The sequence below is a fragment of the Dendronephthya gigantea genome, unplaced genomic scaffold, assembly GCF_004324835.1.
Source record: "Dendronephthya gigantea isolate DGI-Jeju-01 unplaced genomic scaffold, DenGig_1.0 000162F, whole genome shotgun sequence".
Lineage (NCBI taxonomy): Eukaryota > Metazoa > Cnidaria > Anthozoa > Malacalcyonacea > Nephtheidae > Dendronephthya > Dendronephthya gigantea.
Window position 1 is genome coordinate 291344 of NW_021163172.1, and position 52768 is coordinate 344111.

Genomic DNA, 52768 nt, shown 5'->3' on the forward strand with positions numbered 1-52768 from the left:
CTTTCCCGAGCAACTTTACTCGCCAGTTATAATTTTTTAAAAGAAGGGGTAGAGTTACTCCGTGTATCTCTTGATAAATCAAATCCCGAGCAGAAAGCGAGCGAAACTCAGGACGAACCAGGTGAACCTTCGAGCGTCATCCAGTCTGGTATCTTAAACCAAGCAATAGAGCTTCCTCGCGCCATGGAAAAGCTTAAAATCAACTCGGACAGAGAGTTTGAAACTGCGAGAAAAAGATTCGAGGAAGCGCGCAAGACAGCAACCGCTGCTTTTTGCAATGAGGCATTTAGTATCGAAGATCGAATATTTGCCGCGAAGCTACGAATAGTTTCAGAAATACTGGAACATGTCGATAGTCCTGAGACCGCAATCACTGGGTGTTTGACGTTTTTGGAGACCCTTCATAGCTTACCAGCCATTCAAGAGATATTCTCGGTGTATTTGAACGGTGGAGTCAAATCGGTGTTGAATAAAACTCAACGAGTGGAGAACGTCAAGTCGGTTATGTTGATCAACTATATGTTGTTTCAGTATGTTCGGAAATTCAGTAGCAAGTGTCCATTAGAAGTGTCCGCCTGCATGCCAACCATTGAACTTCCTGATCGTAGTTTTCACCCAGTAATAAATTGGAACGAAATTTCAACAAGAAAGTCTATGGGAAAGGAATTGCCTCATCCTCCAAACGAACAGTTCCTTGATGAACAAATAATACCCGACTTCTCTGCTGTGAACAGTCAGGGGGATGTTCTTACTGCCATTTGTACTGTGTCTAGTTACGACATCATGATTATCCATGAGACAGGAAAAATCAAACGGGTTAAAATACCTGAATTTGCAGGTAATTTTTTAAAGGCGTTTGCTGTTGATATGAATTACAATGTTTACGTGGTGAGAGAACGTTGGTGAAGGATTCATGTTGACGATATTGGATGAGAATTACAATGTAGAAGCAAATCATACATTGGATTTTCTCAAGGACAATCATGTTAGCATCGCGATATGCAAAGACGATGATATTATCATCATCCAACGTGAAGACCCTCATGTGTATGTTTGTGACAAGACGTGTCAATTGAAATACAAGTTTAAACGCGACTCGAGGTGGGTATTTTCATTGAGTATTTCCCAGCAGAATGAAATCATGATACCAACAGACGATGATACGGCGGTTCAAATATACACCAAGGAAGGAAATCTGAAGACAAGAATAAAAGTCCCAGAAGATCATAAGGTATGCAGCGTGGCATTTCACTACGAAATTTGTAAAATATTGGTTTTAACCAAGGTTGAGGAAAAGCTTTCCTGTTTCATTCTGTGCTACCCTGAAGCAGGCGAGGAGCTTGAGACTCTTACCTTCTTTTATAAATTTTGGAATGAGCGGGCTCCCAAACTGGTATCCCATCCCAAGGGTCCTGTTGTTGTTGTAAGAGACAGAAGCATCACTTACCTTTGATGAGATTTAGTATGAACAAACATTTCCTGCATAAAACACAGTAAATGCTTGTCTGAAATAGTGCAACTTTGAGTTAACTAAAGCAAACAATAGATACAGCATGGTTCATATAATTTGTGAGACTTTGCTGAATTACGTCGCATTAAAGTGTTCCTGTTTCTGTTGTAAGAGAGACAAGTGTAACTTATATTTAAATAATTTAAATAATTATGTTTTTTGACATTTGCAAACATGGACAAAAAGCTTTTAATAACATTTAAAAGAGTATGAATCCTATTTGCTATGATATAATATAATGAAAACTTTCTTTGCTCTTGTAATAAATGATCAGGTTCTTAACATAATAAACTTATGAAACCACCCCTGGCTAAGCTTAGAGCTATGAATCATATTATTAGTGGGTATATTGATGGCTTCTATCTGCAGGGTGATACATATGCTAAGTGTGCTACAAATGTTCTTGACGCAGTTGAAACATTTGACTGCCTAGATCTAGTTATCCATCCTGATAAGTCCACTCCTTCCCCTTCTCAAGAGGTAATTATCCTAGGATTTGTCATTAACTTGATAGCAATGACTATCCAAGTTACAAATGAGAAAAAAGGAAAAAATTAAAAAATTTTTTGTTTGATGTTATTGAATGTCCAGTGTTTCATATATTTATATATTTATTCCCTAAACTCAGTCCAACAAATTACAACCTTTTCACTTCAAGTCTCTGTTCCTCACGCCCACTTATCAATCACAACCATCCTAACAACTTATTAAATATTAACCCCATTATTAATAAAATCAACCTTATTACATAATGTAACATCCAGCAGACATTCCTATCCAGCAGGTAGCCAAGATTATTGGTTACCTAGTCTCCTCCTTACCTGGGGTTCAGTATGGGGCTCTTCATTATAGGAGGTACCTTGAAATGGATAAAAAAAGATGCTCCTAAAAGAGCTAAGGGTAATTTTGATTCCTCTATGACTGTCTCTGAGGATGGCTTGACAGAGTTACGATGGTGGGTCACCCATCTTGAAGAGAGTTTTAGATTTCTTTTCATTCCTCCTATTGATATAACTATATACTCTGATGCACTCCTAGAAAGATGGGGAGCTGTACTAGGTGATACATCTTCAGTGGGAAGATGGTCGCCAGATGAATGCACCCATGACATAAACTACATTGAACTTTCAGCTGCATTTTTTGCCCTTAAACTGTTCTGCACCGCTCTTAAGTGGTGTAAGCATGTAAAACTCATGATAGATAACACCACAGCAGTAGCTGTAATAAATAACATGGGTTCTTGTCATAGTCGTATTTGCCGCTCTATGGGCTGCGAAATCTTGGAATTTTGTATAAAATACAACATTTGGCTTACTGCTACTCACATTCCTGGTTCGCAGAATGCCTTAACACGCAAAGAATCTCGTCATTTTCATAATCCAGATAGCAAATGGAAACCAAACCATTGTCATTACATAATGCGCTCAGTACGTTGACTTTTCACACTTAGATCGATCTTTTTGCATCACACTTAAATATAAAACAGTTTCCAACATATTGCAGTCTTATCCGCCAGATCCTGGAGCAGTGTTCGTTGATGCTTTCTCTATTTCGTGAATTGACTTGAAACTTTATTGTTTCCCGCCGTTTAGTTTTCTGTTACAGGCTGTAAAGAAAATAATTCAGGAGCATGCCAAGGGAATTTTAGTTATTCCCGACTGTCCCACCCAGCCTTGGTATCCTTTGCTAGCCTCTCTTCATGTTCCACCTCCTGTGGTCCTACAACCCAGTCACAAACTACTGAACCTCGGTCGGAAATCATCGAAAACAACTCATCCCCTTTGCAAGAAGCTCAAACTTTTGGTTTGCCATTGTCTGCGGCAACAACTACAACAACTTGGCTACTCGTTAAGACCATTAACATAATTGAATCCTCTTGGAGAGACAGCACTAAATCTCAGTACCAAGTGCATCTGCAGAAATGGTTAAAATTTTGTATGAAGAGGCACTGTGATATCATCTCCCCTCCCTTACCACGGACGTTAGATTTTCTGTCATCGCTGTTTGACTCGGGTTTGTCCTATCGCTCAATCAACTCGGCGAGGTGTGCTTTATCTTCTATTTTGCAATTAAGTGATAGTGAAGTCACTTTCGGACAGCTACCTATTGTTTAGCACTTTATGAAAGGTGTATTCGAACTGCGCCCGGCTCTACCACGTTACCAGACAACATGGGATGTTAGCAAGGTCTTATAGTTTTTTCGAAAGCAGCCTATACCTTCCGCGCTGACTTTGAAGGAGCTTACTGTTAAAGTTTCCTTCTTATTGACCTTACTCATTGGATAACGCTGTCAAACTATTCATCTTCTCTCTGTCGATAACATGATTCTCGTTGCGGACAAGTGCACTTTCCACGTCATGGAGAAAGTCAAACAGACACGTGTCGGAACTCATGTGAAACTCCTCGAGTTATTGAAATATCCGTTTGAGCCTGCGTCGTTACTTATCTCTTAGAGTATATCTTTCAAGAGAGCTGATGAAAATAGCCATGATAGAAAGCAATTGCTACTGAGTTATGTGAAACCGTATTGATCTCTTTCCAAAGATACTATATCTCGATGGATAAAGTCTGTTTTGGTAGCTGTAGGTTTAGATGTTAGCAAATTTAAAGGTCATAGTGTTCGAGCAGCAACTACATCCTTTTTAGCGTCCAATAACTGTAACATTAAGGATATTATGTTATCCGCAGGATGGTCGAATGAACAGACATTTCAACGGTTTTATAATAAACCGAGCGAGAAGGAATTTAATTTTGGCGCTTCGGTGTTAGAGTGCTATACAAACGTTAATTGTTCCAAGGATATATAATATACATCTTTATACATCGAGATGTCTTTCCACTTGGTTTTATCACGCTGGCTATAGTTAGAGTGGTTTGTGTATCTCTGGAGGACAAAGACCTCACTGATTGCTCTGAAATCTCGTACAACGTCACATGACTTAGGCTGATGACGAAATAGAATTGAAAATTAAACGAGACTTACCTGGAAGTTAAAGTTTGATTTGGCCTGGAGTGTGAGAGTTTTACGCCCCCTGTTCTCTCCCATTCCCTTACTTGCAGTCCACTCTCACACTCATCACGTCCGTGCGGTCTTTGTGTGGTAAAGGTCTAAAGACTGATTGGTGCATGCGCTCCACTCTCTCTCGTACAACTCTCACACTCCCGGCTGATGACTCATACAATCCAAATCAAATTTCAACTTCCAGGTAAGTCTCGTTTAATTTTCAATTTTATCTCATGTGGGATAAGATTTAAATTCAATGCCAATGATTCTCCATTTGAATCAAATAAACAATGATTTTCGTTTCCAATAACAAAGATATGTTCCGCATCTCTTTCAAGTGAACTTTCCTTAAAAAAACACAACTGTTTGGAAATTCAAGTATCCATAAGTGGCGGGTTAATAGTTTATTGAGCGTGTCATTTCAATACATTATTTACAAACACCTCTCTGAAGCAACGTTTACAAGTCCAATTACCATCCAATTTTTGGCGCGATTTTCGTCTTTTGATTGATGTGAACGAGCGAATAGTTATGATGTATAGGTGTTCTTATCTGAACAACCATGACTAAATCTACTCGTTTACATCTATCAAAGGAAAAAGATGACAGCAAAATTGCAAATTTAAACGTGTCTTAATACATGCACCTCTTCAATACAGACATCTCTCTGATATGAACATATTTTCAACTGCACAATTCGTCAAGTCAGGAATGGTTAAGATTCATCCTCTGCTAATGATGTGAATTATTGCAAGTGCGTGTGAAGAGATAAACTATTATGATATCAACAGCTCGTGTAACTCAGGTATATTTACTGCAACTGTTTATTCATTCATTTGGTCGATTATTCTCGTGAGAGCTAACTCAACTGATGATGTATGACTTTCATTCCTTCATGCAGACATCTCTCTAATTACAGACATCTCTCTATAAGACTCTCTCTATACACATCTCTCTAATACAAACATCTCTCTAATACAAAATCTCTCTATACAGACATCTCTGTAATAAAGACATCTCTCTAATACAGACACCTCTCTAATACAGACACCTCTCTAATACAGACACCTCTCTAATACAGACATCTCTCTAATACAGACATCTTTCTAATACAAACATCTCTCTAATACAGACACCTCTCTAATTCAGACATCTCTCTAATACAGATACCTCTGTAATACAGACATCTCTGATCTCTCTAATACCAAAATTTCTCTCTAATACAGACATCTCTCTAATGCTGGCACCTCTATAATACAGGCATCTAATTCCAAACTAACAACAATGATTCAGCGGAGTATAAAGACGAGCCAAAATTTAGGCCTAAATATAATGCATCACGTTAGGCATCGTAAGTGTTCGATGACGTCACATTTACAACAACCTGAGCCCACGACATACAATAAGCAGTATCTTTCATTCAAAGCATCGATACCATTTAGCGCATTCGCCATTACACGTTTTCTGTATAAAATGTCAAGTTGGTAAGAAGTGAATATTTTGGGGGTTTTCTTTGCTTTTTGTTCGTCGTTAAACGTTTGTTTCGTCTTTACACAAAGCAAAATTCGACCATGAGCGACTCCGGTGAAGATTGGGATTTGGAGATTAACTCCGGCGTTTCCAAACCCATGAAATGGAATGACCACAGTTCTGAATCTAGTACAAACTCTCACAATTCAGGATTTTCAGCTCCTGAGAAACGGTTCGGTCGCGGACGATCTGCGCGTGCTACAAACAGTTGGGGATCAAACGATGGCTCAGGTAATTGGAGGGGTAATTCGGATTTCGATAACGCTTTGCCCAGGAGGCCTAGGCGGGGGTTTGATTCATCGTCCCCCGCCAGAGAAGAGCGCCCACCGCTCTCCAGAGGGTTCGGGTCCCGAGATCGTAATGGTGGGGTGTTTGGTGGCAGTCAGGATGATGGCGATTCGTTGAGGATCGAGGTTTCTAGTCGGGATGTTGGCAAGATTATTGGTAAGCCATGGCGTACCGTATAACATATCAATTCAGTTAAGCCTGGTTTCCATTTAGTCGTAATGGTCGTGAACATGTCATTTTCGCCGATGAGAAATTGTCGAGATGTAAATTCGTTTTCATTCCTGTACTCAAATCTGTCATTGTTGACTGCACACATATAGAAATATTCTATCACATCAGCCACCTTGACATGTTCACGACACTCATGACTAAATGGAAACCAGGCATTAGTTTGGGTGTAGATTTAAATATTGTACCATATTGGTCTTTAATAACCAGCCTGTATCGTGAGAAACTTTGATGAAAATATGTTTTAAATATTGGATTTATCTATATAAGGATATAGGTCAATGCAGTGATATGGATGCTAGTTATGATTTTGCATACTTTGACTAAATTTTTTAACTCCAAGATAGCTCAAGATTTCTACAAATGTTCTGATATTTGATTCCAATAATCAAGCAATTGTCTGAAATTGTCAAACTTCTGATAAAGATCTAAATACCTTGAGAACTTATTGATGTAATATCCTCTCATTTGACCTTTAAATATTTAGCCATTCGACCTATTTAGAAAATTGTTTCTCTTAGCTTGCCTTGTACCATATGTTTCTATGCTCCTTTGCTTCCCATAGACCCCTGGGCAGTGGGAGAGTACATGCAGGCACTTACTCTGTACTCACTGTTGTACAATGCTATAGGGAGAGGTGGCCAGAGCATTAAGAATATTCAGAATTCATCTGGAGCATGGATTAAGGTCAGTCTGAAGAAATGACTCCTTTCTTGTAAAGATTGTAGTCCTAGGTTCAGGGAAAGTTTGTAATCAACCAAGTGCATGCTTAACTTGTGTTGAAGGCCTGAAACTTACTCTCTTCTATTTCAAGATATTGAAAGATGAAGCTGATGCCGTCCACACACCAATCGAGATCTCAGGGAGTAGAGACTTTCAGGCAAAGGCCAAAGAGATGATTGATGAAATAATATTTCCACAAGATTTAGTGACAAATAAAATGGAAGGTAGTTTATATATCTCTCTAATACAAACATCTCTCTAATACAGACATCTCTCTAATACAGACATCTCTCTAATACAGACATCTCTCTAATACAGACATCTCTCTAATACAGACATCTCTCTAATACAGACATCTCTCTAATACAGACATCTCTCTAATACAGACATCTCTCTAATACAGACATCTCTCTAATACAAACATCTCTCTAATACAGACATCTCTCTAATACAGACATCTCTCTAATACAGACATCTCTCTAATACAGACATCTCTCTAATACAGACATCTCTCTAATACAGACACCTCTCTAATACAGACATCTCTCTAATACAGACATCTCTCTAATACAGACATCTCTCTAATACAGACACCTCTCTAATACAGACATCTCTCTAATACAGACATCTCTCTAATACAGACATCTCTCTAATACAGACATCTCTCTAATACAGACATCTCTCTAATACAGACACCTCTCTAATACAGACATCTCTCTAATACAGACATCTCTCTAATACAGACATCTCTCTAATACAGACATCTCTCTAATACAGACATCTCTCTAATACAGACATCTCTCTAATACAGACATCTCTCTAATACAGACATCTCTCTAATACAGACACCTCTCTAATACAGACACCTCTCTAATACAGACATCTCTCTAATACAGACATCTCTCTAATACAGACATCTCTCTAATACAGACATCTCTCTAATACAGACATCTCTCTAATACAGACATCTCTCTAATACAGACATCTCTCTAATACAGACATCTCTCTAATACAGACATCTCTCTAATACAGACATCTCTCTAATACAGACATCTCTCTAATACAGACACCTCTCTAATACAGACATCTCCCTAATACAGACATCTCTCTAATACAAACATCTCTCTAATACAGACATCTCTCCAATACAGACATCTCTCTAATACAGACATCTCTCTAATACAAACATCTCTCTAATGTCTATCTTCTTAATAGAGGTTTTTTGCATATTTACAGAAACAAGTCTGAAAGCAGGTGAAACCCCTTTGGTTCCCAGAATTGATTGGGCTGAGCTACGCGCAAACAGGGTGGCAAATCAAGCAAAGAAATGGGAAGGTATTGTAGCTGCTTGCTGTATAGAAGTAAAACAGATTGTAAGCCACATATTCTTTAGATATACCTTCTTGCTTATACCTTTTTAATGACTTTTAAAGTTTTTATTTAAGGTTTACCTGTCATCAAAAAAGTATTTTATAAAGAGAGTGAATCAGTCAGGAGAAGGTCCAAAGAGGAAGTGGAAATCTTTAGGTACCAGTATACAGTTATTTATGGACTGGGGTTCCCAAGGTTGGGGGGAAGGACAATGGCTCTTTGGCTTCCGCTTTGCCGGCCCACAAAATGCTACAGGAATAGAGTTACATTACTGTTGGAAATCCATTATCCTCTTTCCAAATGAAAAGAAAATGAGTTTGGGGGTTTTATAAATAGCGTAATGCAATATATTATAATGCAGTATATTATATTCCCTATATGAAAATCAAACCTGTTCTCTAAGTTTCAAAAATTTCTTGGGGAGTATCTCCTTAAACCCCCTTACCACCCCCCAAGTCGCATGAACTACCATTTTTTGTGACTTTTTGCTGTGGAATTGGGACCCCTAAAGAGAAATTTGCCCCACGGTCCAAAATTTTTGTGCAACCATAGTAATCTAGAAGTTTGTGAGTCCAGTTTTATGCATTGCAGTCAGTGACGCACGCTCGCATCTTTAGTCATTGAACTGTAAACAAACAGTTGTATATAGAGTTCACTGTCTTTAGTGTGTCACTGACCGCAATGTGTGAAACTGGACAAACATACTTTGAGACTGCCATTTTGCTTTATGGACAAGTTTTTTTAGGTTTTTAACGCTGTGTTTGGAAACGTGTTTTATAGGAAAGAAAACAACAATATCTCTGTACAAAATGTCGGTGATGACGTTCAGAACCGAGACATTCCGAAGCCGGTCACGACATTTGACGAGGCGTTTAAAAATTATCGTGAGTAAACATGTTAGTAAAAACAGTATTTAATATTTTCCTCAACTTCAATTTTTGAGTTACGGCCCTGCTACACGGCGCAATTGTTTATTCAACTTGCAATACAATCCTACTTTTGAGAGATGTGAATTTGCAACTACGAAACTTACCCTCACTAATTTACATCTCTTAAAAGTTTTTCAAAAGCTACTTAACCCAATAACGCACGTTTTGTTCATGTTTTCAGCCGTTATACTCAATGAACTGAAACGTGTTGGATTTGTTAAACCAACTCCGATTCAGGTTTGTAGCGGATTCAGATTAACGTCAGATTAACGGGATAACCATAGGTAACCCAAATTTGCGTGATAATTTGAACGCGAGAAATGTTTCACGAATTTTGTTAACATAAAGTGTAATAATATGATAACCTTAGTATTTTGATATTTATACACTATTTTGACAAAATATTATTACACTATTTTAATAAAATTGCCGAAAAATTTTGCCAACAAAGCCATGAAAACACAAGGTTGATTTGTGAATTTGTCGAATGTTTTCTCGCGTACAAAATCATTCATAATTTGTTTTGAATTTTCATCACCGGAATTGTGAATGATTTATCAGATTTTTTATATCATTTTAGTGTCAGTCATGGTCAGTTTTGCTGTCAGGCTTAAACCTCATTGGCATCGCTCAGGTACACAAAAATTTTCAGTGTTGCCGCCATTTTGTGATGAAAGTTTGTTGTCGTCGATTTAAGAAAGATTCAGTCTCTCAACATCTTTTTAGACCGGCACTGGCAAAACTCTGGCGTTTTTATTGCCAGCGTTGATTCACATCGCTGGGCAAGAAAGGTATGAGAAGTATTCATTGCTGAATTTTTGAGTAATTGAGGCTCGTTTCAGACGTCGAACTTTTCATTTGCCAAATCGTTCGTGAATGAACTTAAGCAAAGACTTTAGTCCATTAATTCAGGATAAACTTGTATCGGTCACGGTGTAAGGTTGAGAATTGAACGTGGCGGACCATCTAGCCAATCAGAACACTGAGTTGCAAAATTGGCGGCAAATTTTGTTTTGTATGAAATGTATGTAGATCAGTGACCTTGTAGCCAATCAGAACACTGGATCTGGGGTACAAAAATGGCGGCAAGATTTTTTTTATGGAATGTATGTAGATCAGTGACCTTGTGGCCAATCAGAACACTAACTCTGAGGTCCAAAAATGGCGGCAAGTTTTGTTTTGTTTGAAATTTATCAATCTCATCTAAAAACTGTTTTTTCTACCAGAACCCCAGCCACACCTGATGGTCCAAATGTTCTGGTTTTATCACCAACAAGAGAACTCGCTCTTCAGATTGAAGCTGAAGTAAATAAACTTCATTATAAAGGGATACGAAGGTACAGTTAAAATACTATATCACGGTTGCCGAGTGATATAAAATGGCGGGAAAGGACTGGGACAAGTTATCATATAAAAATCCATTTCTCGGATGAAACGACTCGATATCTATGATTGGTTAAAATACAAGCGTGAGATCACGTGGTTATTTAAAACAATTTTTAATAATGACCAGACTTTAAACAAGAACTTTGATTTCTCTGGGCGAAGCTCTTCAATATTTCGAGAAGTTTCCTTGTCTGTTTCAGGCAGTTCCTAAAACTCATTTGATAAAATTAAAATTGTTAAAGATTAGTAGCTATAACTTGTGGCTAACGGTCGACATAAGCATATGAAAAATAGGTCTTCAACGTGGGTGAACCTCAAAAAAGCGATTGACAGTATTAGCGTATGCTAGACAATATGTGTTATATATTTGATTTCATAGTTGAAAACTCAACCGATGATGTACAACTCTTTCATTCCTTGTAGATAATTGTCATTTTACGCGTGGTAAATATTGTCATTGGGTCCGTGATAAAAACCAGCGCTGCTATTGACAAACAAAGAGAAGATTGAGACAATCCAGGAACACTGGGCCCAGTCGAGACCACACTACAGACTCGGGTATGAAATAAGAGTGATCTCATGACCACCATCATTATTATGAATAGTCGTTACCTCATTACTCTACATCGCTTCCATCTATGTCCATGATTATCAATTGTTATCCATCGATGCACAAAATCATCATCTTCATTAATACGTAACGATCCATCGTTATCCATGAAAATGTGCCAGATCTGGTCACACCGACTTCAATATTTACAGGTGCCACAGTTTCTTCCCTCAACGACGACCAACGCAAATCCGTAACACTGGAAGCAATCAAGACCACACAACTTGCACTGGTAAGAAATAGGAGTGATTCATCATCACCATTTCTCATCATCACCACCGTGCAATAACACGGGGTATCCTTACCCCATCTATCTATATCGTTGTCCATTATTGTCCATCGGCATCCACAATCGTCTATTGTTATCCACCAAGCGCATAATTATCGTCGTTTACCTTATTTACACAGTATACGATATAAATAATTCATTTTTTCCCAAGAAGCAAACGTCTTGCAATTGCGTGGTAATAAGCTTTGACAAATCTTATTGTTATGCGAGTTGCAGGCGGAAGGGAAGGAGTCGGGCAGGTGCGGGTTATCAGCTTGTTGCGCAAACTTTCCTGTTAAACTTCAATTGTGCTTTAGTTACCGTGAATGAAACCTATTTCTATCAGTCTTTCTCATTAAATCTAAATTACATTTAAACTACTAGATCATATTCTGCTATTATTCATTCACGGACATGCGCAACAAGCTCTCCTAGCACATTTATTTATGCTTTTTCTTTCTTGATTTATCGCCCAGGTTTGATTTTAGAAATGATTGCAGTGATTTCTATCGTATTTCTTCAATCTTTAGTTTTGTGTGACAGTTCAGCGATAAATAAAGACTATCGTACAGCGTTAAGACGCATATAACCGATCATACTTTCTGCCCTCCCATGTGCATTTTAAGAGTTTAAATTGACCTACGTGAGGTTAAACAAAGAAAATTCAGAGAGAAAAAATGCGTACTGGCGAGAGAAGCGATTTCGGTTTGTTAGTCCGATTTTCTCGCAAGATTTTTTCACAAATACTGTTGTTGGTGTCGTGACTATTTTATGAATTCGGTAATGTAAGGTCAAGTATCTATATATTGTTAACTTTTATATTCCTAATTTATATACTTTTGTAAATACCTATAGTCCTAACTTAGTTCTGTTGAAACTGTGTTTTGTTCAACTACGAACACGCAATGATTTCATCTCGCTCGTGTCTATAACTTTTCTTATAAAACTTGGTTCGTGAAGTGACATAAGACTAAAGTGAAATACAGCTGGGTTATTTATTTACGAGATCGCTCCCAGATATATTGTAGACGATGTAAACAAGGTAATTCTATACTGTAAACTTGAACAACCTTCATATCTCGCCTGTTTCTCATGTAATGAAGTTTCCGGAAGAACGTAGATAAAAACATCAATAGGAATCATATGATTAAATGTGTTTGAGCATATTCACCAGTGTTTAGTCAAAATTTAGCCTTAATTTTTCGCTTCAGTAAAAAAACTCGGTATGTCTTCAATTGTGACAAGTATTCTCAGTTCAACAGTTGGTTTATTATGGAATAAGGTCAGAGACTCGACGGCAGACAAATTCAAAGACGGCGATGTAACCGATGCAGAAATTCGTAAGATTGTCGTACGAGAGTTAAATGATATCAAGTCTAAAATTGATGGCCTTTCCCGATCAACTTTACTCGCCAGTTACGATTTTCTTGAAGAAGGAGTTGTGTTACTCAGTGATTCTCTTGATAAATCAAATCCCGAGCAGAAAGCGAGCGAAACTCAGGACGAACCGGGTGAACCTTCGAGCGTTATTCAGTCTGGTATCTTAAACCAAGCAATAGAGCTTCCTCGCGCCATGGAAAAGCTTCAAATCAACTCGGACAAAGAGTTTAAAACTGCGAAAAAAAGATTCGAGAAAGCGCGCGAGACAGCAACCACTGCTTTCAGGAATGAGGCATTTAGTATCGAAGATCGAATTTTTGCTGCGAAGCTACGAATAGTTTCAGAAATACTGGAACATCTCGATAGTCCTGAGACCGCAATCAAAGGGTGTTTGTTGTTTTTGAAGAAGCTTCATAGCTTACCAGCCATTCAAGAGATATTCTCGGTGTATTTGAACGGTGGAGTCAAATCGTTGTTGAATAAAACCCAACGAGTGGAGAACGTCAAGTCGGTTATGTTAATCAACTATGTGTTGTTTCAATATGTTTGGAAATTCAGCAGCAAGTATTCGTTTGAAGTGCCCGCCTGCATGCCAACGATTGAACTTCCTGATCGTAGTTTTCACCCAATAATCAATTGGTTCGAAATTTCTACAAGAAAGTCTATGGGAAAGGAATTGCCTCATCCTTCCTACGAACAGTTCCTTGATGAAAAAATAACATCCTTCTTATCTGCTGTGAACAGTCAGGGGGATGTTCTTACTATCTCTAATACTAGGTTTCGTGACGACATCATGATTATCCATGAGGCAGGAAAAATCAAACGGGTTAAAATACCTGAATTTGCAGGTTATATTTTACTGGCGCTTGCTGTTGATATGAATAACAATGTTTACGTGGTGAGAGGACGTTCAGATGAAGACGAAGGATTCATGTTGACGATATTGGACGAGAATTACAATGTAAAAGCAAATCATACATTGGATTTTCTCGAGGACAAAAATTTTAATCTAGTTATTATCGCCATATGCAAAGACGATGATATTATCATCATCAAACACGAAGACCCTCATGTGTATGTTTGTGACAAGACGTGTCAATTGAAACACAAGTTTAAACGTGACTCGAGGTTCGCATTTTCATTGAGTATTTCCCAGCAGAATGAAATCATGATACCAACAGACCGTCATACGGCGGTTCAAATATACACCAAGGAAGGAAATCTGAAGACAACAATAAAAGTCCCAGAAGATCATAAGGTATTCAGCGTCGCATTTCACTACGAAATTTGTAAAATATTGGTTTTAACCAGGGTTAGAGGAAAGCATTCCTGTTTCATTCTGTGGTACCCTGAAGCAGGCGGGGAGCTGGAGACTCTTACCTTCTGTTGTGAAGATGACGATGAGTTTCATCCGTATCTTGTATCCCATCCCAAGGGCCCGCTTCTTGTTGTAAGAGACAGAAGCATCATTTACCTTTAATGAGATTTAGTATGAACAAACATTTCCTGCATAAAACACAGTAAATACTTGTCTGAAATAGTGCAACTTTGAGTTATTAACTAAAGCAAACAATAGATGCAGCATGGTTTATATAATTTGTGAGACTTTGCTGAATTACGTCCCATTAAAGTGTTCGTGTTTCTGTTGTAAGAGAGACAAGTGTAACTTATACTTAAATAATTTAAATAATAATATTTTTTGACATTTGTGAACATGGACAATAAGCTTTTAATGATATTTAAAAGTGTATGAATGCTATTTCCTATGATATAATATAGTGAAAACTTTCTTTGCTCTTGTAATAAATGATCAGGTTCTTAACATAATAAACTTATGAAACCACCCCTGGTTAAGCTTAGAGCTATGAATCATATTATTAGTGGGTATATTGATGGCTTCTATCTACAGGGTGATACATATGCTAAGTGTGCTACAAATGCTCTTGACACAGTTGAAACATTTGACTGCCTAGATCTAGTTATCCAACCTGATAGGTCCACTCCTTCCCCTTCTCAAGAGGTAATTATCCTAGGATTTGTCATTAACTTCATAACAATGACTATCCAAGTTACAAATGAGAAAAAAGGAAAAAATTAAAAATTTTTGTTTGATGTTTTTGAATGTCCAGTGTTTCAAGTTTATTCTCTTTGTAACATATATGTATATTTATATATTTGTTCCCTAAACTCAGTCCAACAGATTACAACCTTTTCACTTCAAGTCTCTGTCCTTCATGCCCACTTATCAATCACAACCCTTCTAACAACTTATTAAATATTAACCCCATTATTAATAATATCAACCTTATTACATAATGTAACATCCAGCAGACATTCCTATCCAGCAGGTAGCCAAGATTATTTGTTAGCTAGTCTCCTCCTTACCTGGGGTTCAGTATGGGGCTCTTCATTATAGGTACCTTGAAATGGATAAAAAAGATGCTCCTAAAAGAGCTAAGGGTAATTTTGATTCCTCTATGATTGTCTCTGAGAATGGCTTGATAGAGTTACGATGGTGGGTCACCCATCTTGAAGAGAGTTTTAGATTTCTTTTCATTCCTCCTATTGATATAACTATATACTCTGATGAACCCCTAGAAAGATGGGGAGCTGTACTAGGTGATACATGTTCAGTGGGAAGATGGTTGCCAGATGAATGCACCCATCACATAAACTACATTGAACTGTTTGGTTGCATTTTTGCCCTTTAACTGTTCTGCACCACTCTTAAGTGGTGTAAGCATGTAAAACTCATGATAGATAACACCACAGCAGTAGCTGTAATAAATAACATGGGTTCTTGTTATAGCCGTATTTGCCGCTCTATGGGCTGCGAAATCTGGGAATTTTGTATAAAATACAACATTTGGCTTACTGCTGCTCACATTCCTGGTTTGCAGAATGTCTTAACACGCAAAGAATCTCGTCATTTTCATAATCCAGATAGCGAATGGAAACCAAACCATTGTCATTACATAATGCGCTCAGTACCTTGAATTTTCACACTTAGATCGATCTTTTTGCATCACACTTAAATATAAAACAGTTCCCAACATATTGCTCTTATCCACCAGATCCTGGAGCAGTGTTCGTTGATGCTTTCTCTATTTCGTGAATTGACTTGAAATTTTATTGTTTCCCCGCCGTTTAGTTTTCTGTTACAAGTTGTAAAGAAAATAATTCAGGAGCATGCCAAGGGAATTTTAGTTATTCCCGACTGTCCCACCCAGCCTTGGTATCCTTTGCTAGCCTCTCTTCATGTTCCACTTCCTGTGGTCCTACAACCCAGTCACAAACTACTGAACCTCGGTCGGAAATCATCGGAAACAACTCATCCCCTTTGCAAGAAGCTCAAACTTTTGGTTTGTCATGTCTGCGGCAACAACTACAACAACCTGGTTACTCGTTAAGACCATTAACATAATTGAATCCTCTTGGAGAGACAGCACCAAATCTCAGTGCCAAGTGCATCTGCAGAAATGGTTAAAATTTTGTATGAAGAGGCACTGTGATATCATCTTTTCTCCCTTACCACGGACGTTTGATTTTCTGTCATCGCTGTTTGACTCAGGTTTGTCCTATCGCTCAATCAACTCGGCGAGGTTTGCTTTATCTTCTATTTTGCAGTTAAGTGATAGTGAAGTCACTTTCGGACAGCTACCTATTATTTAGCACTTTATGAAAGGTGTATTCGAACTGCGCCTGGCTCTACCGCGTTACCAGACAACATGGGATGTTAGCAAGGTCTTATAGTTTTTTCGAAAGCAGCCTATACCTTCCGCGCTGACTTTGAAGGAGCTTACTGTTAAAGTTTCCTTCTTATTGACCTTACTCAGTGGACAACGCTGTCAAACTATTCATCTTCTCACTGTCGATAACATGATTCTCGTTGCGGACAAGTGCACTTTCCACGTCATGGAGAAAGTCAAACAGACACGTGTCGGAATATTTGAAATATCCATTTAAGCCTCAGCTTTGCATCGTTACTCATCTCTTTGAGTATATCAAGAGAAAGTATGAAAATAGTTATGATAGAAAACAATTGCTACTGAGCTATGTGAAACCGTGTGGACCTGTTTCCAAAGATACTATATCTCGATGGATAAAGTCTGTTTTGGTAGCTGTAGGTTTAGATGTTAGCAAATTTAAAGGTCATAGTGTTCGAGCAGCAACTACATCCTTTTTAGCGTCCAATAACTGTAACATTAAGGATATTATGTTATCCGCAGGATGGTCGAATGAACAGACATTTCAACGGTTTTATAATAAACTGAGCGAAGAGGAATTTAATTTTGGCGCTTCGGTGTTAGAGTGCTATACAAACGTTAATTGTTCCTAGGATATATAATATACTATATGTATAATATACTTCTCTATATATCGAGATGTCTTTCCACTTGGTTTTATCACGCTGGCTATAGTTAGAGTGGTTTGTGTATCTCTGCAGGACAAAGCCCTCACTGATTGCTCTGAAATCTCGAACAACGTCACATGACTTTGGCTGATGACGAAATAGAATTGAAAATTAAACGAGACTTACCTGGAAGTTAAAGTTTGATTTGGCCTGGAGTGTGAGTTGTACGCCCCCCCCTGTCTCCCCATTCCCTTACTTGCAGTCCACTCTCACACCATCATCACGTCCGTGCGGTCTTGTCTAGGTAAAGCTCTAAAGACTGATTGGCGCATGCGCGCACTCCTCTCTCTCGTACAACTCTCGCACTCCCGGCTGATGACTCATACAATCCAAATCAAATTTCAACTTTCAGGTAAGTCTCGTTTAATTTTCAATTTTATCTCATGTGAGATAAGATTAAATTCAATGCCAATGATTCTCGATATGAATCAAATAAACAATGATTTTTGTTTCCAAAAACAAAGATATGTGCGGCATCTCTTTCAAGTGAACTTTCCTGAAAAAACACGACTGTTTGGAAATTCAGCAGCAAGTAGTCATAAGTGGCGGGTTCATAGTTTATTGAGCGTGGCATTTCAATACATTATTTACAAACACCTCTCTGAAGCAACGTTTACAAGTCCAATTACCATCCGATTTTTCGTGCGATTTTCGTCTTTTGATTGATGTGAACGAGCGGATAGTTATGATGTAATGATGTATAGGTGTTCTTATCTGAACAACCATAACTAAATCTACTCGTTCACATCTATCAAAAGAAGAAGATGAGGCAACAATTGCAAATGTAAACTTGTCTAATACATGCACCTCTTCAATACAGACATCTCTCTGATATGAACATATTTTCAACTGCACAATTCGTCAAGTCAGGAATGGTTAAGATTCATCCTCTGCTAATGATGTGAATTATTGCAAGTGCGTGTGAAGAGATAAACAATTGTGATATCAACAGTTCGTGTAACTCAGGTATATTTACTGCATTCGTTTATTCATTCGTTCGTTCGTTCATTTGAGCCGGCTCAAACTCTTGGCTGAGTTAACAACCTCAAGAGACAGTCGAAACTCTCTGCAGAGAAAAACTTCACAAACTACACACACTTAAATTTTTTTAGATTAGTCTGATGCCTGTCTGTCGACATGCGGGATTTTGATTTTGAAGAGAAATGTTGTATTGTAATTATTTTATCCATGTTCTGGTATAACACGAGTTTACTCGCAAGGTTTTGATAAGCAATTATTCTGGTGAGAGCTAACTCAACTGATGATGTACAACTCTTTCATTCCTTGTAGATAACTGTGATTTTACGCGTGGTAAATATTGTCATTGGGTCCGTGTAAAAACCAGCGCTGCTATTGACAAACAAAGAGAAGATTGAGACAATCCAGGAACACTGGACCCAGTCGAGACCACACTACAGACTCAGGTATGAAATAAGAGTGATCTCATGACCACCATCATTATTATGAATAGTCATTACCTCATTACTCTACATCGCTTCCATCATTGTCCATGATTGTCAATTGTTATCCATCGATGCACAAGATTATCATTTTAATCATACCAACCCATCCATATTATACATCAACATCCCTGAACATCAATCATCATTCTCGTCTTCATTATCATGTTTGCAGAGATCTCCGTTGAGATTTTCGTCTTTTGATAGATGTGATCTTGTCGATAAGTTACGAGTTTTCAAATTAGGGTGCTTATACACAGAGCTTTTGTAACTATTCATTCATTTCAATCTGGCTAAGGTCAGATGTCATAATAATTATTTACGAGACGTCATATTCGTTCGTGCTGAGTGAGAAATGCAAAAAAAAGACTTCGCCAAACAGGCGGAAAGAGCGTTAGTATTCTCCACCTTGAATTGTTCAGACTGTCTCGTGAAACTATAATAAAATAACTTGAGGTAAAACTTGATGCGTTTTACCTGTCATTTTCATTGTTTTGCTTGGGTTCCCTGTACACTCACTTTTCTCAACATGACAAACGCCCCCATATTGGAATGAATTTATTCTCTAACAAGTAAACAATAAGCGTTGAATTCATTCTCGAGATAACTTTAATCGATCATTTTTTTTAAATATGTGATTGTTCCAACTCATAATCATAGAAAAGTTTGATTTTCACTCTTCAAGTGAGAACGTCAAGCCTTGTGTCAGCAACAGTCTGCACCTGATTTACTTTGCTTTAAAATTTGATTGATAGCTCTATTAAAATGAGGAATATTTTAAACCGTGGGAACTAGGCTGGAGACTTCTCAAAAAAAGAAGATAACACAAATCATCAGGATCCCCGCCACGTCCTTTATACGATAAAAACACTTTGAATTTTTGCAAGCATTAGCAAAGATACGTAGATCTCGTTCAAATACACTTTTTTTCATTCAACGCAAGAATGAATATGCTTTGACATATTGTCTTGTGTTTAGTCAAAGTTTAGCATCGCTTGGAGTAAAGAAACTCGGTATGTCTTCAATTGTGACAAGTATTCTCAGTTCAACAGTTGGTTTATTATGGAATAAGGTCAGAGACTCGGCGTCAGACAAATTCAAAGACGGCGATGTAACCGATGCAGAAATTCGTAAGATTGTCGTACGAGAGTTAAATGATATCAAGTCTAAAATCGATGGCCTTTCTAGATCAACTTTATTCGCCAGTCGTAATTCGTTAGGAGAAGGAGTAGAGTTTCTCCGTGATTCTCTTGATAAATCAAATCCTGAGCAGAAAGCGAGCGAAACTCAGGACGAACCAGGTGAACCTTTGAGCGTTATTCAGTCTGGTATCTTAAACCAAGCAATAGAGCTTCTTCGCGCCATGGAAAAGCTTAAAATCAACTCGGACAGAAAGTTTGAAACTGCGAGGGAAAGATTCAAAGATGCGCGTCAGACAGCAGACAAGGCTTTCTGGAATGAGTCGTTTAGTATCGAAGATCGAATTTTTGCTGCGAAGCTACGAATAGTTTCAGAAATACTGGAACATCTCGATAGTCCTGAGACCGCAATCACTGGGTGTTCGACGTTTTTGAAGACCCTTCATAGTTTACCAGCCATTCAAAAGATATTCTCGGTGTTTTTGAACGGTGGAGTCAAATCGTTGTTGAATAAGCCTGAACGAGTGGAGAACGTCAAGTCGGTTATGTTAATCAACTATGTGTTGTTTCAATATGTTTGGAAATTCAGCAGCAAGTATTCGTTTGAAGTGTTCGCCTGCATGCCAAGGATTGAACTTCCTGATCGTAGTTTTCACCCAATAAGAAATTGGTACGAAATTTCAACAAGAAAGTCTATGCGAGATGAATTGCCTTATCCTCCAAACGAACAGTTCCTTGATGAAGAAATAAAGCCCTTCTGCTCTGCTGTGAACAGTCAGGGGGATGTTCTTACTGTCCCTGCTACTGGCTTCTGTGACCACATCATGATTATCCATGAGACAGGAAAAATCAAATGGGTTGAAATACCTGAATTTGCACGTAATATTTTAGAGGCGCTTGCTGTTGATATGAATAACAATGTTTACGCGATGAGAAGTCCTTTGAATGAATTATTCGAGTTGTCGTTGACGATATTGGACGAGAATTACAATCTAAAAGCAAATCATACATTGGATTTTCTCGGTACGTTTCATATTAGGATCGCGATATGCAAAGACGATGATATTATCATCATCAAACACGAAGACCCTCATGTGTATGTTTGTGACAAGACGTGTCAATTGAAATACACGTTCAAACGCGACTCGAGTGAGGCATTTTCATTGAGTATTTCCAAGCAGAATGAAATCATGATACCAAGAGACGATCGTACGGCGGTTCAAAAAATACACCAAGGAAGGAAATCTGAAGAAAACAATAAAAGTCCCAGAAGATCATAAGGTATGCAGCGTCGCATTTCACTACGAAATTTGTAAAATATTGGTCTTAACCTGGGTTAAAGAAAAGCATTCCTATTTCATTCTGTGCTACCCTGAAGCAGGCGGCGAGCTGGAGACTCTTACCTTCTTTTTTAAAGATCATTGGTTCTCTGAAGTCACTTCCAAACTGGTATCCCATCCCAAGGGTCCTGTTGTTGTTGTAAGACGCAGAAGCATCACTTACCTTTAATGAGATTTAGTATGAACAAACATTTCCTGCATAAAACACAGTAAATACTTGTCTGAAATAGTGCAACTTTGAGTTAACTAAAGGAAACAATAGATGCAGCATGGTTTATATAATTCGTGAGACTTTGCTGAATTACGTCCCATCAAAGTGTTCCTGTTTCTGTTGTAAGAGAGACAAGTGTGACTTAAATTTAAAAAATTTAAATAATAAAGTTTTTTGACATTTGCAAACATGGACATCTCTCTAATACAGACATCTCTCTTATACAGACATCTCTCCAATACAGGCATCTCTCTCTAATACAAACATCTCTCTCTAATACAAACATCTCTCTCTAATACAAACATCTCTCTCTAATACAAACATCTCTCTCTAATACAGACATCTCTCTCTAATACAAACATCTCTCTCTAATACAAACATCTCTCTCTAATACAAACATCTCTCTCTAATACAAACATCTCTCTCTAATACAGACATCTCTCTCTAATACAAACATCTCTCTCTAATACAAACATCTCTCTCTAATACAAACATCTCTCTCTAATACAAACATCTCTCTCTAATACAGGCATCTCTCTCTAATATAGACTTCTCTCTAATACCAACATTTCTTTCTAATACAAACATGTCTCTAATGCAGGTACCTCTCTAATAGAGTCAACAATGATTTAGCGGAGTATAAAGACGAGACCTAAATTTAGGCCAAAATGCATCTCGTCAGGCGTCGTAAGTTGTCTATGAAGTCAAGGTTTGTTCACACGATCCAATTTTGTTGGATCCAATTCACTTCTGATGGATGTTTTATAGTCTGTTGTCTTGTAATATATATCAGCAGCAAATCTACTGAAGCCACTGTACCACGGCTTTACCAATAGCCAACAGACATTTACATTTACAACAACCTGAGCCCACGACATACTATAAGCAGTATCTTTAATTCGAAGCATCGATACCATTTAGCGCATACGCCATAACACGTTTTCTGTATAAAATGTCAAGTTGTAAAAAGTGAATATTTTGGGGTTTTCTTTGCTTTTTGTTCGTCGTTAAACATTTGTTTCGTCTTTACACAAAGCAAAATTTGACCATGAGTGACTCCGGTGAAGATTGGGATTTGGAGATTAGCTCCGGCGTTTCCAAACCCATGAAATGGACTGACCATAGTTCTGAATCTAGTACAAACTCTCACAATTCCGGATTTTCAGCTCCTGAGAAACGTTTCGGTCGCGGACGATCTTCGCGTACTACAAACAGTTGGGGATCAAATGATGGCTCAGGTAATTGGAGGGGTAATTCGGATTTTGATAACGCTTTGCCCAGGAGGCCTAGTAGGCGGGGGTTTGATTCATCGTCCCCCGCCAGAGAAGAGCGCCCACCGCCCTCCAGAGGGTTCGGATCCCGAGATCGTAACGGTGGGGTGTTTGGTGGCAGTCAGGATGATGGCGATTCGTTGAGGATCGAGGTTTCTAGTCGGGATGTTGGCAAGATTATTGGTAAGCCATGGCGCACGGTATTACACATCAATTCAGTTAGTTTCGGTGTAGATTTAAATATTGTACCATATCGGTCTTTAATAACCAGCCTGTATTGTGAGAAACTTATTGTGAGAAATATTGGATTTATCTATATAAGGATATAGGTCAATGCAATGATATGGATGCTAGCTATGATTTTGCATACTGTGACTAAATTTTTTAACTTTTTTAAATGTTTTGATATTTGATTCCAATAATCAAGCAATTGTCTGAAATTGTCAAATTCTGATAAAGATCTAAATACCTTGAGAACTTATTGTTATAATATCCTCTCATTTGACCTTTAAGTATTTAGCCATTCGACCTATTTAGAAAATTGTTTCTCTTAGCTTGCCTTATACCATATGTTTCTATGCTTCTTTGCCTCCCATAGACCCACACCCCTGGGCAATGGGAAAGTACAGGCACTTACTCGGTACTCACTGTTGTACCATGCTATAGGGAGAGGTGGCCAGAGCATTAAGAATATTCAGAATACATCTGGAGCATGGATTAAGGTCAGTCTGAAGAAATGACTCCTTTCTTGTAAAGATTGTAGTCCTAGGTTCAGGGAAAGTTTGTAATCAACCAAGTGCATGCTTAACTTGTGTTGAAGGCCTGAAACTTACTCTCTTCTATTTCAAGATATTGAAAGATGAAGCTGATGCTGTCCACACACCAATTGAGATCTCAGGGAGTCAAAACTGTCAGGCAAAGGCTAAAGAGATGATTGATGAAATAATATCTCCACAAGATTTAGTGACAAATAAAATGGAAGGTAGTTTATATATCTCTAATACAGACAATTCTCTCTAATAATACAGACAATTCTCTCTAATAATACAGACATCTCTCTAATAATACAGACATCTCTCTAATACAGACACCTCTCTAATACAGACATCTCTCTAATACAGACATCTCTCTAATACAGACATCTCTCTAATACAGACATCTCTCTAATACAGACACCTCTCTAATACAGACATCTCTCTAATAAATGTCTATCTTTTTAATAGAGATTTTTTGCATATTTGCAGAAACAAGTCTGAAAGCAGGCGAAACCCCTTTGGTTCCCAGAATTGATTGGGCTGAGCTACGTGCGAACAGGGTGGCAAATCAAGCGAAGAAATGGGAAGGTATTGTAGCTGCTTGCTGTATAGAAGTACAACAGATTGTAAGCCACATATTCTTTAGATATAGCTTCTTGCCTATACCTTTTCATTGACTTTTAAAGTTTTTATTTAAGGTTTACCTGTCATCAAAAAAGTATTTTATAAAGAGAGTGAATCAGTCAGGAGAAGGTCCAAAGAGGAAGTTGAAATATTTAGGTAAATATACAGTTATTTATGGACTGGGGTTCCCAAGGTTGGGGGGAAGGACAATTGCTCCTTGGCCCCCGCTTTGCCGGCCCACAAAATGCTACAGGAATAGAGTTACACTACTGTTGGAAATCTATTGTCCTCTTTCCAAATGAAAAGAAAATGAGTTTTGGGGTTTTATAAATAGCGTAATGCAGTATATTATAATGCAGTATATTATAATGCAGTATATTATATTCCCCAAAACAGGAAAACCTGCTCTCTCTAAATTTCAAAAATTTCTTGGGGAGTATCTCCTTAAACCCCCTTACCACCCCCCCAAGTCGCATGAACTACCATTTTTTGTGACTTTTTGCTGTGGAATTGGGACCCCTAAAGAGAAATTTGCCCCACGGTCCAAAATTTTTTTGCAACCATAGTAATCCAGAAGTTTGTGAGTCCAGTTTTATACATTGCGGTCAGTGACGCACGCTCGCACATAGAGATTATAAATATTGTAATTATAATATTGTAAATAACACTAGAGGAGGCTTTGGTAATGGAAACATCAAACATCAGTCAAAAAAGGGAGCGCGATAATGGGGGGCAAATTCAAGTCCCGGATGCTAAGCCAAGCGCTGATTGGCTAGATCAATGCCTCCTTAGCAACCACGTTAGCAACAATTTTAAAAAAATTATATTCGTTATTTAGGTCGCTTTGCCGGTTTTTTAAAGGAAAAACAGTGCTTTTTGAAACTGTTTTTACTAATTTAGACATCCTGAAATGATATTTTAGGCAAAAAAACATTTAGAAACCGAAAAAACTCGTTAAAAACGACTTATTTTGGCCTCGGACATCGTGAATGAGTGAACATCCGGGACTTGAATTTGCCCCCCATTAACGCGCTCCCCAATTTCTCCTCGATGACCCCTCTAGTGTTATTTATAATCTCTATGCGCTCGCATCTTTCTTTAGTGTGTCGCTGACTGCAATGCATGAAACTGGACATATTTTCGAGACGCGATTTTGCTTTATGGACAAGTTTTTAGGTTTTTAACGCTGTGCTTGGAAACGTGTTTTATAGGAAAGAAAGCAACAATATCTCTGTTCAAAATGTCGGTGATGACGTTCAGAACCGAGACATTCCGAAGCCGGTCACGACATTTGACGAGGCCTTTAAAAATTATCGTGAGTAAACATGTTAGTAAAAACAGTATTTAATATTTTCCTCAACTTCAATTTTTGAGTAGCGACCGTGCTTCACGGTGCAATTGTTTATGCAACTTGCAATACAATCCTACTTTTGAGAGATGTGAATTTGCAACTACGAAACTTACCCTCACTAATTTACATCTCTTGGAAGTTTTTCAAAAGCTACTTAACCCAATAACGCACGTTTTTGTTCATGTTTTCAGCCGTTATACTCAATGAATTAAAACGTGTTGGATTTGTTAAACCAACTCCGATTCAGGTTTGTAGCGGGATTCAGATTAACGGGATATCCATAATAACTCAAATTTGCCTGATAATTTGAACACGAGAAATGTTTCACGAATTTTGTTAACATAAAGTGTAATAATATAATAACATTAATGTTTTAATATTATTACACTCTTTTGATAAAATATTATTATACTATTTTAATAAAATTGCCGAAAAATTTTGCCAACACAGCCATGAAAACACAAGGTTGATTTGTGAATTTGTCGGATGTTTTCTCGCGTATAAAATCATTCATAATTTGTTTTTGAATTTTCATCACTGGAATTGTGAATGATTTATCAGATTTTTGATGTCATTTTAGTGTCAGTCATGGTCAGTTTTGCTGTCCGGCTTAAACCTCATTGGCATCGCTCAGGTACACAAAAATTCTCAGTGTTGCCGCCATTTTGTGATGAAAGTTTGTCGTCGTTGATTTAAGAAAGATTCAGTCTCTCATCATCTTTTTAGACCGGCACTGGCAAAACTCTGGCGTTTTTGCTGCCAGCATTGATTCACATAGCTGGGCAAGAAAGGTATGAGAAGTATTCATTGCTGAATTTTTGAATAATTAAGGTTCGTTTCAGACGTCGAACTTTTCATTTGCCAAATCGTGAATGAACTTAAGCAAAGACTTTCGTCCATTAATTCGGGATAAACTTGTATCGGTCACGGTGTAAGGTTGAGAATTGAACGTGGCGGACTATCTAGCCAATCAGAACACTGAGTTGCAAAATTGGCGGCAAATTTTGTCTTGTATGAAATGTATGTAGATCAGTGACCTTGTTTGTAGCCAATCAGAACACTGGATCTGGGGTACAAAAATGGCGGCAAGATTTTTTTATGGAATGTATGTAGATCAGTGACCTTGTAGCCAATCAGAACACTGGATCTGGGGTACAAAAATGGCGGCAAGATTTTTTTTTATGAAATGTATGCAGATCAGTGACCTTGTAGCCAATCAGAACCCTGGATCTGGGGCACAAAAATGGCGGCAAATTTTGTTTTGTATGAAATTTGTCAATCTCATCTAAAAACTGTTTTTTCTACCAGAACACCAGCCACACCTGATGGTCCAAATGTTCTGGTTTTATCACCAACAAGAGAACTCGCTCTTCAGATTGAAACTGAAGTAAATAAACTTCATTATAAAGGGATACGAAGGTACAGTTATAATACTATATCACGGTTGCCGAGTGATGTAAAATGGCGGGAAAGGACTGGGACAAGCTACCTACATCGAGTGAAGTGCCAAAAATCATAATGTATTTGAGAATGCTAGACAATATGTGTTATATATTTGATTTCATAGTGTTTGCGTCTACGGTGGTTCAGACAGACGTGCTCAGATCGATACAGTAAAAAGTGGTGTGGAGATTGTTATTGGTAAGTGTAGTCGATGCTTTTCTTTAGCTTTTCAAACACACAGGAAATCATTTCCCCGTGAAATTTCTGAGCAATTTTTCTTGTATTCAGGAACTCCTGGTAGATTGAACGACTTAATTATGAACGAGATTCTTCCAGTGAAATCTGTCACGTATTTGGTGAGACAACTCTCTGCTCTTCCAGAAAGATGTAACTATTCAGGCTTAATCGTGTACTCAAAGTCCCTGCGGTCAAATTCGGAATCCTGATTCGATATGAAATCTGCACCCGTCTCGTACTTCACTCACCCTCACCCCCCACCTTTTTTCCCGAAATTTACCCCACCACAAACACACTGTATTCCTTCATTTTACAAACTTTTAGGTCCTTGACGAGGCAGACAGAATGTTAGACATGGGTTTTGAACCAGAAATTAGGAAGATTTTAATTGATATCCGACCGGATCGTCAAACGGTGATGACAAGGTTTGCAGTGTTTATATTAATTCCGCCTCGATGTTTGAATTCTTTGTGGCTTAAGCGACACTTGTGTCGTAGAATCCTCCCAAAGAAGTCAAAGAAGTATTTTTTTGCATGTGTCTATGAACAGTCCGTAATCCGTGTTCCGTTTTTCCACGTTCCGTTAGTGCGACGTGGCCATCAGCTGTACGAAGAATGGCGAGTCAGTATGTTGAAAATCCCGTGCAGGTCAACGTGGGATCCTTAGACCTAGCCGTAAGTACAACAGGATTTTGCGATCTTTGTTGGGATTTTTGGAGGTTAAGAGTTTGGTTGCTTTGTAAATTTCTAGGCTTGTCATACCGTGACCCAAATAGTCGAAATCATGGACGGAGAGGCGAAGAAAGAACGAGTAAGTTTTTGCAATGACAAACATATACTGGATAGCTCTATCAGTCCTAAACTTTTTTTCTACAGGTCCAGTAAGGATCATCTCGTATTGATCCAGTGTTACTACAGAAGGAAACCTAAACTAAACTAACTTTATTTATACTAGATAGCTCTATCAGTTTTAAACTGTTCTTCCTAGAGGTCCAGTAAGGATCATCTCTTATTGATCCAGTGTTACTACAGGAGGAAACCTAAACTAAACTAACTTTATTTATACTGGATAGCTCTATCAGTTCTAAACTGTTCTTCCTAGAGGACCACTAAGGATCAACTCTTATTGATCCAGCGTTACTACAGGAGGAAACCTAAACTGTTAACGGGGTTGATTTATATTTTCAGACTTTGGACTTTATTAATTCAATGGGACCTGAAGACAAAGTTTTGATATTCGTAGGACGTAAACTGACGTAAGTGATCTTTAGTCCAGTGATCTCCATATGTATATATATCAGCAGCGGTAGCCCGCGTTCGAAAGTCAATGTCCAAAAAAAATTATTTCTGACTATAGGGCTGACGACGTGGCGAGTGATTTCATGTTGAAATATGTTTCAGCTGGTATCCAGTGTATTCATGGCGACAGGTAATTTTCACATTCATCCAAGAACGATTACCGGTTTGCATTTGGTTTTGTCTTCTTGGTTGGGGGAGGGGATGGAGGGGGAAGCTTCTGGGTTGGGGGATGGGTGAAGAGGGAAGCTTCTGGGTTGTGGGAAGGGATGGAGGGGGAAGCTTCTGGATCGGGGGGAGGGATGGAAGGGGAAGCTTCTGGGTTGGGGGAAGGGATGGAAGGGGAAGCTTCTAGGTTGGGGGAGGGATGGAAGGGAAGCTTCTAGGTTGGGGGGGAAGCTTCTTGGTGTGAGGGATAGAGAGGGAAGCTTCTGAGCAAATTGATAACTGACCAAATGTGTGACCGAGCTGTGACAACCATTCACCAGAAATTGTTGCTCTTTAACCAGTAAAATTGTTTGGAGAAAGACAGAGTAAATTTAACTCAGTAAAATACTTCTTGTGAGGTGCATTACCCAACACTGCCCATACTTTTATTGACCCATTGCCAGGCGTCCTTTTTAACTAAACTTTCACCGCAGCTCCTGCAAAACTAGTTGGACGTCCTAGATTGGTTTCTTAGCTTAAGATATTTGAAATTGTTGTGTTTTTTTCAGAGAACAATGTGATCGTGAGCAAGCTTTGGATGACTTCAAAACAGGGCGGGTTCGTGTGCTCATTGCGACCGATGTCGCCTCCAGAGGACTCGATATTAAAGGCGTTACGTAAGCTAATAGTTTCACGTTTTCATGCGAGTTTGCTCTGGTGCCTCTGGAAAAAAATTCGAACTGAAACATGTTGTATTTCATGTGGAACGATATTTTGCTTGGGAAGAAAGAGGAATTACTCAGGATTTATCTCTCTAAACGTCTGTTTACACGATACAAATAAATAAATTATTAAGTTCAACAAATTCTGCATAAAAAGCGTGGTAATTTTTGCTTCGTCAGTATTTTTAAAGACACTCATAGACACACATATTTCTTTGAAAATGACACTAATATCGTGAGCATTTGTATTCATGAAGTACTTTATGTAATCTCTTTTTACTGTATCTTTCCAGACATGTGATTAACTACGATTTTCCCAGAGCTATCGAGGATTATGTTCACAGAATTGGGCGGACAGGTCGAGCTGGGTAGGTTTGTTTTCAGTGTCTTTTATTTGGTTGTACTTGTGGGCAAGTTATCGACTTTTTAGCGGCCATATGCTGCAACTTTAACGTGATTTGATTCAACATGGGAAACTGACGTTACATTTTTTTACTGCAGTTCGAAGGGATCGTCTTTGAGTTTCATCACGCGTGAAGACTGGAAACAAGCCCAAAATTTAATCTATATCTTAGAAGAGGCGAATCAGGTAACGATGACGTCATTCTTACTTGTGAGGCGCGTGGCTCAGCTGCTGAGCTCTAATATAACTGGAGCAGTAACTGGTGATAAATGTGGAAATATTCTTTTTAATTCTCCACTGAAATGCAAACACTAGGTTTTGTATTAAACTGAAGCTATTTTGCTCAAACGCTCATTTCAGTTGTAACTATCAGATAGGACTTTTTCTATGCTTTTTCTATATTCCATACACAGGAAGTCAGCGAAGAGTTACGAAGCATGGCCGAACGTTATCAAGCCTGGCGGGAACGGAATGCCGAGCGTGGGGACCGCCGGAATGGCGGAGGTATGTTGAATAACTAAACTATTAAATATAAAAGTAAGAAAATGTTTTTTGATTAGTTTTTGGCGGGAGAAAATCGGACTGGCTTCGTTTTCGCGAAACTCGTAACAGTCCTCTCGCTTCCTACACGTCTATATAGTGATGATATTTTTTTCAGGGGGTGATGGCTGCTTCAAGTGTGGTGAACACGGCCACTTCTCGCGAGAATGTCCTCAAGGTGGGGGATCTCGAGGGTCACGTGGTGGTAATAGAGGACGCGGGGGACGTGGTGGGTCACGCCGTGGTCGCGGTGGAGGAATGTCTTTTGATATGTGGTGATATGTGTGGATATCTTGTGATATGTACTCAGCAAGTGAGAAACACGGTATTTTTGATTGCATAATATATTGAATATTGGTACAGAGAGGTGTACCTAGGGTTGCATAGGGTTATACCTAGGTATTATATATGTATATGTGTTTAAAGGACATGCGTTTTGTTAACTCGAAGACTAACTGACATGAAAAGTTTAAAACAGGGAATTTTAGGCAGCTTTTACGCAAGGAGTGAAGGCTACCAAATATTAGATACAAAATATTAAAGCGCGCCAAAATCGTCTGTATCTATCCGAAGTATTCAGTCAGAATTCTAAGAAATATTGTTCATGCATCTGCGAGCTTCATGAATAAATATTCTACGTTATCGTTAGGGGGGAGCGGGCGCATATTCGTATCAGTGTGTAAGGGGGGGGGGTGAACAAGTTCGATTGATCAATAACTTGTGTACACAGATTCCTTGATATCGTTGACATTCACAACCATGACATATTAGGTAGATATGCTCAATTTGAATATTTTTGTCCCCCGAGTGGGCCAAAAGTAGTGTGCCTAAAACACCGAGTATAATAAAGTTGGCCAAATGGAAACTTGTTTCGGATTCGACGAAAATACGCCTTCTGAGCGCGACAAAGTTTTCCATTGAAATTGCCCGCAAAATACAACGTAATGCTCGATAAAGATAATATAATGAAGTTACGTTATATTGTGCCTCTGAACTATATACACCAAACGAACTGTGCTACCACAATTTACACTACAAAACTAAAGTAGATTTAAACAATCCTAAAAGCTATATGAACGTCTGGATATAACCGTCTTTCTTGGCTGCAGTTCCATAAAGATTCCCAAATATCAAATGGCTATTCTATATTACAAATTCTAATCTTAATCGCAAACGAGCTTGACTCGGCATGGATTAGAAAATGTTGGGATACTTATATGCAACCGACATTCAAGAGAAATGTTTGTTTACGAAGTATTTAAGGAAATATATCGTATTTCTTGAGAGAATTTTAAAATTATATATGATATTCTTTTGACCTTTTTTCATATCATGTTTACTCGTACAAATATTTTGACCGAAAAAAGTGTCCGCCATCTTGGATTTTTGTAAAGATGTTTGTTATTTTGGGATAACGCATTGAGTTTTCTTTACGCAACCACAAATCATTTTCAAAATCTCCAAGCAAAACATCTAGCAAGCAATATCTGATTAAACCGCTAAATCTATTGTACTTTTAACCCTTATTGTGGCGTAACCCAAACAGTATTTATGGATTAAAAATTCAACCAAGATGGCGGACATCTCATTACTTCGTGTGAAAATATTTCAAGAGCTGGGGAAGATATGAAAATTATGATTACATAATCCCGCTTACCCGAGATTCAACGAAGGGCAAGCTTATTATGAGGTATTAAAATATGGCTTCATCTAAGACTAAGTACACGGCTGAAAACTCTGAGCCTGCGGTTTATCAGCTTGAAAAAATGTTGTGCTGCCATTATTGTTCACACTAGTCAACAACATTGAACAATAATGTTGAAACTGAATCGGTTGTAACAATATGGTTGAATGTTGATAACAACTCTGAACAATGTGGGCAGCACAACATTGTTTCATCCTGTTCGTATCAATATTGCATCAACCTGATCGTTTTTAGGCGTGTAAACAAGCGCTATTGTCGAGATGACTACGGTACTTCATCTTATTTTTCATTTCAATACCTCAAGTTTATTTTACACTTCGCTTAATCTCGTTTAATCTTTGACCCACCGTGTTTGCCCTGCACTTTGCCCTCATAGTTTACGAAAGTGTAATTATATCTTATTATGTTATATACTATGCATGCGTATGTTGTATTTACAATATCCTACGATGTATTGCCCGCCAAAGCAGGACAATATTTCATATTTTACCTCTTCTATTCGCTACATAACGTTAGTGGTGTTCGGGTTTATAACGTGATCGGCCTAGGGCTGTGGGGTATATGATACCTTCAGGTACATGGTAGCGACCGCTGGTCTCCATAGCAGCATGCATTGCAGACATCACCATAGCCTGACCCTGGCTTAAGACGTTCAGATAGCCTGGTGCTTGCTTCCTCGCTTCATAATATGGTATATATGGACCGGATCTCGAGATGACGTCATCACAGACTGCGTTCTGATTGGTTCGTTCAAAATCTGTCTCTGAGCTACGACGGTCTGTCGCAAGCGCCGACGTTTTGGTGACAACGTTTCCGCTGACCGAACAAATTACAGGGGATGTCACAGACTTTGCTGAACCTGATGGGGTAACGAATGTTTCTGGTGGACCATCAAGTAATCTGTCATCTTTTAGCCTACGATACCCATCTTTATCCCCGTCAGACACGCTTCGTTCGGTGCGATCGTCTTCTAAATGTTTCAAATTGTGTTTCTTTAGTAGTTCCTCCGACCTGAGACGAAGCCCACACATGGTACATTTGAGGTACACCACTTGTCTCCAATGTATCCTCATATGTTCCTGGAGGTCCTCGTATTTCTCGAAATCGTCCTTGCACACCAGACAAGAATATAATGTTTCTGAGAAAATGTCGCACACGTGATCTACAAGCGCGCTCTCGTGATAAAACTCTGACCTACAGTTTAGGCACGTGTACTTGCGCTTTACGTCCGCCTGAGTTTGAGCTGAGCGGCTTTCGGTTCTCTGGCGAGGTGAATTGATTGGTCGATTTTGACTGCTCCCGGAATTGCTTCGGATCCTTTCGGAAACAATCGTGATATCGTCATCACTTCGGTATTTATCTGCCCTGATTTGGATTTCTTCAGAATGCATTGGGATATGCTCGTTTCTTCTAAGGATCACCTCGGATTGTAGTCGGCTGTCGTCGCTATATCTTCGACCCTCCTCGGGTCTTATGAGGTCTTCCAAGGGATCTACATTATTGTGAATTTCAGAGGGATCGAAGCGGCTGTCTTCAATGGTGGAAATGGATCTAGCAGACGCTGTTTTCTGTTTGCGAGGTGATGCTTTGTGGAAGTTGGTCTGTGATTTTGGGGACGGGGATATTATCGCTTCGTTACGGCTCGACTTTCGCCGGCTATAATCGGTTTTATGCATCGATCTTGACAGAGCGATGGCGTGGTATGCTGCAAAAGATGTCGACGAAAATGCATCTTCAAACGCATTTATCGTTGGGCTAGTTCTGGCATATTCACTATCTGTTTTGTGGATGTTCGGACTGGAAGTCGTGGATGTTCGGGCTGGAATCGTATCTCTTTCGGAAGACACCGGCTTCACTTCGGGTTTTCCCGCACTTCTGCTGCCAGGCACCGAACTCATTTCCGAAGATTCTGCTCTCATTTCGTAGCGTTCCGGAATACTTCGAGTATGCTCCGCATCCGGTCGGTGGTAATCGACATCACTTCGGGCAGAAATTGGTGGCTTTTCGGATGGTTCGCCGTTCGTTCGGTAGTGTTTCGACGTACTTCGGGAAGAAATCGGATTATTGTTGTTGGCAATGTCTAAATTCTTCCGACGAGTTTCAACGTTGCTTCGAGACGAGATTGGATCATTCGGTGAAGACATCGGAATTTGTCGGGGCGATATCGGAGTGTGTTGCTGCGAAGAGACCGTTTGATGACGTGGCGATATCGGTGGGGTCTCGGCTTGTTGTTGTGGGACGCTGTTGTCCCGTGGGTGCAACTGAAGATAATACGAGTGAGGTGGGACCCAGGTCCCCACAGGTAGCTCACCGCCACCATACCCGGTATTTGTATGAACAAGTGGTTGGTATTTGCTTGGTATAAAATCGAATTTGCGTCTTGCTGGTTCGTTCGAGGCTTGAGTGGTTGCTGTCACATTAGGTGAAGCCTCCTTGGGTTGGGTTGGGTCTTCCCTTTCGGCAATTTCATCTGCCATTTTGACCTCGCTTCCGTCAAATGCTGGAACAGATTCATTGACGGCCGTGCTGTGCGTTTTCACGTGTTCGACAAGTTGGTTCAAAAGAGAAAACTTTTGATCACAAGTTCGGCATCTGTGTGTCTTCTTGAGGCGATGAGTTCCCAAGTGTTCGTCGAGCTTTTCCAAACTGTTAAATTCCAGTTTGCAGAATTCGCATTTCAAGCAAGACAGTGTCGACTGCTCTCCGTGCATGTTGTAACAATGTCGGCGGAGGTCGTCGGCGTCCGTGAAACGCTCGGGACATATCTGACACCGATAACGATAAGCTAAAAGGAAAATATATCATGTCAGTATAAAGCCGGAAGTAGTCAAGATTTACGCATTCTGATTGGCTTACAGAAAATGTAAACAAATATGCTGATTGGTGTAAAATGAAATTCCCTGCCTTGTTGTTCTTTCTAGTTCATGCTTAATCGTGAAATATTTGTACAAAATCAAGTTATTTACTTACGTCTTTTCAGGCAGACATGAGACATGTGTCCATCCGTTGTGGCAAAAAGACTTCGACATTTCTCACATTTGAGCAGTGTAACCTCCCCTTTTGTGTGCATCATCGCATGTCTTTTGAGCGCGTCACAGCGCTTGAAGTCCAGCGAACATTTCTCACAGCGGTATCTTGTAGTGCCCGTATGTAAGTTCTCGTGTTTTCTGTGGTCACTGGATTGTTTGAAAGCCTTCGGGCAGAATGAGCATTTGAAGGGACGCTCTCCTGTAGGTTTAAATTAAAAACTGTTAAATAATGTTCTGCTGTTATTTATTGAAGGAGGATTCTGGTAGACAAACCAGAAAATATTGTTTCCTAGCCATGTCTCATGAAGATGGACAAATCAGAAAAAAACATTGTTTCCTAGCCATGTTTCATGAAGGTGGACAAACTAGGAAACATTGTTTCCTAGCCATGTTTCATGAAGGTAGACAAACCAGGAAACATTGTTTCCTAGCCATGTTTCCTGAAGGTGGACAAGCCAGAAAACATTGTTTCCTAGCCATGTTTCATGAAGTTAGACAAACCTGGAAACATTGTTTCCTAGCCATGTTTCATGAAGGTGGACAAACCAGGAAACATTGTTTCCTAGCCATGTTTCATGAAGGTGGACAAACCAGGAAACATTATTTTCTAACCTTATCTCAGCTGCGAATAATACACTTACCAGTATGTATTCTTTCATGATCTCTTAAATGGCTACGATGCCTGAACGCTCTGCCGCAGTAGTTGCATTTAAATCGAAATCTCTTGCTTCCCTGATGCAGAACCATATGCTGTCGTAACAAGGTTTGTCGTGCGAATGTCTTGCTGCAAATCGTGCAGTTAAATGCTTTGGCGTTTTTGTTGCATTTGTGTGCTGTAAATTCCACCAGATTTTTGAACAGTTGTTCACAAACACTGCATCGCACATCTTCGCCTTCGTCTGGTGAAAAAAAAGTACAAATATTCAGTTTAAGTCTGTATAAACCCTTTTATTATATGCTCAAGCGCCAGATATGAGGTATGCTGCAATTTCATTGGTTGGCTACTAGACAGATATTAGCTCATATCTGTCTAGTAGAGAAAGTAAACAAAATGGCTGAAAGATTTGGGGAGTTGAGTGAAATAGAAATCCAAGCTTTAGTTGATAATAGCACACCAAAATGCACCGAAAGGGCGACAAAGTTTGTGTATATAATAAAACAGCTCATATACGACTCGAGTTCGCAGAATACCTGTTAAATATCACACTTGTATTTTGAGTTATCAAGTAACATTCAACATAGTAATTTCTTTCCAGTCTCACTGGTTTAAACTACCGCCACTGCTAACTCACCACTTAATCTGGTTGGTTTTCGCGCTGTTTTCACAATTCTATTCTTATCCCGGCGTAATTTCACTGCCATTGTCTTTCGCGTGGTAACTCCTGGTTGAGGGGCCACGTTACCAATGGCAACACCACTGACGTTTGAAAGGGCATCGACCTGACCTTCGGAGATGCCCGTCGTCGTCTCGTTGCGTGGCAAAGCTTGTGTTTCCGTGTGAGAGCTGTCGTCAGCGCGTTTTGTGGCGTCAACTTGATTGCTCGTCAAATCTTCGTGTTGTGTCGTAGCTACATCGCAGTTGTACGTATGTTCGTGGTCAACGTTTCGTGTTGAGTCTAGAGATTTCTTAAGCTGCTCGTACGTGTACGTCATCGGCTCGTAACCTCCCGTCGAACGCTCGTGAATGTTGCTGGATTGTTCGCGACTGTATGTCGCTTCATCGTGGCTATACATCGCCTGTTCGTGATTATACGGCGATTTTTCGTGACTTAATGCCCGTTGCTCGTAACTAGCCGTTTGCAACTCGTGAACTGGCGTCGAGAAGTCGTCGCAATGCGTCGACTGCTCGCGTGAGTTTGGCGACAGTTTCTCGGTTTTGATTTTTTTCATCTCGGGTTGACAGAAAACGTCGTTGTTTTCGCCCACTTCGCTCTTTTGGATTAGTGTTTGTGTCGTGGGCTGGTGATCATAAGAAATCCTGTTCTCCATCTGTTCGTCCTGCGAAAGTTTAAGATTATAAGCAAATTCTTTAAAACGGAGAAAATGACGATGAAATATTTCAAGTATGATGACAGAAACTTTGAGGTTGTAACTCAGGGTGTTATAGATTAATAAACAACCAATTTTATCTTCCCTACCTCATACGGGACAGCGATGCTTCCTGAATTGAACGTCTGTGCTTTGCTCTGCTTAACTTGCGCGTCATTGTAAATCGGCTCCGGATTATGCGTGGACACAATCGGAGATTCTTGTGGATTATAATATAAACCAGATGACGTGTAAATATGACCAAACCCACTAGCCATGGATGGGTAGGGGGTAGTTTTGTACCCGTTCTTGGCACGACTCTTAGAATTGCTATCCAACTTTCGTTTAATCGCGAGCTTTGCCGGGGAGAACCTTGGCAAGTTGTTCTCTGCTGATGCGATATTCTCTGAATTCGTATTCTCAATGGAATAGTTATAGTTTGGGGTACTATCTTCGGAGGGTTTTTCCACCGACTGGCTTCTGTTACCCGATACGGTATTGATCAAGGGTTTTTCTTCCCCTAGAGTACTGTTACCCGGTAAGGTTTTTTCCCCGTTTACATTTGTCGGTGACCTCATTTCGCTTGGCTTTCGTTCCCTCTTAATGACTAATTTGAGATTCTGTCGTTGGTCGGTCGGTGATCGGAGACCGTTCGAAGTGTGCTCGTTCACTGCCGTATTGTACTCGGGTCTTACGATCATGTACGACGCCTCAGTGTTCTTGGCTGTTTGCGAGGCAGACACAGTTTTAAAGTGAGTTTTTTTATGCTTTTTCATATCGCTTGACTGCTTAAATCCTCGTCCACAAACTTCACATTTGAATGGCCGTTCTCCTAAAAAAAGGACAGACTTTTAAAAGGCCTGTTAAAACTTTGACTGCGATATTATGTGCGACTTTCTCCTTTTGAAAGATGCGAACGAGTGAATAAGTTACAAATGTACACATAAGGACACTTGTGCATAAGAACATTCATAACTTTTGCTCCTTTCCATCCGCCAAAAGAAGAAAATTGAACTGAAAATCGCAACGTGCGAGTCGTCTGAAAATGAAAATCGGACCACTTTTTGAAGAATTTTTTTTTTTACATTGTTTCACGAATGAATTATTTGCATGGCGTTTACGTGCTAACGCTTACCCGTGTGCGTTCTAACGTGGTCACGCAGATGCGAGGAAACGCGGAAACGTTTCTTGCAATATTCACACTCGTATGGTCGCTGACCGGTGTGAACTCGGAGATGGATATCTCGGCTGCTGCGATGAGTGAATTGCTTCTCGCACACAGAGCAATCGTAGAGTCTCTTGTCGCTGCCGTAGTGTTTCCTGAGTGTATGTTCCTCGTGGGCCGTGTTGTCTGCCAGGGTTTCGTTACAGAATACACAAGTTATCGCCGTGGACTTCTCTGTTTCACCTGAAGAAAATACAGTGTATATACTGACGTAACATGACGTACTTAACATACATGACGTAACATGACGTCACGCACGAACTATAAATAAAACCAGCGCGCGTTTATCGTTTCGAAATTTTGTGATTATGTTTAGTTATATAAGAACTGTATAGCGCTGGCATGAATTTGAAACCGAAATAAAATATAATTCAAGAGTTGTTTCGACCGATAAATGGTTTTTTATTTCACAACTAGTCACCGCCTTTCAACAGATTACCAGGGGTCGGTTGTTCGAAAGGCGTTTAGCTTAACGGTGGATAAGCCAAAGTTTAAAATACTTTTATGCATCTTGTAAAGACCGAACCTGCATTTTATGCATTAAATATGCTCCTCCATTGAAAATTAACCTTTTTACATCGAAATAGTTCAGACCATTTGTTCAGTAAATAGATCATTTGGTTTTAATTATTCTGATCTAACGATTTCAAGGTTTAGGGGCTGTTTACATGAGCCCGGTTGGCCGAGATTCAACGAAGCGTGAGATGATTTTGAGGTATTGAAATAAGTCTTTAGGACACCAAACAAGCACATGCTATTGTTGTGGTGATTATATGACTGCCAGGATCATGTTATCTGCTCATTTCAATACCTCAAAATCATCTCACGCTTCGTTGAATCTCGGGTAACCGGGCTCATGTAAACAGCACCTTACAATGGCTCTAACAATAGTTTCCACCCACCTGTTCGGGTGCCTTCGTTTCCAGTCTTCTCGGACGATCCCAGCAAGAACTCTGGACTAAGACTTCTCACTGGACTGTCTTTTGGTTTTTCCTCTTGCAAACCATTCACACTCATCTGTTGCCCGTTGTCTTTTTCCTCGTTCGTGTAGGGACAGGAGGATCTCTCTGAGGTTTCGCCTTTAATGACCGGTCGGTCAGACGCAGAGGTTGTGCCATCAGCCATTGCTGTGGTTTTATAGTTGAATAATTGGGGTGCGTTTTCATTCCCTTTAAATCTTTCCAGAATCGTAGCCATGGCTTACAAACGCATGAATATATACACTAGAATTAAAATAATAATTACACCTTTTTAATATTATACTTATATGATCAACTCCTATGCACGTCTATTTAAGAAATTTTCTTCAAGTAATTCAGACACAATTTCGTACAAATTATATAAATGTAAAATTTTACCAGCATTGTTTCACTACGTTTGAAATAATTTTCTCAGATAGTTCAGACACAAACCACGACAGCTTATTGTAGAATCCTACCTACACTGAACCACCACGTTTGAGATATCTTTCTCAGGTAGTTCAGGCCCAAACAACGACAGCTTATTGTAGAATACTACATACACAGGACAACTACGTTTGAGATATCTTTCTCAGGTAGTTTTGCCAGCTTTTTTGTAAAATACTACCCCAGCTACACTGCACCATCACGTTTAAATTGGTTCATCCTAAGTTATAACCGCAATACCTGCACTATATATTGGTCCTTACACATATAAACTTGTACTAGGGTACATATATTCAGTTCTGTTGCATATATTCAGTTCTGTTACATATATATATTCAGGGTATACATATATTCAGTTCTGTTGCACCCACAACGTAAAACAATGTTCAACGTGCACACAAAATGCAGCTTTAAAACAAAAATATAGTCTTATATTTGGATTTGTTGATGTATTGTTCCTTTTCTGTTATTCATATATATCCTACATATACATATATACCTTTCTTATATTATGATTCAAGAACGATCAACGATTTGTTAGTTTTTCTAGACGCTTATTTGTTTTGGCAAATTCTTACAAAAGTAGAAGTTCGCAAATCGCTAATCTACTGCATATGCATGTTCAGAATGTATAAATAGAAATAACAATAAGTCTTTTCCTTGTACGATCAATATTAGCCATCACAGACCGTGTCTATATAGTATATACATTCTCTTTATTAAAGGTTTCTTCAGCTTAATATAGTCGTTAATTTATATACTAACCTTTGTGGCAATTAAACTGTGCTTTTCTCAAACTGGTTACTGTATTTGAAAGAGACGAACGACTGTGAGATACGTCTGCCTATGGAGGAGAACAACGTTGTTTTTACGTGGTTTCTAAGATTTAAAGCATGGTTGCACATCATGACGAATAAGATAAAGACGAGGTGCTCATTTCGTATGACGTGCGACGAAAAGTATGCACGCCGTAACTCGGGCTATGCCGTAAATCGCAGAATTTTTGTTCCTATCATAACGCGTTCATGCAACATTTTGAGTGACTTCAGCACGTTAAACACTTAACTTCGCTCTACAGGTTGACTGTCAGTGTCAACGCGTATAATGACGCACGCATCATTGAATGCATGCTTCAGTTGTTAAGTCAAGTACTTTCTAACGCGTTATCGCATGTGCTAGGTCAAATAAAGTGATGTAAAAGAAAAAACCTCTTGTCTCCCAGGAAAATGTGTTCACGAAACGATTGTTGAATTGTTCCGCCAGTGCATGTCCTTGCCTTGTTGGTGGCAGAGATTATGCATGTCAGTGTGTTGGTGGTTCGATTCTTTTAAACAATTGTTTAATAACATGTGTTTCGATAGCGTATAAGCTAGGATAGAATATATATGCAGATATACTGCTGGAGATAAAGAATAAACCTTGACATTTGAGTGGGTATATTGCATGCAATCCCCACACTAGCTTATAGGTTGTTATAAACATTGCTCTGTCATTACGCTTGTTAATGTGAAGTATATACATGTATACAAGCGTCAATTGCCATAAAAAACCCTCAGTGTGATATATATGCTTGTCTTTTGAAGATTTTCAAGACGCTAAAATCGAGCTCCAGAAATGATGGCTTAGTGTGACATGACCCAAAAGCAAGGCTCTTTATATTATAAGCATGTGGACTTCTTAAACATACATAATTAACCTAACTATATACAAATAATTCTGTGATTCACTTGGTATAGTTTTGGAAATGAGTTTTGTTTATCTGCGATTCCTAGATTCAGTTTCTTATCTCCTGCACGAATTTGCACTTTACAATCACGTTTGGCTTAATATAAATGTGTTAAACTCTTTATCAACTATAATATATATATTATACAGCCTTTGGCACGGCCAGTAAAGCAAATATAATTCTCTACGTGCCCGACGTAAAATATAGTTCCAATATTTCGTAAATAACATTAGTTTTAAATCGTTTTAATTACACGAAAAAGGCTTATGCGTGGCGGCCATCTTGGATGACACGAATTAGTTTTTAAGGGCAAATTTAGGAAGAAATAAGCGGATTTTTGATGATAGATTATGTCCCTGCGATATTTTTTTGGAAATGTACAGGGTTATCTGCATCTAGGCGATTTTTTTCTTTGAATTTTTTCTTTCTAAAAGCACAGAAGATTTAGAAAGTGCATTACAACATTACAACATGTCATCGGCGGCGTGTATATCGCATGCAGTCGTCGTTTTCTTCAACAACTATCAACAATTGCCGATCAAATACGGAAATAATGTTTAGCTTATTTACGTTAAACATCTCTGGCGCGGTTGCAATTTTTTTTTTGGTCTTTTGCCGGCCGATTATATAATCAATCCTTGCCCTTTTTTGATCAATGAAGGTTTTATATATAGATGACACAATTATGACTGACCCCTGTGGCGTGTTCCTGAAAGACTGGAGACTCGTGCATGCATGCAAGGTCAGGGACAAAAGCACAGTTCACCGAAAAATCAGACCATTGTAAACATAGTTTTTGCGAAGAAAATAAATATTTAAAAGCTCTCAAATGCTCTCACAAGATTGAACAAAGCGTGTGCGGTTTGCAATGATGTGAACAAAACAAGCATATATATCAGACGTCGTCTTGCTTGATTGCTAAATTGCTTGGAAATCATGTATGTGGTGTTTTGCTCTTCATGGTTAAGCGGGAAAAATTCATTTTGACCCCTCTATATATAACATATATGCAGGCGATTGTATAATTTCGTAGATTTCAAATAACTTTATAAATATAGACTTATAGTTCTGGATACGTAGTCTTGACAATATATTATAGACAAACATTTAGGGACAAAGAACATGCAATTATATAGTCTCGTCCTAACAATGAAGATGAACTACAGGGCTATATATATACCTTAAAAGGCTTAATTTATACCAAGCGACTTGCCTGTCCTAATCTCATGTCCTATCCTAGTTTCCTAGATGTTAGAGTCGAAAATTAGCCAAAATGTATGACGACGCCTTATGTATACCAGGGATATATTTCAAATCATTAACGTAATTCTAAAAACCGAAAAATTCACGTTGTGTTTGTATATATGCAATTTACCGCAGGCTATTTTACTCTTAACTTGAGAACAGCACATGTTGATAAAAGCTGCGCTCAATATCAAGTTTATATCCCCGTAAACTTTATATATATAATATAATATTTTATAATATTTTTATAATCTAATTATAATAGTACAGTATAATCAAAGAGTGACATATGCATGCTCGTCTTTCTTGAAGATTTTCAAGACGCTAAAATTAAGCTCCAGAAATGATGGCTTAGTGTGGCATGACCCAAAAGCATGCATGCATGGGCCCTTTATTTTAAGCATGTGGGCTTTTTAAATATAAGTACATAATTAACCTGGGGCCGGTTGTTCAAAAGCAGGTTAAATTTAACCCTGGGTTAGTGCTAAACCTGGGTTAAAATCCTTAACCCTAGGTTAGCTAAACCTGGGTTAAAACTGTGTTGTTCAAAGTTGGGTTAGCGGTAGGGTTAGTTAACCCAGGGTTAAAATATTTAACCTAAGATTAAATGTATTTTAACGACTAAGTTGGATATAAGAACGTTTTCAATTGGTCAATAAACGAGCGGCAAAACTTTACCCGACGAGGATATATTGTCAGTCGAAAGATTATATGCCGTGAGGGCAGGGTCGAAGGGACGTTGTTTTGAACCGCAATTTCCGTGCATGCAATTTTAGAAAGATTCGAAATTCGCAAATGTTGTATGATAAACAATGTCGCGATGTGAAGCAAAATTAAGCAATGCATATTATAAACAATCTATTTTGAAAATTTTAGGCATTCTTTGATTATTCAAATTCAGGAACAAACGTAGCCTTACCACTTGCTGCCAATCAAAAGAATCAAATTTTGGTATGCGAAACAAATATTTCGATTACGATCTTTCAATTTGTACGGTTGTATTCATTCATCGTGTATTGCATTGAAGCGAAGATAAATAAATCAATACATCAGCTGAAATCGAACGAAGTCAAACTTAAATAATTCTTTGCTGTCGAAATTATTCGTAAAACCTTTCAAAAGTGTTTAATTCATGACGAATTATACGTGTTTACGTGTTTCAGCTCCTTATTCATCCATTTTGAATCGAAGTTAACCCAGGATTAAAAAGTTAACCCACCTAGCTAGCAGGGTTAATTTTTTTGTCAATTTTAACACAGGGTTAACGCTAACCGAGCTTTGTGCAACGCAAATCAACCAAGGTTTAAAATTTAACCCTGGGTTAGGCATTTTTAACCCTGGGTTACCGTTAACCGGCTTTTGAACAACCGGCCCCTGGTATACAAGAAATTCTGTGATTCACAAAAGATCGAGAATATATTTGACGTCTTGGTATATAGTTTTGGAAATGAGTTTTGTTTATTTGCCTTTCATAGACTCGTGCAGTTTCTTATCTCCTGCATGCACGAATTTGCACTTTTCAATCGCGTCTGGCTTATATAAATTTGTCAAATTATTTATCAACTATAATATATTTATAGCCTTAATTTGGCCAGTAAAGCAAATATATTCCCCTACGTACACGAGGTAAAATATAGTTTCAATATTTCGTAAATAACATTAGTTTTAAAGCGTTTTAATTACACGAAAAAGGCTTATGCGTGGCGGCCATCTTGAATGACACGAATTAGTTTTTAAGGGCAAATTTAGGAAGAAATAAGCGGCTTTTTAAAATGATAGATTATGTCTAGGCGATATTTTTTGGAAGTGTACAAGATTATCTGTATCTTTCTTTGAATTTTTTCTTTCTAAAAGCACAGAGGCTGGTTGTATGAAAGCCGGATAGCGCTATCGACTGGGTTTTTTTTTTCAATCCCTTCAAAATCGCACGTTGTTGCATGGGTATAACTTTGTAAACTTTATAACTAACAAGGCTTTCATATACAATCGGCCCCAGAAGATTTAGCTATAGAAAGTGATCTTATCGGCAGTATATCGTAGCTATAGTTGTCGTATATCGCATGTAGTCATCGTCAGTATAATAATAATAATATTAGTAATGGGGATCGATATATAGGCTTTTTTTTCCTCAACAGCTATCAACATGTAATTACCGATGAAATAATGTTTAAAGCTTTTTACGTCTCCGGTGCGGTTGCAATTTGCATGTTGTCTATTGTTGGTCTTTTGCTGTTAGCCAACCCTTGCCCTTTTTATAGATCGAGCAATGAAGGTTTTATATAGATGACACAATTATGTTTCCTTTAAACCAGACGCGTGCAATTAACACAGACCCCTGTGGCGTGTTTCTGAAGACCAGTGCATGCATGCAAGGTCAGGAACAAAAGCACAGTTCACCGAAAAATCAGACCTTAATTTGTGAATAGTTTTTGCGAAGAAAAAAAAGTCCGAAAGCTCTCAAATGCTCTCACAAGATTGACCGAAGCGTGTGCGGTTTGCAATGATGTGAACAAAACAAGCATATATATCAGTCGTCTTGCTCGATTGCTAAATTGCTTGGAAATCATGTATGTGGTGTTTTGCTCTTCACGGTTAAGCGAGGTTCATTTTAACCCCTCTATATATAACATATATGCAGGCGATTGTATCATTTCGAAGATTTCAAATAATTTTATAAATATAGTTTTGGATACGTAGTCTTGACAATATATTATAGACAAACATTCAGGGACAAAGAACATGCAATTATATAGTCTCGCCCTAACAATGAAGATGAACTATAGGCCAATATATATTCCTTAATTTACATCAAGCGACTTGCCTGTCCTAATCTCATGTCCTATCCTAGTTTCCTAGATGTTAGTATCGAAAATTAGCGAAAATGCATGACGACGCCTTATATATACCAGGGATATACTTTAAACATCATTAACGTAATTCCAAAAACCGAAAAAATCACGTTGTGTTTGTATGAATGCAATTTACAGCAAGCTGTTTTGCTCTTAAGGAGAGCACCTGTTGACAAAAGTCGTGCTCGGTATCAAATGCCTACCCCGTAAACTTTATAATAGTATAATAATCTCTATATATATGCAATTTATCCCCCGATAGCTTTCAGCCTATACTCAGTAATGTAACGTTAGTGGTGCTGTAGTGTATGTATATAGAAAAAAGCTATCCTGAGTTAAAGAGTTGAAATAAGTAAGAGTTTTGTGTCAATTACATTTCTCTGAGGCGAAATCCCTCTTGTACATTTAGTAATTTGACAACGACTTATAGTTCATATAGTTGAAAAAATTTAACTCGAATTTCCTCTTTTGCCTTTTATTCATGCATATATAAATCTTTTTCTATACTTCTATCGTATATATATCTTTAAAACATCCATGTGACTGTAAACTATATCTCGTGACAACTCTAGTAGGAATTGAGCACCTCGTGCATGGATGCACATGCTCGGAAGTATATATCAGACTGCATGGTACTTTAATTGCACGTGTGCTTAGTTTAGTTGTGAAATAACCGCGCGATGCTCGCAGAGAATCAATATATTGATTCATTGTATTCGAGTGAAAATCACATGTTGTGTTTATAACCACCGCATTGCTTTCGAATTCCTTTGCTTTCGAAATTTAAATGGTAAAAATTGCACATGCATGCATGTCTGCATGTCTGCATGTGGGTGTTTTCGTCAGACTTTGAAAACCCAATCCTTAATTCCATCGACTTCGTGGACATGAAGTAACACTAATTTGTGTCAATCAATCCTGGACTAATACATTTATTCATCTTAGTGTGAGAATTATCTAAAATTACGTCGTTCGTTGCCTAAATCCTGCCGTTTCAATAATATTTTTCACGTACATTAAACGATGAAAGAAACTGGTGCTTTTTTGGACACGACAACGCATCTTTCATTAATTTCAGTAACTCGTACTTGAAGTAAAAAATGTTCAAACGCAAGTCGGATTATTGTGACGCAATCGATTGGGATTAGGGTAAATCTATTCAGTTTAGTGCATATATTTTCGATAATAATACTGGATTATACTAGTTGTTTCTATATAATCGGCAATTCTTTGTATTTGTTTCTAAACACAGCGTGAAGTATAGTGGCCATCTTTTAATTAGTTTCCACCGGTAGATTTAGAAAGAGTTATCGGCGGTCTATATATATATATTGTTCATAAATTATTGGAAGTGATAATATTCGTTCCTATAAGCGACTAGAAAGATATAAATGCTTCATTATACGACCCCCTAATGTTATAGATCTTTAAATAGATCCGGCTATTTGAAATTCTGTCTCGGCTATGGTTTTCAAAGACATATAGAAGGAATAAGTATTGGCTTGCCCGGCCGCGCAAGGGAAAATTTGCACTTTCGCTAGCATACAGGGGATATACAAAACTAATATATTAAAGGCATGCACTGTCGCGTCATGCGGTTTGACAATAGAACCCTAAATTACAATTTATATATAGCTACAAGGAGACGCTCGCTACCAAAAAAAACAAACACGGCTATATAGAGTATTCGGTGTTCTTGTTACTTAGCGAGGAAAGTCTTCCATTAAAAGGCAATTCACTTTTGCTAGTCATGCGAAGTCAAAACGGAAACAAAAAAAATGGGGCGTGTAATTATTGAATTCCTTCGCTTATATTTTACGAGGCGGCGAGGTAACTAAAACTATATAAGTATTCATAATATAACATAGTACGCGCTTGCTGATTGGTCGAGAAGCGTGTTTCTATAACTGTATAGAAACACGGGAATTTTCCCGCCGAACTTGGCAAGCGAAGCGATGTAATGAGAATTCGTAATTGAATCGAATTATAATATTTGTACAAAATCTTTTTATCGAGTTATATTATAAAAGAAATAGAAAACCTGTGTTTCTATACAATTTTAGAAACACTTGTACGGGCTCGTTTTCCCACTGATTATTTCTCGTTCTCCCAAACTCCCACGCGTGTTTCTATAACTGTATAGAAACACGGAAAATGTTTTCTATTTCTTAAATATGAAATGTTTTAGATGAATCCGCAACATTTTTGTATATGCATTCATGCAATTTTTTTTGTTACCCATACATTTCGACTCAGTCTATAATATAACAAAGATAAAGGAGTGGTACCCCTTCTTAATTATGCAATTATAAAGATAGTTCAAAAAGGTTTCACACAGAGAAACTCTCCCTGTTAAAAAGGATCTATATATATACCAACGGGGAGACGAGGGCGTATACATATGTATTAAAAACTATACTTTAAAAGGGCATTCTCATTCTAGGCACATCTAGGCATCTCCATTAGCTATTAATAGTGTCGTACCACTATTAGTACAAATTGTTGCCAGGTACAAATTGTTAAGACGAATTTGGCAACTATTAAAATTTTAATAATATTCTTGAATGTTTGCATGGTGACAATCGATAAGTAATTTAGCTTGTAGGTACACCACGTAAGTATAATTAATACTGCAAAGCTTTCGGTCCGTTAACCCAGACCTTCATCAGTGCTATTACCTGAATACAGATTCACACGTCACTTAAATATCACGTTAGTCTTCGTTTGTAATGGCGCGAGCTAACAAATCACGACTAACGTGATATTTAAGTGACGTGTGAATGTGTATTCAGGTAATTGCACTGATGTAGGCTCGGGTTGACGGACCGAAAGCTTTGCAGTATTAAATGTACTTACGTGGTGTACCTACAAGCTAAATTACGTATCAAACTTTTGTCTTTATTTATACATTCCATGGCGTGTCTTACACTAACATTATGAAGACTCTTCACTAATTTACATCTCTTAAAAGTCGAATTGCATTGGAAGTTGGAAGAAAAATTGCAGCGTATAACAGGGCCAACTTAAGCTGACGTTATTTGAACGAGAAACATAAAATCATGGCTTATCTATCTCCCTTGTTGAGTGATAAACCAAAGGTTTACTTATCTTCTAGACAGTTTTCCCCTTTAATTTTACATCTGCACATGTGTCGGTGTGAGGCCTGGTCTACCGTCTTGCATTAGGCCATGCATTATAGCTTCATTCGCGCTCATATTGATATCGTGACTTTTTAAAACTCCTTGTCGGTAATACTATTGTAATTTATGTGGATTTTTCTCAGAATTTTCGATTATCTCCTGTGTGGTGCTACTGAGATCAAACAGACAGTAAATATTTGCCCTGCAGGCGTGAAGTGAAACAATACTTACAACGTGGAACCACACGAAGTGTCTAAGATAAGAGCGTAAATATAGCTTTATCAGGCGAGTTCGTCTAATTAATCTGCGTTTGATGATGAAAATATCCAGAAAATCACCTTTGCTACTTAGCTACAACATATATTGCAAAGCCTAATACGACCTCGCAACGGTTTAAAGCAATTATTTATCCGTTATCGCGCATATCTATTTTGTTTGAGGTTAAAATCCACGGTAAGGCGCTAAGAAGATGCACAAGTCGCCGCTACATCCACGCAATCGGCTTTGCCTTTGGATGAAAAAATGCAACAACGTGCTTTTTTCTAGAAAGAAACCTGTTTGTCTGATGTGTGCCGCCAATAATACCTGAAAAATTCGTCATTGTGGCAACGCGGATATCATCCAAGCACCTTGTCAATTGTTAACATTCACCAAAATCTGAAATCTGCTTAGCACATTGCAGCATGTCAAAACATCTTCAAATTGAAGTGAAGTTATACGTGCGTTGTCGCAGGTCGTTCTATTGCGTGCTCTGAGCACGTCATCACCGATTATCTCCACGGCGACGAGGTGCTGACGAGTTGTAGCGACTTACGTCAGCTCAGGTCTAATTTATGCATTTTTCTTGTCTTTCGAAATACAGCGCGATTGTTTCCATCGTTTATATACATATAATATGACATTTACATCTAGAGAATCATCAGAGCATAAAATCTCAACAAGCTCGACTCTTCGAAGCGACTTGACTGTCATGATAAACGTCGTCCATTTTCAAATAAATGCTTCGCACATTCCCAAAACCTTACAGTTAGATTAATACAGTATACACACAAAACGGCTAGCGTGGATATGCCTATGGCTATGACTATGTCTATGAGCTTTCGATTATTGTCTACGTATAATTTCATGCCGTGACTATAATTATTCGAGGAAGATTGCCTCTTGCAAAATCAATATATGCATTTCGGAAGAGCCTAGTTTGTATCCTGAAGAAAAGATGTTGCCCCAATTGAACGTAACGCGGATGTTGTACAGGTTTAATTCCGAGGTTTCAGGCAAAACGCTTCCCATAGAACCTAAATTACAGCGTGAAAATTTGTCGGAATGCCTTTGAAACGATATTTGGCAACAGGATATCGAAAGCCAGCTTGTCGTTGAAACTTTAGTGTGTGTATAAACGTCGTGAAATAAAAGATTGTGCACCTTTGAAACGAACAAAACATGAAGAACAAAGCTTCACGTTTTGAACACGAGTCAGCAATAATGCTGAGTCGCTGTCATGCTCTGAATTAGTGAAATAATACGTTATCGTTTCTTCGTCTTCGGAGGGTAAAAAACTGAGGAAACCAAACACTTAGAAATACACTCTAAAGCTGTCTAGTTATAAATAGCTGTAGGTATCTTGTTTATATAATTCTTTCCGTACGCCGAAGACCAAATTCGAAAGATAACTGAAATTCGAGATGCCGTATTTATTCACGTATTAAAATTCTTCAACGCGGCACGCCGTAGTATTCATCGCTTAGACATCGCTGAAATACGTTTTAATACAACGAAATGTGTTGGTTTACTGCTTCGCCTAAAAGCCCAGCACATACCGTAAGCGATTTTTCGATGCTTCGCCAGTTCACAGTACGTGCCTTCCGACATGAATTTGCGTGCTGGCAAGCTAAATATGGAATATCACAGTGAAAGCATAAAAGAGATTATATCGTCTCACAATGTCTCGTAAACATGTTTCATGAAGACATTCACAATCTTTCTTTTCATTTCGCATGTCGAACATTGTATCACCGGATTGTTACCGGTGACCATTCTTTGTGTATATTACATGTTCAAAAGATTGCGAAACGATAGAATAACATTGTCTCGGTAGGCTGAGGAATTCTCAGGAAATGTATAGGCTGAAAATGTATCTAATTCTTCTTTGTCTTACCTCGTTTTGAAGCGCTAGAATTCACCCGCTTCGTATAGTCCAACCGCCACAAATTCCTGTCTGTCGTTTTGTCTTGTCGAAAGACCACAGTTCGGCTTGTAAAAGCGTTGTTGTTTGCGAGCAGATAGCTACAGTTGAGTTTTCAACATGTTCTTATGGCGTGGGTCTCCCGTCACGGCGAATACCCAGGCCACACGTGACGTCAACACTTTGAACGTGAAATTAGACACAAGTGACAGGTCTACGTTGACAGGCTTGAATTTAACCGTTTAAAAGTGTTTAGCTCGACATAACATGCGATCCAGCACGCTGCTTCCGGACTTGGGAGTGTTTGAACTGCCGTAAAGAGGACTTTATGGTAAAGTGTCAGGGCCGAATGCTAAGCGTTGAACGCGTCAAGCTATTTGGTTAACATGATATTCGAAATTTTTTAATTTTACCTCATTTACATCGCGTCGGTTTTGGCCCAGTAATTGACACATGTCATATGGCTTTGTCGTCGGTTGCTTAACCGCTTAAGTGCATCACGAGTGTATTTTGCTTCAAAGACCTCAAAGGGGCTCTAGTATGTTCTAAAAAAACAGCCCGCATGAAAACGATTGTAAACAATAATAATTATAATATATAGGATATTTCAGTGACATTTCACAATTCACATTTCATTCAATGCCGATATGTTTAAACCTTGAACTCACGCAAATTTGAAACGGATAAATATTTAAACATTGTAACGATAAAGAGCCGTTTTAAAACGTCGGAAATGTAATTCATCAGTGTTTTCGAGTGGCATCTGAAAATAATGATTTTTTCCCCGTGTAAATTGCGAACGCTACTGACCCTAATCTTTAAGCTGTTTATTTTATAATTTCGCCTCATATCCGCACGTCATTTTTGCGTGGGACTAATATGACCCTTCAGGTGAATAAATTCTCATATAGCTGCCACTGACGCGCACGCAACGTGCCTTTAGGGTTAATTAAAACATTCCCTATTGTTCAAGAAAAGATTTTCGCCCACACCAGCCTGCGTAAAAGATATATACAATTACTTTGACCCTAAAAGGCTTCATCCCCTGCTTCATCCCCGTATCGTCTTCTCGCGCAATACGAACACACACGTTCCAGTTTATTTATAGTTCAGTGGATCGGACTCCCCCCGAGTCAAGGATCGCGGGCTCTGGTTACGAGATTTGCGGTTCGGAAGCACGGAATACTTATCAAAAGGACAACTCCATTGTTTTTTGCCTTAGTGACTCAGCAAGTACCGTAAATGGAAGCAATCACCCCCCTGTAAATATTGAAAATGGGACTGTTGGCAGGGGGTAATTGCCTCCATTTACGGTACTTGCTGAGTGACGAACATTGAACTGTAGCCTAATGTTGAGCCGTACATGAAATTAAAGCGATTAAAAAGTTATATTTCGTGTAGAATTTTCGAGACTTAAGCTTAAAGGGAAATATCTAAAAAATATTTGAAAATTTTCCGGTTTTTTGCCGATTTGTAATTGTTTTTGGTTTTTTTTTAATATTTCCTTTGCAGTTCAAGTCTTGAAATTTCCACACCAAATATAACTTTTCATTAGCTTTAATTTGACACGCAGCCCAACGTCTGGCGTGAAGTATTTCGTCTCAAAACTCAAAAAAACTATTTTGGCTTCAAGCTGAATAGGGATGTTTGTCAG

General features: G+C 38.5%; 2 protein-coding genes across 2 annotated transcripts; one reads left to right on the top strand and one right to left on the bottom strand.

Moving 5' to 3' along the window:
• The first annotated feature begins 6085 nt into the window (after nt 1–6085).
• LOC114537714 (probable ATP-dependent RNA helicase DDX43) lies at nt 6086–31213 on the top strand. Its single transcript, XM_028558813.1, has 22 exons — nt 6086–6488; nt 7192–7247; nt 7375–7507; nt 8520–8618; nt 8729–8810; nt 9435–9538; nt 9765–9820; nt 10164–10217; nt 26519–26583; nt 27101–27211; nt 27360–27433; nt 27524–27591; nt 27797–27897; nt 28059–28146; nt 28223–28282; nt 28660–28727; nt 28829–28900; nt 29484–29591; nt 29930–30004; nt 30138–30225; nt 30453–30543; nt 30698–31213. The coding sequence occupies exons 1-22, from the start codon at nt 6086–6088 to the stop codon at nt 30856–30858; spliced, it is 2217 nt and encodes a 738-aa protein (XP_028414614.1). The 3' UTR covers nt 30859–31213.
• A 313-nt stretch (nt 31214–31526) lies between these two features.
• LOC114537694 (zinc finger protein Xfin-like) lies at nt 31527–51301 on the bottom strand. The gene is made up of 9 exons (XM_028558796.1): nt 51088–51301; nt 40738–40816; nt 39469–39789; nt 38477–38749; nt 37452–38173; nt 36606–37311; nt 35955–36212; nt 35255–35512; nt 31527–35069 (listed from the first exon to the last, which is right to left on the bottom strand). Exons 3-9 carry the CDS (start codon nt 39761–39763, stop codon nt 32797–32799), a joined length of 4785 nt encoding a protein of 1594 aa, XP_028414597.1. The 5' UTR covers nt 39764–39789; nt 40738–40816; nt 51088–51301; the 3' UTR covers nt 31527–32796.
• Nucleotides 51302–52768: the final 1467 nt, after the last annotated feature.

What these genes read in the sequence shown, in the direction of transcription:
- LOC114537714 (XM_028558813.1), top strand. Translation starts at nt 6,086, where the DNA reads ATGAGCGACTCCGGTGAAGATTGGGATTTGGAGATTAACTCCGGCGTT. An exon ending in GAGGAAGTGGAAATCTTTAG is followed by an intron (nt 8,811 to 9,434) that starts GTACCAGTATAC and finishes CGTGTTTTATAG; the next exon opens with GAAAGAAAACAACAATATCT. An exon ending in TTAAACCAACTCCGATTCAG is followed by an intron (nt 9,821 to 10,163) that starts GTTTGTAGCGGA and finishes ATATCATTTTAG; the next exon opens with TGTCAGTCATGGTCAGTTTT.
- LOC114537694 (XM_028558796.1), bottom strand. Translation starts at nt 39,763, where the DNA reads ATGGCTACGATTCTGGAAAGATTTAAAGGGAATGAAAACGCACCCCAA. An exon ending in TCATGAAAGAATACATACTG is followed by an intron (nt 35,513 to 35,954) that starts GTAAGTGTATTA and finishes TTAAACCTACAG; the next exon opens with GAGAGCGTCCCTTCAAATGC. An exon ending in TCATGTCTGCCTGAAAAGAC is followed by an intron (nt 35,070 to 35,254) that starts GTAAGTAAATAA and finishes TTTTCCTTTTAG; the next exon opens with CTTATCGTTATCGGTGTCAG.